The sequence below is a fragment of the Rhipicephalus microplus genome, chromosome 1 (assembly GCF_043290135.1).
Source record: "Rhipicephalus microplus isolate Deutch F79 chromosome 1, USDA_Rmic, whole genome shotgun sequence".
NCBI lineage: Eukaryota > Metazoa > Arthropoda > Arachnida > Ixodida > Ixodidae > Rhipicephalus > Rhipicephalus microplus.
This window is the reverse complement of record NC_134700.1, coordinates 198,116,258-198,179,890: the sequence shown is the minus strand read 5'-3', so window position 1 is coordinate 198,179,890 and position 63,633 is coordinate 198,116,258. Positions and strand designations below refer to the sequence as shown.

At 45.0% G+C, this 63,633-nt stretch overlaps 3 protein-coding genes across 4 annotated transcripts in view; all 3 read right to left on the bottom strand.

The window, feature by feature from the left end:
- Positions 1-3,353: 3,353 nt before the first annotated feature.
- On the bottom strand, positions 3,354-27,906 carry LOC119159688 (salivary anticoagulant protein P23). 2 transcript variants are annotated; one of them, XM_075889659.1, is made up of 8 exons: positions 27,819-27,906; positions 19,450-19,510; positions 11,349-11,450; positions 9,918-10,073; positions 7,544-7,668; positions 6,245-6,424; positions 4,421-4,494; positions 3,665-3,793 (listed from the first exon to the last, which is right to left on the bottom strand). In XM_075889659.1, exons 1-7 carry the CDS (start codon positions 27,819-27,821, stop codon positions 4,456-4,458), a joined length of 666 nt encoding a protein of 221 aa, XP_075745774.1. In that variant the 5' UTR covers positions 27,822-27,906; the 3' UTR covers positions 3,665-3,793; positions 4,421-4,455. The 2 variants fall into 2 exon arrangements, with proteins under 2 accessions (XP_075745768.1, XP_075745774.1); XM_075889653.1 differs by lacking the exon at positions 4,421-4,494 and having other exon boundaries at positions 3,354-3,793.
- A 1,763-nt stretch (positions 27,907-29,669) lies between these two features.
- LOC142766607 (salivary anticoagulant protein P23-like) lies at positions 29,670-33,320 on the bottom strand. The gene is made up of 2 exons (XM_075868009.1): positions 33,249-33,320; positions 29,670-29,978 (listed from the first exon to the last, which is right to left on the bottom strand). Exons 1-2 carry the CDS (start codon positions 33,318-33,320, stop codon positions 29,670-29,672), a joined length of 381 nt encoding a protein of 126 aa, XP_075724124.1.
- A 16,263-nt stretch (positions 33,321-49,583) lies between these two features.
- LOC119159686 (salivary anticoagulant protein P23) overlaps positions 49,584-63,633 on the bottom strand; it is a 15,316-nt gene continuing 1,266 nt past the window's right edge. The window contains exons 2-6 of the mRNA XM_037412515.2: positions 62,286-62,353; positions 58,505-58,588; positions 56,824-56,951; positions 54,202-54,381; positions 49,584-50,065 (exon numbers count right to left, since the gene is read on the bottom strand). Of these exons, the coding sequence (XP_037268412.2) occupies positions 49,757-50,065; positions 54,202-54,381; positions 56,824-56,951; positions 58,505-58,588; positions 62,286-62,328 (744 nt within the window). The 5' untranslated portion in view covers positions 62,329-62,353 and the 3' untranslated portion in view covers positions 49,584-49,756. The remainder of the gene's footprint in view (positions 50,066-54,201; positions 54,382-56,823; positions 56,952-58,504; positions 58,589-62,285; positions 62,354-63,633) is intronic.

The following is a 63,633-nucleotide window of genomic DNA, read 5'->3' as shown; positions in this document are numbered from 1 at the left end:
CGAACCTGCGCACAATCCAAAATATTCAAGCCCAAGCACTTAGGATATGCCTTGGTTTACCCCGCTGCACATCGACAGCTGAAACAATTGCCATTGCTCAGGACTACTCGATCATGACGCACATCACCATTGAAACGATGCGTACGTACCTCAGGCAACATGCTAGGAATCCTTCCTGCCACTTGGCAACCCTTGCTACTGAGAGGCCCTGCACGAAATTTAGTGCAACTGTCTGTGCTCATCGTGCATCGTTTACGTCAGGTTTTACGCCTGCTGAGAAACTGGTGTATCCTCCGTGGTGCCTGACACTTCCACAAATACGTGTTTTTATTCCAGGAATACAGAAAAATAAAATTTGCCTTCATCAGCCCTAAAACAATTGAGCTTGAGCTATCATCTGCACGAAATGTACAACAACCACGTGCACATATACACCGATGGCTCAACCACAGCGTCTGGTTCTGGTGGTGCGGTGGTGATTGCAGCTAGAGGAATCACTCTGCGAATCAAACTGTCACATGTCACTACGTCTACGGCGGCAGAACTTGCGGCTTTGCGTGGCGCCCTAGAGTACATCAAATCCCAAAGACCGAGTAAATGGGCTGTGTTTTCCGACTCAAAGCCAGCCCTACAGAGCATGCAGTCGACGAGGTTGCCATGAACAATTAACTTACGAAGTTGTCAAGCTTGTTCACCACGTCACAGAAACAGGCCACGAGGTCAAGTTTCAGTGGCTTCCTGGCCAGTGTGGGATCAGTGGCAATGATTCCGCAGACAACGCGGCTCGCACATCGCACCAAGAAGAACACACCCTTCCGATTCCTTTGTCAAGGACTGACGCTGCAAAGCAACTTCATCACCTGGCACGTAGTCTGAGTCTGCAGGAGTGGAACAACCCAAGCATAAGACATACGAGACTATACCAAATAAACCCTCGACTGGAACTTCGACCTCTATCCGGACTTCGTCGACGTGAAGCTTCACTTCTTTGTCGCCTTTGGTTGGGGGTTGCCTTCACAAAAGCATATAGAACCCTCATCGGATGGACCGACAATGCGGAATGCGAAGTCTGCTGCACCAAAGAAGACATCGACCGTCTGATATGCCATTGCCCTCGATTTGCCTCTGAAAGACAGAAGCTTTCGGACGCATTGCGACAATCGGATGATCGGCCACTCTCTGTGCAGATGCTACTGGAACACCGTCATCGCCTTTCGTCGGCTCAAAAAGCAGTCAAAGCTGTCTTGTGTTTCTTGAGGACTACAGGCCTACGTGACCACCTTTATATTTTGTGTAGTGCCACCGCTTCGTACGCGCCAGCCGATTGACTGAAAATCCTCCTTTTCTTTGTTTTTTCGCTCTCTCTTTCTCTTCTCTTTCCTCTCTCTCTCTCATCTTTATGCCCCCTTCCTATTCCCCCAGCGTAGGGTAGCAAATAGGGCATGTGCCTGGTTAACCTCCCTGCCTTCCCTCTTGTTGTTTATCCCCCATATAGGGGTGTGTGTGGGAGAATTTGCAGTATCTGCAGTGGGATATACCACTTTCTGTGACTAAATACCACTATATGATATAGGATCTACGGTGATCACGAAACATGAAAGTGTCGACCAAGAGCCAATTCGCTTGTTCAAACACACTTCCGATGTGTGGGATGAGAACCTTAGGATTACGAGGAATCACGAGCTTCGTCCTGCTTTTTATGACAGTTGTTACTGGGCTAGTCATTTCATATTGTTACGACCTTGTTTTAATGTTTTATAGACCGTAAAATATACGGGGAAATAGCGAAATAACTGAATGTGAAGAAGTAGCAGCAACGATTGCGCTAGACGTCTGCCTGTTCGAATGGCGCCAAAATGACATTCGAATCGCAAGTTTAGCGCTTTTCTTGGCTGACCCAATTGTTCTTTCTTTTGTGCCCATTAACCATCCTGTGTTCTCTGTTAATCGGCGACTCGGTTTAGCATCTTTGCCGTGAAGCAAACTAATGAATTGCTTCGCAGCAGAAGTGGGGGAATCCAGACCTGCGAGACTTGTGTCAAAGAGTAACAATTCCGCTCTCGGCGACGAATGAACATTTTATACGTCCTTGAAAGGCGCAATATGCGATGTTTCCTCTTCACTGTCTCACTTTTTTCTGGCTCTTGATACGTAACTCGTGCTTATCTTAGTTCTTGTTTGGGCTACAGGAGAGTCGAGTATGTGTGCCGATTCAAATACTTGTTTCCGCAATGCTACAACTATACTTGGCTGAAATCAATATATCATAGTTTCGCCTGTTATACCATTGCGCAAGCTATCGTGTTACAGGCAAAAAAAAAAGAATGAGTCATACGTATGTTGCGGGCAGCGTACTTTGGTTTTTGAAAAAAAAAAAAGAGAAGTGCAGAAAAATGGCATGAAGTTTTTGAAAAGTTGGTAGAGTTATGCTTTCCGCATAGGCATGGAAAGCAGTGATGCTTGCAACCACTTTGGCACCGAAGAAACTACAGAACACGTTCTTTGTCGTTTCCTCGCAACAGTCGGCCAAAGACTGCAACTCGCGGCTGTGCTAGGCCTCTTTTCACTGAACGCATGCCCTGTTGCAACTGTCGTTACTAGAATACCAACTCGAGCTGTCGTCACACCGGAAATCCATGAAAACCTTATTGAACTTTTTGCCAGGAAGTGGATCTTTTGATTGGCTATAGCACACCCCTTGCCGACCTTCCTTTAATTTTGTTTCTTTGCATATTTTCGCGCGCCTCATCTTCTCCCCACTGCTATTTGTATCTTTCTTTCCCCCTTGTCATATATATATTATATTTTATATATTTCATTAATAATCACATATTTCAAACCGTCGTTTGACCTTTCATTTCTTTGTAATCTCTCTTTGACACGCGTTTTCGACTGATTAGAATATTGAGTGCTATATATACAGTAAAATGCAAATTAAATACTTATAACTTTTTATGCTCCCCCATTCGAAATTTGAAATATTCCTACGCACCTATAGCGTAAGCATAGCTCACATATGCAGTGATTTGGCTTCTCAAGCACATATTTATTATGACAGGTTGCATATATGCTCTTTCGCTGTGCCCTACTGGTTATCTTCCCCAAAATACCCGACTGGGGTTTTGGTGGCCCACTGCTGACTCGAAGTTAGTGGAATCCAAGCTGGCCACAGCGGCCGCTTTTCGCTAGAGGCTGGAAGAGAGTGCACCCTGATTTAGGTGCACTTTAAAGAACACCAAATGGTCAAAATTTCTGGAGCACTCCACCTCGGCATTTCTCATAACTATATCCTTGTTACTTATTACTACGAATAATTATTAATTAGTAATTATTTATTACTACGAATACAGCAGTTAGAATAACACACAGATGAGTTTTATTACAAAGTTCATAAATAGACCACGTCAATGAAATGAAGTATGATGATCTAAGCGTCTTCTCTCCAACCGTTTAAACCAAAGCGCGTATACCCGTTCAAGAACAATCAAAACATGGAAAAGCTCATGCGGGAAAATGCTTGTTCGAGCTTTTCCTCGTAGTAAGAGGAGAACTTCTGCTGCAGCTGTGTCACGAGGTACCGACGGATGTCGGACTCTAAGCTGTTCCTTTGATTTGAGCTCAAGAAGAAGTTGTCCCCGAGCGTCACGTCAAAGCAGGAGTTGTCCACGACGAAAGTGCGCAGGAAGGCAGGTTCGTTCCTGGCAGAAGTAACTTCTAGCCGGCCGGTCGTGCCACACATACGTGCGTCAACATGAATGTAATTTCTGGAGCCGTACCAGCACCCACATTCCGTCTGAAATTAAAAAAGGAGACATCTATGGTTTGACGCTGCATTGTATAGCTTTTAAATGTGAAGCATTTCTTAGCGAACTTCGGCAACTTTGAGCGTATCTATCTATCTATCTATCTATCTATCTATCTATCTATCTATCTATCTATCTATCTATCTATCTATCTATCTATCTATCTATCTATCTATCTATCTATCTATCTATCTATCTATCTATCTATCTATCTATCTATCTATCTATCTATCTATCTATCTATCTATCTATCTATCTATCTATCTATCTATCTATCTATCTATCTATCTATCTATCTATCTATCTATCTATCTATCTATCTATCTATCTATCTATCTATCTATCTATCTATCTATCTATCTATCTGTCTGTCTGTCTGTCTGTCTGTCTGTCTGTCTGTCTGTCTGTCTGTCTGTCTGTCTGTCTGTCTGTCTGTCTGTCTGTCTGTCTGTCTGTCTGTCTGTCCGGCCGACTACGACTTTATTTAGCTCTCCTGGTCGTTTCGTTAATGGTATCAATACCAAATTTGTTATCGCTGAACATGACTTATGACGAGCATAATTAACAAGTCATAACAAGAATATCATGACATGTATATCATGAATGTCATGACTTACATTTCATTGTCTTGGTGCTCTTGTGGTGGTTTCGTTCACATGACATGTTGCAAAATTGGCATGGTGTGACATGCCTGCAGGGTAAACACAAGTGACAGACCCTAACGTGGAAATCATGACATGTATGCCACGTAAGTTATAAGTCATGGCTTATAAGTCATGTAAGTCATGGTACGCTCGCGGTCGTTCCGCTAGCTTCCCATACACCAAATTCAGTATTACGGGACGTGAATACATGACGAAGGTATATGACTGGTGGAAACATGATAGTCATGACATGCGTGTCATGTAACAATATGACTACGTGCCATGCTCATGATGCACTCGCGGCGATTTCGCTAGCTACACATATACCATATTTGGTATTACATGACGTGAATAGACGACGAAGGTAGATGACACATCCGAACATGATAATCATGTTATGCGTGTCATGTAAAACATGACTACATGCTACGCTCATAATGTGCTCGCAGTCGTTTTACTAGTTCTCCATATACCAAATTTGGTATTCTGTGACCTGAATGAACGACGAATGTAACTGACATGTCGAAACATGATAACCATGACATGCGTGTCATGTGAAACTGGACAATGCTACGCTCATAGCACGTTCACGGCCGTTTCGCTAGCTCAACATATATCAAATTTGGTATCAGGTGACGTGAATATATGATGAAGGCAAATGACACGTCTAAACATGATAATATGTTTAGACGTGTCATTTTTTCTTCTATGAACAGGAAAATAAAATAGCCTCAAGCCTCAATCATGACATAGAAGTCATGCACGGCATAATTTACCTCCACCTCGTAACGTTGTGCTGATTTTAAAGTGACATATCGACCTTCCTCACTAGTGCTTCACATATCATCGATTCTCAGTGTACATTTAATCTGCCAATTTTTCAACTGGTATTTTGCCGAAAATTTCCGTTCACTCAGTAACGTATGTATCTGAGACGTTTATTTCTTCTTGAAGTAATGCTAGCAGTTAACATTCAATGAAACTAGTCGAAGTACTTGAGCTGAAGTAAAATTGATTCGGTTAAATACTAATATACAAATACTAAGAACACGAAAGGCAGACGAGTGAGCTTGCAGAGGAGCACGTGTCCGAGCCTTGTGTTCCTTCTCATGTCAGATGTTTGCCGAGAAAATTGGCTAAAACCTAGTATTGAGCAGTGAGAGGCACACCTCACCAGCGCGGACCCAGGAGTGCAGCTCGATCTCCTGGATCAAGTCTGGTGGGTGGCTAAGGCCAGTGGAGTACTGGACATAGGGCAACAACTACACAAGCTCCAAAATCCCCCTTTTCCTTTTCTCTTGAGTAAAGTTTCCCTCGCTCTGTTATTTCAGTATTTGCTAAAATTTTGATTACAGCTAAGTACCAACTAGCCCGAAAGTTGCCGCTATTGAGTAGCAATATTTTGCTTGACTCTGATTACTACTTTTTTTAATTATGCAAGGTTTCGTAGAATTTATCTGTCCAATCTTGTCCTTTTTGGCGGAATTCCTTGATTTGCTTTATTTATGATAAAACATGAATTTTTTATCTGAGACATGAATGGTTTTAAAGATAGAAATCGCCATGTAAAAGTTTGTATCCCAACCGATATATAACCGTTTCAATACTAACAAGTACATCAACGCGGATTGTGATGTGGAAGTCAAGCTCGTGAAAGTCACAGGGAATCACTGACAGAGCGTCACCGTGTTAAAGTCATAAATGCGGTGCCGGCGTACATTCAGATTGCCGTGGATTGCTTAGGCACCCAGCAAAAGGATGCCGTAAATGCCGGTAATTGATGTCCGGCTGTCATACCTCTGTCATGAGTTCGGCGACGACGCCATCAATGCTGAGACTGCAGCTGATGGTCACATTTCCCGCCACCATTGAGTGGACACAGTTGCCGCGGCGCCTCACTGCGTTCCTAAAGTTCCTGAATCGGCCCGAGATTACTTCCACCTCCAAGTCGTCGTCCCTCCATGATGTACTGTGTACCTGAAAAAATCAAGGGGGATGGGGATGGGAAGGTCGTTGCCTTCTCATTATCACAGCATGCTTAAGCATGAAGCTCTAACTTAACAGTGCAGACAGCATCTGGTAAACTCTATCGCGCCGTTATTTAAGGGCAGACCCGTCAGTTGGTATTCGAAGGCCCGAATCTTCACCTGGGCTTCGGAAGCCATTTTGAAAGGCCCGGGGAACCGCAACGGCCAGTGGGGCTCTGGACGAGCAACTGTTCTTACAGTAACCAGGAAGCTTTATTTTTTATTACAGCTCTTTCTTTCTCTCTAACAATAGCAAAAGGCCGGTACAGAATTTGATATTACATTAAAGCACAACAGATATTTATAAACGGAAATTCAACATTTAATTTTGAATATTGCTGATACAAATTACAAGAACGGCCCGTTACAGGATACTGAAAGAATGCATTTGATACTGATTATACAGGCAGTGAGCCACTAAACGCTTACTCTAAAATGTTGTAGGGAGTAGTTTTGATGAGGGGTATGTTGGCACATGTGCGAGAAGTCTGGTAGACCTGACCGGTGCTTGCTCCAGCTATGAGTTCACGTAGGATATTTAAAGATGTATCATTAAGGCCAGTTTCAAGCAACCGTTTCTAAACATTGCAGGTTTTTCTTTGTAAGGGCTCTGTGCACCTTCCGGATATGAATTGTGTTTATTTCACTCGTGGAAACACGTTTTGTTTGAACCTTGTCCTTCGAGGCCAAATGATTTGCAGGAACAATAGTATTATATTTCACAAGTATTTTTCTACTGAGTGCATATTGAGATAATAAAAACACGTGGAGTTTATCGTCCCGGAACCATATGATTACGGGAGACGCCGTATATGGGAGAGTTCCGGAAATATCGACCGCCTGGTATTTTTTAGCATGCACCTACCTCTTACTACTACTACTACTACTACTACTACTACTACTACTACTACTACTACTACTACTACTACTACTACTACTACTACTACTACTGCTGCTGCTGCTACTACTGCTAGTACTAATACTAATGTTAAGATTGTTCTATATACAATGTTGTAATAATATTTGTTGTTCTAGTGGTAAAAGTAGTAGTAGTAATGACAGGGCTCACCGTGAAGTAGCAGGACGGCAGCGATAGGTGTTCGGATGTTTCCCTGACGAGAGTGGGCATTCTTTGCAGAAGCACACTGTCGACAAATTCGTTCGCCTGACTTACGGTGTTGGTTCCCGTGCCTCCTACGGAAGATTAGAACCACAAGCATCAGCTATGTCCAGAGAATTATTCAGACGTTATTAACAGAGCGCTTACCGCAGCTCGTTTGCAATGGCTTGCGCACTACCTGCTTGTTGCGTACAGTATCAGAATGAATGAGCTGGATGAAGGTCCCAATCAAGATAGGAAGGGAAAAAAGCAAAATGAACAAGGCAATGAGATCAACCAGATACATGCCCGGTTGACTGCCCTTTGCTGGGGTAATGGAGAAGGTGACCAGAAAGAAGATAGTAAAATTAAAGGCTTTCTATTTCGCTTTCCTGACCATAAACAGTGCATTAGCGACCTATGCTTCTGTTTCAAATGAAAAGGCCGGGGTGTAGGCAGGTTCTCTGCTACTCTTGACTAAACTTTCTCTGTTCAAATTCCAGATTATATACCTATATGTACTGCAGATTCATTTTCTATTTTTGTAGCACTACACAAACTTCCTTTAAGCGAATGAGAAGCGGTTATATTGGCTGATGGTCTTTCAATATACACATGTGTTTCGCTCTTCTGAATGTAAGGTAGAAAGGAAAGAAGGAAGGGGGCAATTACTGCACTGGCGAATATGTGTTGGTTACTCTATAGAATAAAAAATGCATTCACACAGGCCTGCCATGCTCACAAAACATGAAAATACTTTATTGCCATGTGAGTCGACAAGCGATAAGGATGGTGCTTCAGCAGTATTTGCGCGAAAAGGGACCGATCCCACAGTCGTTACAGCGCTAAAGAGAGCGTTCGTATTTCCCAAGCAAATTGAGGATCAGTGGCCTTGCGAATAGTCAAGGTCTCGCTAAAGAATCAAATAGTAATATATCACTAAAGGGTAGCTTGTGATTGTCTGCCTGTAAATGTATTGGGATATCTGAAGATGCTTTATGAAGTTTCAATCATAAATGGCAAGTAGAACGCACACTGTTTCTCTAAAAAATCACAAAACAAATGAAAACGCGTGATATATATACAGCAAAGCTACATTACCTGCTTAAACCCAGAAATAAAGTTAGAAGATTTATTTATTTATTTTTGCCCTCAAGGGTGTACAGAGTGGAAAAGTTAAAGATACAATTTAGGTTCCTGCGGTTACACAAAGTTAGCTGATGACTCACGAAAACGCACACTCTTGTACAGAGGCAACAGATTCAGGAACAGTAGTTCCAGTCCTTCGAAATCCAAGGTGTGGTTCCATCAAATCTATGCACGTGAGGGGTTTGAGGTCGCACGGAGTTTATGATTTATCGAAACATTATACAGTTCGCGAGGTTCACGAGAATAGAAAATAATGTTTTCTTAAACGCAACTACTAGAGGCTTGCTTTGAGAGCGGTTCTCTAGTTTACTATTTCTCAAAGGGTAGGGCAATGTGGCACTGAAAATAAAATCAATCAAATAAAGAACGAATGACGACACAAGCGTTTTCGCGTATGTTTCAGTGCTCTGGACACCTGTATGCAATCCCGTCTCCCGCGAAACATTTGAACGCGGACTTTAATGTGCGTAGAGTGTGTTCAAGAAGTGCTCCGAGCACACGAGAGTCACTGCAGTATAAAGCGGGTGGAATATAATATGACTGAACCTGTGGTCGTTTAAAGTGTGCGTTGTGAATGCATGTTCTTGTTTCATTGGAACGTCGGACAGAACGGCCCGCAATTATTGACGCTTTGAGGTAATAATTCAACCCATCATGGGTCACTACCCATCCTGGCATACTCACCGGTGCGTTTTAGAAGCCCAAATCTGTCGTATTAGTACGAGACTACTATCAGAGAAGAAGATCCTGGTCTACGAAATCGTGAAGGCGCGATGCCACGAAATGGTATTGTTGCTTGAAGGCGACAGCATTTGACGAGCGTTTGGGAATTAGAACATGATCATGTTGCGTCTGTTTAGAGTAGTGGTTCATTTATCATTTATTTTGCTTTTGTTCTTCGCCATCTCACCTACCATTTTCTATTTCTCCCTTCCCCCCACGCATTTGTCTGTCACCCGAGCCAAAGCTTGATCATTCCCGCTTCGATTCGCATAAATTTATCTCTCGCTTGTCTGAGAGCTTGGTACGCTCTATATAGAATTTTCGCATTTTATATCATCAGAATGTGGCGACACAAAATCAAACCAGGAATACCACTCTCATCGTCGTTAGCCCATTTATTCTCAAGAGTTTATCCGGGGAGTGGGCGTCATGCTGTTTGGTATAATGTATACATTCAATGCTTTAGGCTTACTAGTGTTCGTCCACAATGCACAAGCTCGGCCGCACCGTCGTCGAGTGCTGGTACACCTGAGGTCTCCGCCGCACGTCACGTAGGTACGGCCACTGCTGCATGCCTCGTACTGCCACCACATGAAACGACGTGTGGACATAGTCCGGTGATTGGTACCTGCAGAAGAAAAAACAACAACAATATAATGATTAGTTTACTGTGTCTGAGCAGTTATAAACGCTTCATTTACACATATGCATTGTGTAATTGGAGTATGCCACTGAAACTGATTTCATGGAATATAGTGTAGGGTTAGGGATATGGACACAGACCATGCACCTTGAACACAAATAAAAAATGAACAAGGTGCTTTGACTGGCTCATCAGCCACGGGTAAAATTTGTGTGCAAAGCGTCTGTATAGCAGCTGAATCGTCTCCATTAACTTGTACTGAACGTTTGATTCTGTGGCATCACTTTTATTTGTGCATGCTTTATTCTACAGATTTATAACCACGTACGATTATCGTCCACAGTTTTACGTCTGCAAATCTCGGTGAATTATCTTTTGCTGTCTTAGCTGGTGTTTAGTACTGACTGGTATATTACACGAAATGTCGCCGCTTACATTTCAAGTGCAACACATCCGTGTGTTGACGGGATACCCCCCCCCCCTTTTTTTTTTGTTGATACAGCCTTACTTCTTTGAAAGGGTTATCACGTGCGCTGGTTGCTTGATTAGGACGTGCATCTTTGTCGTGGAAATGTATACAAAGTTCAGTTGACTCTCGTCAATAAACTGTTAACAGTTGTGTGCTATCGTGTTCATTCATTCGTCCCGCCCTATGCGCAACGCTACAAGTCCTGGCTCCTGCTTGTGGAGATACTGCGTCATTCGAGAAGCAACTGCGAACGTTGATGACAAGTGTTGGTGCGCCAGCTATCTCGCCAGTCACCGGCAGTTGGCTCGTATACCCTTGTACGTATACTGTCTTGTCATCACTTACCTCGCCTTGAAACGAACAGCAGAATGAAGAAAGCTTCGCTCCATGGAGCGGCTGCCTTCACTTTAACCAGCATTTTGTAAAGTTATTCGAACTCGTATGCAAAAAGGTAGCTACCAGTTTTGCTTAACATCACATTCCAGTTTTTTCTATCACAATCGTTTCTTCACCCTGGCGGCTAAGTTATTCGCGTGCTTGCATAACTGTTGGACCCGGTACCACCATAATTCCGCGCTGCACTCTACGTCAACCGGCTAAGTGTTATCTTGCAGTGCTAAAGGCCTGCTTCTTGTGGCTTTCGCTCTCATTGCAGACATAGTATCCTTAGCTTCATAATGAAACCAGCGACTTTTCATACACTGTGCGTCGTATAACCATGACCATGGTATCGAGTTATATAATAAAAACAATACCGTCAACTTTGTATGGTAGGAGAAAGGGTAACGTACCTCGCACCAGAGTTCCACTGCAGTCACCGTAGGAGTAGTCATCCTCGTACTCATGGACCTCATAGTCGAAAACTCTTTCGTATGACAAGGCTGCGACGTTGCCTATATGCAAACATGTTTAGTGAGAAAGAATCACGAATTTAATGAATGACTCAACCTGGAAAGGGCCTCTCTAATAAATACTTTCAAAAATATAAAAATTAAGCACTCTAAATTTTTTTGAAACCAGCTGACTTAACGAAACAAGAAACTTCATGCTCAATGCTTGCGCACGTTTGCGAAAGGGCACACAGAAAAACATTAGACCTATGAAATAACTTTAGTTTCTTTATAGTTACCATCTTTTTGTAGTGAACTGCAAATTGTTTGTCGAATGCTTACGTATCGGACAGTCAGCGCATAGAAAGTTTTACGCATGCTTGAGTGAGCCCCCTTTTTTCCACCTTCGAAGAAAGTCTTTTCAGCTTTGCCTTAGTGCATGTTCGGCACTTCGCCATTTAAATGCATGCAAATCGTAGAAGTACTTATTACTAGCTAGACATCTTGGAATTATAAATGGTTCTTTTTGCTTTTGGAAGTTTGTTGAGACTGAAAGTCAAAATTTCGATCAACAGCGTGTGCTTTTGTCAAAGGTATGTTGAAAAAGAAGCTAATCCCAAAGTCTAAAAAACACTAACTGTCGACGAAAAAAAAAGGTACAGCAGTTTCTTATAAATTGTACCCTTAAACCAACAGTCTAAGGTCGAATATATTTGAGATATGCGCTAAATCGTTTGCATCATTAATAACAGTAAAAAGAAAGCGGAAAGTGACCTGTTTTTACTTCCTAAAATTTGCCATAATTAAGCGTTTTCTTTGAAGTGCTACGAGTCCCTTAACACTGGAGCTGTAGCTTCCGCAATGAAAAATTTCTTTGTTCCACCATTCGGGTCAGTTCAGCTCGTGTATCATTAAAAAAAAGCATTGTGAACTTTTCCGTAATCTCTCTCTCTCCCTCCCCCTCTCTCTCTCTCTCTCTCTCTCTATATATATATATATATATATATATATATATATATATATATATATATATATAGTGGGAGTTATATATATAGTGGGAGTCAATGGGCCAGTTAGTCTTCGTGAAGGTATGAGATATGGCACAACGGGAGCGTTGTCAACAAGGATAAATATATTTATTTCCCAACAGTTTCGGGAGGGGTCCTCCCTTCATCAGGGGATGAGTTCGATGCTCTACCACTCCCACGTTTAATTCACAAATAAACCCTATAAAGTGGCTGGGGGGATAGCTGTCGTGATAGCTCAGTGGTAGAGCATCGACCGCGTCATTCGAAGGTCGCAGGTACGGATCCTGCCCACGGCAAGTTATCTTTTCACCCACTTTTCTTCATATTTACATTACAATTTGGTCTAATATCTTCCCCTATACTTTCCTTGGCATTATTGTCTGTTAGATCTCATTAATATTGTGTATAAACATAGAAAAACGAGCCCTTAGGTATACACTTCTTTCCATATATATATATATATATATATATATATATATATATATATATATATATATATATATATATATATATATATATATATATATATATTGTATTGTATTGGGGAATTCGCAAGGCAATGACTAGTGGGACCATCTCCGAGTGCGAAGCGCGAGCGTGTGCACGAGCTGTAGACGCTGGACTGCTCGAGTATTTGTGTCCGTACCGGCTGTCTGCCTACTACCTGGCGTCGCTATTAAACTCCCTTGCAAAGTAGTGGAGGTGCTGGGTACGCAAATCTGGAACGTCGAAGCTTTGAGCTGCCCATTGCATCAGCAATTCCTGATCAGACGACCGAGCTAGGCGCCACCCAGGAAAGCATGGCCGAATCTCAACTGGTCATCGTGCCTACCACCCTGCGCCAACGGGATCCCCCCTTTTTCAGCGGCACCGAGAACCAAGATCTGGAAGACTGGATGCAGCTGTTTGAAAAGGTGAGCGCCGCCAACAAGTGGAACGACCCCTCGAAATTGGAGTATGTCCCATTTTATCTCAAAGACGTCGCCAGCTTGTGGTTCACAAACCACCGCACTGAATTTACCACTTGGGCCGCTTTTAAGACCACCCTTGCATCTGTGTGTGATCGTCCCGCAGTGCACAAGCTGCGTGCTGAACAGAGCCTACGTGGACATGCACAAAGGCCGGGTGAAAACTTTACTAGCTATATCGAAGATGTTATCGATTTATGCCGGCGCTTTAACCCCGAGATGACCGAACAGGACAAGATCAGGCATATCTTGAAAGGCATAGACGATGATGCCTTTCAAATGTTGCTGGCAAAGGGCTCAAGTATCGTATCCGAACTTACAACCTTGTGCCAGAGCTTGGAAGAGATTCGCAAACAACGTGCATCAGTTCGGAGGTCGACGACAGCAGACGACTCTCTCGCTGCCCTGACCGTCGGTGGTGACAGCACCCTGCTGGAGCAGATAAAAGAATATGTACGCGAAGAGGTCGCACGACAGCTTTCGTGTCTCTCGTATCTGCCGACCACCAAAGCACCAACGAACCGCCTAACGCCGACAATCGTACAGGCTATTCAGGAGCAGGTCTCCGAGGCGTTGCCATTACCTACCTCTGCCTCTCCACCAATACCTGTTGCCGCGCCACTGACTTATGCGGCCGTCGCGGCAATGCCTCCGCCTCGTCTTTCATTGTAAACGCCACAACCTGTGCGACCGTCCACCGCGCCATTTCCAGCTACACAGCAGTACAACGGAAATCCTTGGCGCACTGCTGACAACCGGCCAATATGTTACTTTTTGCGGAATTCCAGGTCACGTTGCACGTCTACGTCGTCGGTGCTTCGCAGTTAACGCACCAAGATAACCTGACTACTCGTATCAGCCTCCTTACCACGTGCCTCACGTGCCACCTGAAGCTCACGATGCAATGCGCAAGCTGCGTCCGGCACCTGAACCTCCGCTTCTCGACGTTCCACTTCCCGCTCACCTTCCCCTTTACCAAGTCGTCGTTCTGTGTCGCCTGTGCGTCGACGACCCACCTTCATTGAGACGGAAAACTAACTGCCGCAGCTCCGGAGGCACGAGCTGCGTCATCGTCTAATCGTTTAAGTCCTCGCCTGTCTCCCGCCAATCTTATCGATGTAATCGTCGAAGGTGTACGAACACTTCTACTCATCGATACTGGTGCCACGATATCTGTGATTAGTCAAAGACTATGTCGCTCTCTTTGTAAAATGACGATGCTTTCTCGTGTGGTTTCTCTTAGCACTGCGAGCGCCCAACAAATTGAGCCTGTCGTGGCATGTACAGCAAAAGTGGTTATTCGAGACGTGTTGTACATCATTGAATTTACCTGTTGGCTTCATGTTCCCACAATGTCAACCTAGGATGGGATTTCTTATCACGTAATCACGCCGTCGTGGACTGCGCTTGGGCCGAAGTGGATCGGTTACCGTTTCGTCATGCGCCTTCTGTTGATGCGGCCGTATCTAGTGTGGCTAATCTTGTAATCGCGACGGACATAGACCTTCCTCCTTTCAGCGTCCAGTTTGTCCCTGTCTGCTGTGCTTCACTTTCTGACGCTAGCGTCCTATTCACGCCATCTGACATCTTCGGTAGCCACTACCACACATCGCTGCCATTCGCCGTTCTTGCGCGTTGTCAAGACACTATCGGAATATTTATTTCCAATCCCAACTCGTGCCCCCTGAGTTTGCGCCGCAACGAGACGCTCGGCCACATTCAGCTTATCGATGAAGGTACCATAGTACCTTCATCGATAAGCTTGGTGTCAGCTTGGTGTCGAAAAAATCGGCAGGCACGATATACCGTGCCTGCCGATTTCTTCGACACCAAGCCGAATATGGAGCTGAACGCGTTGGTTCCTCACCTTGCCTCGGACAGCGTGTCTCTCGATGCATTTCAACGTTCTATTGACAGCCATCTCGCCCCGGCTCAACGAGAGCAGCTTGTTACCCTGTTTCTCGAATTCAGGCGTTCGTTTGACTTTCCCAAAGCGGTGCTAGGAAGAAAGAACACCGTTGTGCACACAATCGACACAGGGAAGAGAACTCCTTTGGGCCAGCGCCCCTATCGTGTGTCCCCGGTGGAGCGTCGCGTAATCGCAGAACAAGTAGACGACATGCTACAGCGTGGAATCATCAAGCCTTCTTGTAGTCCTTGGTCTTCCCCATTTGTAATCGTCAAAAAAAAGGATCGTTCGATCCGGTTCTGCGTAGACTACAGGCGCCTAAACAACATTACGAGGAAAGGTCTTTGCCCTCTTCCCCGCATAGACGACGCTCTCAATTGTCTCCAATGTGCAGAATTCTTTTCCTCGCTTGACCTTTGCTCGGGTTACTGGCAGGTCCCAATGGCTGAGTCTGATCGTCCAAAAACGGCGTTCGTCACACTGGATGGCGTCTATGAATTTACCGTAACGCCATTCATACTCTGCAATGCGCCCGCCACATTCGAGCAAATGATGGACAACATTTTACGTGGTCTCACATGGAACATATGCTTGTGCTATCTTGATGACGTTGTGGTCTTTTTACCCGATTTCACTTCGAATCTCACTCGTCTGCGTAAGATTCTAGAGTGCCTTACAAACACCAAGCTTCAGCTTAACCTGAAGAAATGTCACTTCAGAGCTAAACAACTCACCATACTTGGTCATGTCGTCTTCAAAGCCGGCATCCTTCCCGACCCTGACAAGCTTCGTGCTGTTGCCGAATTTCCTAAGCCGACTACAGTTAAAGAACTACCGTGCTCTGTGGGCCTGTGCTCCTATTTTCGTCGGTTTGTCCGGAACTTTGCTTCCATCATCGCTCCGCTCACCAAGCTCCTTGCTGGTCCTGCAGATCTTTCGAATTGGACAGCAGCCTGTGACGAATCCTTCGCCACACTGCGCCAACTCCTTACCTCACCACCCGTACTGCGTCGTTACGATCCTACTGCGCCGACCGAAGTACACACGGGTGCAAGTGCCGTCGGCCTTGATGCAGCACTCGCGCAACGCAAACCAGGTTTTACGGAGTATGTGGTCGCCTACGCCAGCCGCGCCCTCACTAAAGCAGAAGCCAACTATTCTGTTACGGAAAAAGAGTGCCTCGCGATTGTGTAAACAAGTTTCGCCGCTATTTGTACGCCAAACTTTTGATGTGGTAACTGACCATCACGCACTCTGTTGGTTGGCTTCACTAAAAAATCCTTCTGGTCGCCTTGGACGTTGGACACTACACCTCCAGAAATTAGACATACGCGTCGTATAGCGATCGGGGCGAAAGCACTCTGACGCAGATGCGCTTTCACGATCACCCGTGAAATCTGATGATACGGAAATATCAGCCCTCGACCTTTCTCTATCTGCCGTCAGCGTCACAGGCATGCCATCCAAACAGCGGAAGGGCCCTTGGATTGTCTCGCTCTTGAATATGCTTTCTGACGCATCAACTTCCGGTCACCCGCGTGCTCTTCGCCGCGAAGCAACGAATTTCGCCATACGGGAAGGCCTGTTATACCATCGCAACTATCAAGCGACGGGTCGTAAATGGCTGCTAGTCATACCCAGCCATATGCGGTCTGATATCTGCGAATATTTTCATGCTCAACCGCAACATGCTCACGCCGGTGCGCTAAAGACGTATAAGCGGATCCCCCAACGTTACTACTGGCGGGGTATGTACACGTTTGTACGCAAACACATTCGCTCATGTTCCCTGTGTCAGCAGCGCAAGACATTTCCTCATTCACCCGGTCAAATGCAGTCTTTACCATGTCCTGCACGCCCGTTTGGCCATATTGGGTTTGACCTATACGGCCCGCTACCGTGATCTGTTGGTGGTAATTGATGGGTAATTGTGGCTGCCAATTATCTGACGAGGTATACATGCCGAAACGGCAGCGCTACCTTCGGCTGGTGCTCGTGACGTTGCAACCTTCACCTTGCATTGGTTTGTTCTTCGTCATGGTGCACCACGGGAGCTTCTGAGTGATAGAGGTCGCGTATTTTTGTCTGAAGATCTGCAGCAGCTCCTACATTCATGCCGTACGGCACAACGCACATCAACAGCCTGCCACCCTCAGACGAACGGCCTACCGGAACGTTTCAATAGAACCCTGGGAGACATGCTCGCTATGTATAGTGGTTCCGACCACTCCAATTGGGACGTTGTTCTTCCTTTCGTTACGTACGCCTACAATACGGCGATTCAACAACAGGCTTTTCTCCATTTTTTCTATATGGTCATGATCAATGCAGCACACTCGACACAATTATGCTATACAATCCTGATGCCTCCGAGTTCAGCCCAGTTTCTGAAATGGCCGAACATGCCGAAGAGTGTCGTCAGCTTGCACGGTCCTTCACAGCCGATAATCAAGCCGTCCAAAAAGATCGCCACGACCATGATCTTGTTCAGGACACTTTCCCCGTCGGTTCTCTCGTGTGGCTCCGACTGCCTTCCCACTCTCTTGGACGGACTCCCAAGTTTGCACCGAAGTATACTGGCCCTTACCGCGTCATACAGCACCCTTCTTCTGTCACCTATGTGATTGAACCGCTCAAGCCGTCCTCGGACAAGCGCCTCCTTGGTCGTGAGACGGTCCACGTCAGTCGCCTCAAGCCCTGCTATGACCCACCTGTTCTCTCGTCACCTTGAGTAGCCAGGATGGCTCGTCTTCGTCGCCGGGGTATTGTAGTGGGGAATTCGCAAGGCAATGACTCGTGGGATCATCTCTGAGTGCGAAGCGCGAGCGTGTGCACGGGCTGTGGACGCTGGACTGCTCGAGTATTTGTGTCTGTACCGGCTGTCTGTCTGCCTAATACCTGGCGTTGCTATTCAACTCCCCTGCAATATATATATATATATATATATATATATATATATATATATATATATATATATATATATATATATATATATATATATATATATATATATATATATATATATATATATATATATATATATATATATATATCGAGAGAGAGAGAGAGAGAGAGAGAAACTGGGCTTGGCCCCGATATAAACTTGGCACTTAATGTACCGTATACACACGCAATGATCAAGCGTTCTTTTTTGTTTTTCATTGGTAAATAAATAGTTTTGAGATTGTACGTGGGCGATTTTCCAAGCCCAGCAAGCAACGGGCATCACAAAATTATTGTTTTTTATTTATCATACTGTATATGCGTCAATCTCACAGTCGTGGTGACACAGTTACGGTAAGGAAGTGGATCACATTCTCGATCTGCCTCCATAGTTTCGAAGTAATCAGGAATCGCATGGTAGTCATAAACGTGCTCACAGATCTATTCTCTGTTTGTAAACTAGGGGTAGGTGCCGTGAACATACTGAGTTGCTTGTAGCGACGTCGGCGTGGCGCGCAGGCTCCGCCCAAGCCAGGGCTCACCACTGACCTTAATGATCAAGTGATAAATGACACAGCTTCTGCAAATCTGGCTTCGAGCACATTGCCGTAGGGGAGCCTTACGCGTGCTCGAAAAGGGCTTGGGCGGAAACAACGCACCGGTACGTCTGTCTCTACAAGCGCCTCAGTACGTAGACGGCACCTACACCTGTTCACAAACATGAAATAGGTCTACAGCGTACAGAGCGCTTTCTTGAAGTTCGGCCTGTTTGGCGGCCTTATTTTTAGTTATATGATGTCAGGAGATGTTATTGAACCTTAATTCAATATAACAAGGGTAATTCATCTTGTGCGAACGGATCCACAATTGCGCAGCTGTTTATACTCTGTGCACTACAATGCTTATAAACACTAACAGCACCGAGTCCCCGAAAGCAATCCGGTCAGTATGCAGACACAGATAAAGAATTGAGTAAGGAAGATGAATATTTGCACGTGCTTATGGTCCGTCTAAATTTTAATAGTAGTCACTGCTTTCGCGTGCCCTTAGCTATGATTGATTTTGTAGAGCTCGTGTTTTAACAATATTACTACAGCGTTAAAAATTCTTCAGAGAGCCATCTTTCTCATCGTGTTAGAATTGCATAATTAATACGACCATTTTAAGAAAAAAAGCATGCTTTGCTAACGTTATATGATGCAAACTGCACTTACCGATGTGCGTGATAATAAATAACACCAGAATGAAGGCCCCCATGATTTGCTTCGTCGTTGCCTGTTCATGAAAAAAGAAAGAAAGAAACTCAAATGCGCTTGCGGATGACACACGTGTGGGAAGGTGTGAATGCCTTCGACGTTTGTAGTGCAAGGCACACACAAGCAAAAGAGAACCGAAGGATGATGTGGAGCGAACTAGATAGGTGATTGCCACAACAGTGGGCAGAGGCAAGCGCATAAATGTAAAATCATAGATAGTCTAGAATCAAGAGCCCCAATAAATTCACCGGTTCAGGTTCTCAGAATGTTCCCGGGTTCTTAGAATGTTCCATGGTGCCTGGTTAAAGTTGTGAGAAATATGACCTAGAACACTGAAAATACCTCTTTGAAGCCACATCGGCTAGCTACAGTTAGCCAGCGGAAAAAGTGCTATTGGCACATAATTATCAAGGAAATAAGTATCTCTGGCAATTCACTGCGTCACAGTCATGTCAGTACATTGCAGGTAATCGTTGAAGAAACGTGAACTTTGGGTCCCAGCTCACATTGACCATGACAGTACAAGGATCATATCTCAGCTAGCGGGTCTCAGCGATGAAGATTCTCTTTTCATATTGGCTTAATTTTCTTTGCAGAAGTTGGACGAAATGCAAGGGCCTAGAAAATGAAGGAAGTATGTGTGTGTGTGTGGGGGGGGGGGATAAGTTTAGCTTGTACCAAATGTCAGAAAACGGCTAAAGTTGCCTTTAGCCAGGCCTTCTCAAATACTACATTTTGATCATTTCTAGAGGGTCATTGGCCCCAGAATTTCAGCAGCATACAGTACTGATTCGGCCTCAAAAATGGCACCAAGTCTTGACATCGACCTGGAGTTTTCTTCCTTTTAGGGGTTATGTATCAACACAGGGTGACACGGAGAGTGTCCCATAAATAAATTTTAATACCAGCCGTGCCTGCATAGGTCAAGATAGTACCTATTAACAAATACGTTGGAGGAACAGAGCCGCTTGCGGGCCGTGTGTTTGAGAACCCTGCTCCCGAGCATAGGCGAGCTAGGCACGGGAGGGAGGCAGGGAGGGGGGCGAGAAGGGGAGCGCAAAGCAAGCCCCTTGCAGTGACATGATAGGGAGGGGAGGCGCTGCGATGAACTATCACCACCCCCACCCTTTCCTGGGGAACCCTGCACACACTTGTGCTTTCGAGAGTACATTCGCTTGCGTGTGATTCACCGCTCGTTCCCCCTTTCCCAGAAGGGGATTAACGATGACCCCTTGTGCATATGTAGCTTTAATGTGCTTTCTAAATTTCGCTAAATAAATATTACAGCTTTCTGTGTATCGGCAGCTCTCTAAGTGTGATGACCTATGTTTGGGATGGCGCTCATTAGGGACCTTAAGGATGTCTACGTGAAAATGCGGAGCTTTAGTAAGAGAAAGAAGAAAAAAAGAAAAGGGAAAGTCAGGATCTCTTTCCCTGTAGCGAAAAAATTCGGGATAAGCAACGCATGGCGTTTGCTTTCTTTCTTTGTTTCACATGGTGCGTTTCTTTCTACCTGCCGTTTCTTTCAACTTGCCGTATGTTTCAGGCAGGGGTGATTTGAAGGGCGGCTATGAGAATTCTAGATAAGCAACTATGAAATCCGCATGCAATACTTTGGTGCGCCGCGCATGTGGGACTTGGGGCCAGCAAAATGGCTGACCGGCATTTCTCGCGAAATAAGAATACGAGAAGCGGACGTAACCCTCGAGGAACCCCCTATAAATCCACGCGACATCCTCGAAAACCAAAGAGGAGAACGACAAAAATACAGCCATCTTCATACGAATCTTACCGGAGACCAGGCGCTAGATTGTCGTGCAGTACAGAGCAACACGTAAACCCTCACTTGCAAAAATACCATCACGTAAAATTCACTGCATAATACGCCACTCTCCGTGGTGTGGCGAACGGCCAACTCTCGCCCACATTACGTGGGAATGCGAATCACGGCCCCAAAACGTCGATACTCCCCTTTTGGTGACAACATCTCGAGCGAGGCTGTGGTAGACCTGGCTTGCTAGCAAGGATTGGGAAAGCCAGCTGGCTTCTTTCGACCAAGTCCAGCGAGCCGCGAATGCCAGTAGAGCCCTTGACAGAGCACCCCACCCACTTGCCCAGAAACCTTTTAGCGAATAAAAAGAAAGTTTCTTCTCTCTTTTCATTGGCGTGCCTAGCAGCGCAACACATAAGTTGCTACCGACAGCTATAATTGCCATGTGCTCATATCCAAGAAATAATGAAATGTGGCAACACAAAAGTACAGCTCACGCCACTTAGAAGATCGGAATTTCGTATCAGAAATAGGTCATCGCCGCAGGACCGCAATTGAGTGAGCATCTATTATTGGGAAACGGCTCACGCTGAAATGCATGTGACCAGCGCACCATTGATGACATCATTTCTACATGGCTACAAAAAATGGGTTTCTCGCATATCATTACACTTCAAAAAGACCAGCAAAGGTTGAAAGATGGCTTTCCGCCCTCCCATGGTAGAGTACCGAGTACTCTAAATCATTAACCACTTTTTCTAAACACACAGGCCGTTTATTAGGTCGCGAGGCGCAGCGCAGAAGCGGCCGACTGATTAGAGATACTCCTGATCCTCTTCTTCCTTTTAAACTCGGGGCGACAAGTGCGTTCAACCTATACGCTTCGTTGTTTTCATACCTGTGTGAAAAACTCCTCTCCGCGCTGACGAAGGCCGCCAGGCGAGTCAGTCTAGTTGTCGTCGCGTGTACAGTTTCAGGCGGGACAATGAACCACATGAGTTTTGGCAACTCGTTGACCACTCGCCGGAAGACGATCTATTACATAGGTGACCTCTGTAAGTCTGTCGACAACGGCAAAAGGTCCATCGTAAGCGGCCAAAAAACTTTTGGCATAACCCACCCTTGCGCATCGGAGTCCACAACCACACCAAATCACCACGGCGATAAGTCACTGGTCGATGGCGACTGTCATAGCGTGCCTTCGCTTTGTCTTGCGATGCCGATGTGCGCAGGCGAGCTATGCGATGCACCTCTGTGGCGAGAAAGAGGGTCTCAGTGACGGTGACGTTGTCGTGATCTCAGAAAGGTAAGATTGTGTCGATTGTGTGCTGGGGCGAACGTGCATATAGCAAAAAGAAAGGGATATAACCTGTAATATCATGCTTCGCGGTGTTTAACGCGTACGTAATGAACGGGAGTACGTCATCCCAGTTCTTGTGGTCGGATGAGAGATACATAAAAACCATGTTGATAATCGCGTGGTTGGTACGCTCCGTCAGCCCATCCGTTTGGGGGTGGTATGGTGTCGAGTGATGCAGGCGGAATTCACTCAAACAAAGTAGCTTCTCTACTACATCCGCTGTGAATTGTCGTCCACGATCACTGATAATCACGCTAAGTGGGCCATGTCAGAGGATGACGTACTGTAGCAAGAACGACGAGACTTCACTGGCAGTTGCGGAGGGGATGGCCGCTGTCTCGCAGTAGCGTGTGTGGTAGTCGACACAAACAATTATCCGTCGGTTGTGCTTAGCCGATTTCGGAAAGGGGCCCAGAAAGTCAATCCCCTCTTGTTTCGAAAGGTGCGCCTGAAGTTGGCATCGGCTGCAGAAGACCAGCTGGAGCAGTAGATGAACGTTTGTGACGGTGACATTGCATGTAGCTGGCCACATAGCTCTCAACGGACTTTTGCATACCCTCGCCAAACCTAAATGTCCAGATGTAGGATCGTCATGCATGACACTCACAATAACTGTTCGCAGACTCTCCGGGACCACCAGAAGGAAACGCGCGCCACTGCTGGAGAGGTTCTTTTTGAACAACAGTCCATCACGCATACAGAAGCGGCGTGCAGTAGTGGAAGCGGATGCAGTGGCGAAAAGTGGTGCTAGTTTAGCGTCCTTCCTGTTCTGCTTTGAAACTGGGCTAGTCCGGGAATGTAGGTGACACAGACGCTACAAGGTCATCAAAGTTATTAGCTTCACAGTCCGTTGTGCTAAGTGGCATACGTGAAAGGCAGTCCGCATCTGCATTTCGACGACCACTGTTGTAAGCGACGGTAACGCTGTATTCTTGCGGCCGGAGTGCCCAGCGTGCAAGGGGGCCGCAAGGGTCACGAAGGTTGTCAAGCCATCACATCGAGTGGTGGGCGGTGACGACTGTGAACGGGCGTCCATACAGGCAAGACCTAAACCACTGAATTGCAAATATTACCGCCAGACATTCTTGTTCCGTGACAGCGTAACTTCGCTCCGGCCTGCTTAGGGAGCGACTTGCGTATGCGATAACGTGTTCGCGGTCACTGTAACGTGGTACTAGGACGGCTCCGATACCTATGCGGCTAGCATCCGTATGAAGTTCTGTTGCAGCAGAAGGGCAAAAGTGCTGAAGGACGAGTCGTGACGTCAGCAGATACTTCAATTGACGAAATAAAAAATGGCACTCCGGAGTCCACTCCAAGGAATTATCCTTTCGTAAGAGGCATGAGAGAGGATACGCAAAGTCGGCAAACTTTGTCATAAAGCGGCGGAACTACGAACAAAGCCCCAGAAAACTACGAAGTTCCTTGACAGAACGCGGCGCATTGAACACCTCAACTGCTGTTCTCTTCAGGGGGTCAGGGCGGATGCCATCCTTGCCAACGAGATGCCCGAGCACAAGCGTCTGGTGGTTGCCGAAGTGGCATTTATTTGAGTTTAAAACTAGGCCAGTGTTTCGTATGCAGTTCAAAACAATATCCAGACGCGAGTTGTGTTCGCTGAGCGTGCGGCCAAAGATGACGATGTCGTCGAGGTAGCACATGCAGATGTTCTACTTCAAGCCCCGCATATTTGTGTCCATAAACCTCTCGAACGTTGCCGGAGCATCGCATAGTCCAAATGGCATCCCGTTGCATTCAAAGAACCCATCAGGGGTTGCAATGGCAGTCTTTTCCTTCTCCTCTCAGTGCATCGAAATTTACCTATAGCCGGATCGTAAATCTAGGAAGGAAAAATAACAAGCCGAATGTAATCAGTCTATTGCGTCCTCTACACGTGGCAGCGGTTATACCTCCTTATTTGTCACGGCATTCACTCGGCGATAGTCGACGCAGAATCTCCAAGATCCATCTTTATTCTTAACAAGGATTACCGGTGCTTCCCACGGACTGGCTGACTCTTGTACCACTCCCTTTTGCATCATTTCCTGCACCTGGTCGTTGATAATTTGTCTTTCTTACGGGGAAACACGATATGGTTTTTGCCGAATCGGATTTGCCACGCCAGTGTTGATGGTATGGCGTGTTGGAGACATGGGGATAGGGAATACTTTGTCATTCTGCGCAAAGTCAATAACCGAAACGTGCTTCGACAGCACATTCATTAAACTTTGGCGCTCGCTTGAGCTAAGAAACTTATTTATCATTGCCATAAGCACCCCGTCCAAACTGCGACAACCAGTTCTGGCACGTTCTTCCGGTACGTCTGTGAGCTCGACTACTGATAAGGGTGCGTGTTCTCTGCTGACCGAAGCTAATTTCAAACGATCCGGTAGGGTCGCGGGCTCTGAAGAACGAGTTACAGTCCATAGACCAGTTCATCCGCCATCGATCGCACCACACAATGGGGAACCAAAATATTCTTTTTCACGCAGTTTATGTGCATTGGTTCTACGCTCACATCGAAGCTATCAGAATCCGCACCATGACAAACAACAGGAACACGTAGTCGACTAAGGTTGCACGGCGGGCTTGTTGCGTTGTCTACCCTACGTGTTCCTGTTGTCGAACAACAGGAATACGTAGGGTAGACAATGCAGGTATGAACGTATCACCACAGACACACAGCGTAGTTTGGTCATTCGCAGGGTTTTCCAGGAGTTCTGACGGCATCTGGCCACTCGGAAAGACTTTCCCCGTGCGACTGTCTACAGTGGCACCACAATCACGCAAAATGTCCATGCCGAGAATCACGTGATGTGTCGACCGAGGAATAATCGCAGACTCTGTCGTCATGAGAAGGCCTCCCAAAAATACTTCAGCACTACACTCACCAATAGCACGCAGCGGCTCTCCACTCACTCCACAGAATGTCGAAGTTTCATCCCAGGTGAAAATAACTTTCCGCCATAACACCTGTTTAAAGGGAGCACTCATCACGGAAATTGTTGCACCTGTGTCCACCAAGGCCATCACAGGCACCTGATCCACAAAAACAAGCACTTTGTTTTTAAACATACACACAGGAGGTATTTCTGTAAGTAGCACTTTTCTAGCGACTTCACCCCCATCAGCTGCACTGGCTCTTTTTCCGGTGGTGAAGAGGGTGCTTTGCGACGCAAAGGCGAAGGAGAACGATGAGCATGAGTTTGCGGTGAAGGCATTAAACTTGTGTCAGATGCCGGGAAGGGATTGCGAAAGTTGCTGGACCAATAGTTGTCATAAGGTGGTATGTGAGCCAGCCGCCGGACACCATGAGACTGTTCGAAGGGTCTTGAAAAGTCGGATGGCTGGTGATACCAAGGAGTCACCCGACGGTTGTGAAAACACTACATGTGGCCTTGAACACCGCAGAATTAGCACACCGGCTGAGGTTGAAACGTCGGTCGCTTGTCGATGAATCAAGCGTCACCACTTGTTCTTGTATAACGAATATACTGTATAACGAATATATTGTATAACGAATATACTGGTCGGGTACATCATAACGAGACATCGGGTGTCGAGGAGGCATGCGCAGAGGGCGTCGGTCATACCGCGAAGTGGGAAATCGGCTTGTCATTCTTAACTGTGGGGCTGGGCTGTACTCCACAGTTGCCGTGCTCATCGTCGGTTGCCATAGGGTCAAAGAAGGTACATCTATAGCCTCACGTGGCCGACGCAACTCGGGATGGTCAGCTGTCAAACATGTCATTTCTCGGTGGGATAGTTCCTCGCGAACAATCTGTTGAATGGTAGAAAAGAGGTCGAAGCCATAATTCGTGTCCACACTGGCAACAGTTGCAATATTAGCCAGCCAACCAAACTTGGGCGCGGTTCGACGCTTCTTGAGTGTTTCAAACGTTCGGCAATGCTGAATGACGTCGGACACATAATTGAGGCTTTCTTTTCTAATTAGTGAATTATACACGTCTTCAGCAATCCCTTTCAGCAAATGACCGACTTTGTCCTCTTCGGCATGGTAGCGCAGACCACCTTGCACAGCCTTAACACTTTTTCTATGTAAGTGGTGCATGCCTCACCTAGTAGCTGCGCCCGTGGCGACAGTGTTTGCTCAGCCTGCTTTTTTTGAGCAACTGAGTCGTCGAAACCCGCCCTGAGCTCTTCCTCTTCTACAAAAAGTTCCCAACTTGTGAGTGTGTCCTCGTGGTACTCGTACCACACCAGTGCGGTGTCGATCAGGGAGAACACCACTTTGGTAACCTGAGCTGCTGTATCCCAACCGCCGGACTTGCCCACTCGCTTGTACTTGGTGAGCCAGGCGTCGACATCTTCTTTGGCTTTTCCTCCGAAGGACGGTGGAACTCGGTAGTATGAAAGCTCACCAGACGGTGCTGTCCTGGGAGCGCCTGCTTCTTCGGGCATGTCGAAGGCACCCATGTCAGATGGTGGGAGGCTGGCAAGTCGACGGCTTCGTCGAAGCTGTAGCAGTGATCGTTCCGTAGTTCAAGCGCTTACCCAGCACCTCCACCATTCTGTACGCATGAAATAGACCGGTAGAGGTTGAAATGAGCTGTTTATTAGGTTGTGAGGAGAATCCTAGAAGCGGTCGGCTGGTTAGAGATCCTCCTGATCCTCTTGTTCTTACAATATATTGCCGTTGCCACCGTTACCGACTGCATCCCTCGCTGATTTCTCACGCGGGATGGCTTTATGCTCTCCCATAGTAGATTACCTGGTACTCTAAATTCTTCCCCGCTTTTTCTAAACACTCATAACAGGACGGCTATGAGTTCTCCCATAGTAGAGTACAGATTACTCTAAATTCTTAACCACTCTTTCTGAACACGACAGCCGTCTGTTCAAGAATGCCCCAAACAGCGCTCGCCGCTGGCAGCTCCGATTTTAGTACGGAGCACCTGCTCCAGATGATGGTGCTTGTGCCTACGACGTCGCGAATTCGTTCACGGTTTGATTTTCGCCAATTAGGCCTCATAAAGTGTGAGGTCCCCGGAAGGGCCTTATGCTGTCCCGTAGTAGAGCACCTAGTACTCTAAACCGGTAACCACTTTTTCTAAACACACGTATCAAGCTTTCTGGAGAAAGCCATGAAAAATACCCGTTTTCCGTTACGAAAGCCACCGACATGAGGCGGCCGTTCAGCCATGCGATCACGCAAAGGCGAGAAAACCTGCTCACCATACAGCCAAGTGACTAGTCTGATCTTGTAGTTAGTCGTCCACGCACTGATGGAGTAGGAGACTAATCCGAAACTTTATATAGCGGCAGCCGCTTTTATCTCCTTTTTTCGAGTATCAGCAGCATATGTTATCGCAACTGTGTACTTCCTTGTTGATGTATCCCCTTTCCGCGCAAGAGTGTGTCAAGAATGCTGAAGGTGGCAGCCTCCGAAGCCACCAAGGTGTAATCGCTCACACGACAACCGCGCCCTCTCCGTCAGCACAGATAGGTTCTGTTCCGCTTTCTCGGGAACTCTGCAAGTTTAGCAGATCTTGTAAGAGATAGCGCGCTGGCTTGCCGTGTGTGTACGAGACCACCGCATTGCGTAAATTTCCTGATAACCTGTTATGAAGGCGAAAGTCTCATGTTTCCCGCGAGTCAAAAGATTTTCGAGATTTGACATGACTCCACAATACTGTGCGGGACCTTTTAAAAAGCCAAGGGGAGGCGCAACGCTAATAAGAAAGCGCAGCTGATGCGTTCCTTGGTAGTCCTGGCTGTTGCTGTTCTGCTGTTTCACATTTTTTTGCTTTATTCCTCGTTCTTTTTTTCATTTCTCTCGGTTTTTTTTCTTTTGTGTGCATCAATTTCTCTCTTTCTGTTTGTATATCACTATCGGTTTCTTTTCTCTTCTCGGTCCTTTTATCTATCTTTCGCTTCCCTTTCTTTCACTCTGTGTTTCCCACTTTCTCTTTCTTTCTATCTCTTTTTCTCACTCTGTATTTTATTCGTCTTTAATTCCCTAGCTCTATCTATATTTTTTCTCTTTGTACCTTCACTCTCTCTCCTTTTCTCTCGCTCTTTCTTTCTATTCAATGCTTCCAATGTCGCATGACTACATAAATGACACAATCCGGTGACGTTACCACGAAGTAACAAATCAGCGAAACAAGTGACGCCATCATGACGTCACTGTCGGCGTCACATAGTTTCGTTGCGTGGTCAATGGTCGGCCTATCCTGGAGAATGGGCAACATCACGTGCAGTGCAGAAAGTTTGGAGGGAGGGGGGCAGAAGGGGGCTGTGGAATATTAGCATTGGCTCTGAAAAAGATTAATAAGGCCGCTTTCACCTTTGAGTTGTCTTAGGCGAATCTATAAAGGCACCTAATCCTAATGCCCAAGGGCGCGCGCAGACTACCCCTTCCGGGGCGAGGGGGTGAACGTTGGTCGCAGCGCCCCCCTCCCTATTACGTCAGTTTACGGGGCTGACTATGCGCCCCCTCCCCGTGTCGTGTTGCCCCCCTCCCTGTTGTATACGTAATTTTTGTGGCTGACTTTGCCCCCTTTACCCTCTCTTCTAGGCGCGTGAAGAATATAACCGTGCCCCCCTTGCGTCTTCGTATGCTCATGCCGAGAATTTCGATTGTGTTGCAAAAATGGTTATTCTATCATATGACGCTATCAACATTCGAGCATAGTGACACAAAAGGCAGTAAGTTGTACGAAGGAGTGCACTATATCGGTGGAGTAATTTACCATTTGTGCATTCATTATTTTGAATATTTTTGCAAGTATACAGTGCAAATACACATCTCTCGTGGGGTGAATGAGATTTGTGAAGCATGTTTTTATGCCGACAGGTTTCATGACTGTCCATTCACTTAGCTATATTTTGGTCTCCGTCGCAAGGTTTTCGTAAAAAGTTGAACTTTTCGAATTTCGAAGCAAACGAATGACCTTTAAGCAAATGTTTTAATAGATAGCATAAATGGGTGAACCAGTCTATCAGGAGGCACATAACGTCCCTCCAGTTTTTTGTACCACACTTCCTTTCTCTCTCGTATAAAGCATTGCGTAATATGATCAGTCAAAGCAAGAAAAAACTCTTTCGGGGAAAGGCGTGCCCGAGCACCGCCTGGTAGTAAGAGTAAAGTTTCTGCTGCAGATTTTGGCTTAGATAGCGACGGATGTTGGACTTGAAGTTGTTCATTCGAACGGAGTTTAATTCGAGATTGTGTCCGACCGCGACTTTGAAGTAGCCGTTTTCCACAACGAAACTACGCAGGAAGGCAGGGTGGTTCATTGCGGAAGTGACTTCAAGCCGACCGGTCATGCCGGACATGCGTGCTTTTACTCGAACAGATTTCGTGGTGGCCAAAAAGTTGTATTCTTTCATCTGAAAGAAAAGAAAGAAACAAAGCGAAATACCATACACATAAATATAGGAACTTTATTATATACTTTTAGAATATTTTGAAAATTCACATGGTGCTACTTAAGATATCGACTGTACGTGCAACGCCCCATGTATATAATCTGAACGAACTGTGAGAAGTTTATAAATGATGTTTTTTATATTGCCCTGCTCTCTTGTTCTCTTGTGAGAAATCCGTGAGATGTACGAATACGTTCGACACACCCGAGAGCTATAGGTGACCAGTGCCTTATTTGCGCAACATATCTTTTACAATATTTTTTTCAAAGAACGATACATTATTTGGCTTTTGAAGTGAGCCTGGGCAAGAAAATTTGCTTTATACAAAAAGGGCATTTAGCAATTGTTTCTGTAATAATTAACTGGAACAAACGAGGAAGGGCATGTTTTAGTGAACTATATACACGGGTGTTTCAGCTAACAAGGATCAAAGAAAGTCACAGCCTTGCCGCATAGGCGAAGCAATAAACGTGATAGCAACAATTTGAAAGGTCATGCGCAGAATGGAAAGCAGATCGAGACGTGCCCCGCGTTTCTCGCGCACAAATCACGCACGAAACGTACTCACAGGTACGGATGCACGTGAATGAGCGTCTAATTTGTTACTTCACTGAGTCTGGAAAGCGCATGCTTTTTCGCGGACGGAGACTGCAATGATTGCAGTGACCTTTGTGTGCCTGGTAACTACAGCAGAATCGTTCCACGTAAAGCCCGAGGCCAGCCAAGGCATACAATGCTCCCCTCCTCGCCAACGCGAGATAGGGGCACGCGAGGTAGCGTCGCTCCCCTTCTCTAAGCCGGGCAAAGTACGCGTAGGAGATTAGTGCGGGTGCCGCTGCGCGATGTGGGGACGTGCGATCATTGCGCTATCTTTCTGGTAATGCCGAGAACACAGCAGCGGGAAGTTGTAGATATAAATCGCTTGCCGTTTGAACCGCGAAGAACTTTTCCGGGGTGGCTCAGTGGTTAACGCCTCACTCTCACGGCGCAGAGGTCCCACGTTCGATTCCGCGCACCGGAGTGCTTTCTTTCTGAATTTTTTTTTTTTGCGTTTTCATATACATATGAATACGTATACATATACGCGGTGCATGACTTCGATCACCGACGCCGACGGCAAAATCCAACCGAGAGTGTTCATATAATTGCTATCGCAGTAAAACAAAAACCAAGAGCTGTAAAAAAAGATGTACCAGTTGCACATTGGCGGCACTCGTGCGTACCTTCAGCCCGTGGTGGCTTAACTCGCCGAGAGGAGATTGCGCTCAGGAAGATACGTGTGGGCACCGCCTTGACTGCTGCAATCCGGGCTACATGGACATCCGGTTCACAGCCTCCCCCAACGACAAGCCCATTCTGCGTTGCTCCAGCCACAGAGGCAACGCTCGATCACCTATGGGGAACCTGTCCAGGCCTTCACCAGGCTCGCACTCGCCACCTACGCGGCATTCACTACTACCCCGGTCAACCACCTGAATTGACGCTCTGGACGCATGGTCCACTGCAACAACCACTCCTGGCCTTCATGTAGGAAATAGAAATTTTCCATTTTATTTAACTGATGCCTTAGGGCATACTATCGCCAATAAAAAAAAATGGCAGATCCCACGCTCCTGGGAATCCACGGAGGAAAGGTGACCATGTTGCATTTTTTTATTGAGCGACACGTCATGAAATGACGATAATTATATGTACAAATGTTGCACGCACAGACATATGTTGAAGAGTTGCAGATGTTTATATAACCAGTTGTTTCCCCTTGCACAACAGTGTCAACTGGAACATGCGCATAGCAACACCAGATGCTGATATGAAGCGCTGATGCTCGCGAAGATGCTGGCCCTGGACACTGCTACATAAATCAACTTCAGCGCATGGCAACTAACCACAACTGACGTTAACCCGACGTGACTGCTGTATCAAAATAGTACATATGTAATATTTATAAAATTGGGTAGGCAGCACTGCAATCACTATTAATGTTTCACGAAGATAAGCGTCTATTTGAAAAATAGTTCACAGACCTGGCGTAGCTCTGTGGTAAAATGCTTCGTTGGCACCCAGAATGCTTGGGTTCGATTCCAGGTGGGACTCGTCGGGTCGGTTCTGCTGACGTCGGATATTTATCAACCATCGCGTGTTAAAATTGACCATGCGTGTTCTCATCGTTCCTGGGTAGATACCATGTTTTAATCACCTGTGGCACATGCCCGCATACCAGCGGCACATACCCGCCCGTGGGTATGTGCCACTGTCTGGCGGGAAGTGTTTGACAACGTACGTGACAGGATTGTGACATAATATATGTCTGGACAAGCGCGTCGTATTCGTCAAACCATCTTACCCTCTCATGCTGATTTCGGTTCAGGCCAAGTAAACGGGGTGACCACGAGAGCAACCAAACGTAAGCGGCTAGATAGATAGATAGATACGCTCAAAGTCGCTGAAGTTCGCTAAGAAATGCTTCGCATTTAAGAAGAACGATTAACTAAAAATACATATGCCACAAAGGCTATACTCAAACGCTACACAGGCTACTAAACACCACACAGGCCAAACACTGCACGAGCGTCTCTCGGAACGTCAGCCTCCTCTTTCGCTGTTCACACAAGGGCACGTTGCATTTTTCTAACATGCTCTTCCTACACTCTGCCGATTTCGACTTCCCTTCAAATGCGCCAAGCCTAAATAAATTTGATATTCTGAATTTCTTCCAAAACTAAACGCTATAGGAGCTTCTGATGTGAAGCTTGCTCGTACGCTCGGCACCTAAAAACAGCATTGGTCCCCTGAGAAATCTTCCTTGACCATAAAAAACTGTCGGCCACTGTCCGAAAGATTCTATTATTATTTTCAATATATATGCACTAAGCTTCGTCAGTAAAAATTCTGTGATAGCCTGGGCCATCATCGTCAGTAGAAATTTTGTTTTGTGATTGCCTGGGCCATCTGTTGAAGCCCAGATGACCCAGGCCAGCAGAAAAATTTTCCTGCAGAAACCTTGTGCGTTTTATATACCCCTGCTGGAGTAAACTTTCGTCGGTGGTCTAATGCTGGATGTGTTTTAAACACAAACGTGTCTATAATTTTTGTTGCATAAAGCGTCACAAGCTGTCAATGGCATCGTCCGGCAACGTGATGTTCCATGAACCACTTTTACTCAAAAGCTAAAAAGCTAAAACATCTCGCGGTGTCATACGGGTCGAGGTGATTGAAGTACCGCTGTCATACCTCGGTCTGACGTTCTGTGACGATTCCACCAATGTCCAGACTGCAGCTGACGCTCACGTTTCCCGCCGCCATTGATAGCATGCAGTCGTCATTACGTCTCACCGCCGTGCTAAAATGCCTGAATCTGCCCGAAAGTACGTTCACCTTCAAATCTCGGTTCGTCCAGCTTGTATTGTAGACCTGGGAATCAGAACGAAGGGAAGGTGACAGAGGTGAAAGAAAAGACATAATCATGGCATTATTACTGTGTGTTTACACTTTTGATTACTGGTTGTCTTGTTTCTTCAATAGTACTAACGCTTCCTCGATTCCGAGAAAGTCTATGAGAGAATTCATATCCCACACACACCGATTTACAATCGATGCTCACATACGACTGTTTACGCTTGCCCATTGGGTACAACGTTAAAGATTAAAGAAAAAAAAAGACACTTGATACCGCACAACAGATAGCTGTGCCACGCTTATTAGAATGACTGGTCACACGGTACCAATAAGAGGCGCATGATAATTTGATAAGCATTCTAAACAGAGCAAGCTGAGAACACCTACAATTATTAAATGATTTTTTCTACCACTGGCATATATAATAGTTTTAAAATTGAGTGTAAAGATATTTGTGGGGGAAATAAATACTGTTGGAAAGTATTAGGATTTTTCTATCATAGTTAGCAAGCTGTCCCAACTTCGTACGCGACCTAAGCGGTGTTTATTCCGAGCCTCAATTCACGTACCTTCCCTTGGCTTCTCTTCATATTTCATATATTCGTTAAATACAGTTTTCCAGATATAATGTGCTTTTGTAGCCATTGAGTAGCCATTTTGCGGGTAATTTAGGTCGCCTACTTCTCAACTTAAGCTTTCAGTCTTGTCACCGCTACTATTGTTTTACGCCATCTTTGTTTCCCCAGGTTTGCAGAATTTTCTATTTACCAGAAGAGGGGGAACAAGCGTCACCCAACTGATCCGTTATCTCGCAAAGTGTGTGAAAGAACTCCTGCGCACAGAACGAACATATATTTCTAGCATATAAACGCTAATGTGCTGGAGAAAAGAAACGTTGTTGCGCTTGATATTCAAGCAGTGTTTTACTAGGAGTGCGTCATGAAGGCCTTGCGTAATGAACGCACTAAACATGGAGTCCACTCCCAGAAAACGTGATACAACGTGCCATTTCCAAGTTCTTCAAAACGTGGTCTCAGAGTACATTGGGCGTAAAAGGACTAGAGACCACTGGGTATGAGAAAATTTGGAGTGCCAGAAGAATTCGTGATTGTATGCGTTCGAGCGGCGTAGTCGATGCTATTAGCGGGTTTCGGAATAGGCCGGAAACACAAGTTAAAAGCTTCATATTGAGTGGTAGGAATATACAGCATTCCCCCCCCCCCCTCTTTTTTTTTTGGTTAGCCCCAAACGTTTACGGCGATTGCACGTCCTGGTACACGTGAGTTATCGGTGTGCTATCTACATTTATTTCGACGCGTTTTCAACCGGATGATTGCCCTTCTTTCAGAGAGTTCCTTCTAAACACGCTAAACAGGAAAAAAAGTGTATGTAGCTTAAATTTTTTGCTGATAAGAAGCGATCTTCAACGAAATCAAACCCATCAGTCGCAAGAGGGCCGAAAGATTCAAAGTTTCGCATTTTTGCATAGTAGGACCGATGTTACTGCATCTGCATGAGCATCGTACAAAACCCCAGTACCAAGGACTGTGTTATACATATAGCTTAAAGTGGCCGCTGGCGGGCCATTTTCACATAATTTGTTGTAAACTGTATATTTTTTTTCGCAATACATGCTGACATGCTCACATTTCTAGACTCCGTAAATACATATAAACGTGTACGAGTTCATCGTCAAGTGCATAGAAACAAAAACGGAAACTAAGAAAAACGGCAGCGAACTCAAAAATTATTATAGCCATGCAATGGAGACAGTATGGTTGTGACTGCAACAGGAAGCCAGCTTTATCTTATGTGAACCAAAATTAACCTTTACGTATCCAACGTTAGTTAATGTTAACCGCCATCAGTCATTGCTAACAGAAACCGAGTGAATATGACAGCTCAGTTCGATAATCAAATATATTTATCGGACATCATTATCGTCATCTGAAACAGTTACAGTAAGTGGGTGGAAAAGGCGAAGGAGGGTGTTGTTTTCAAAAGAAAATTTTGCATATGTTAAGGTTTGAACCCTGTATCATAGTATACCAAATGACCGGTAGTTGGTAACGGTGGGGCTTACCTTCAAATAGTGGTACGGCAGAGACAAATGTCCATGAAAAAATGTCTGCCTGATGAGAGTGGGTATTCTTTGCAAAAGCTACAAAGTCGTTCACTTGATTAACGCCTCCACTGCCTCCTGCAGAAGATCTTAAGCGCCAACATCAGCGATGACCGGTTAGAGAAAGCAGAGAGGTGCTATTAGATATTACTGAGTTTAAACGGCGTATGTAGGCATTTGCACAGCCATCACGTTAAGTGCCGGATCCGAAATAAACATCCTGCACATTCGAGAGTCTTTGCAAAGCTCCTGTTCCCCTGATCTTAACAATTTCATGTAAGCCTGTTTCATTTCATTTCAGTAAAGTCTGTGTTTCAACACAGACTTTACTGTGCGCGCAGCAGGAACAAGTGCGAGAAGTCCTCAGTCAATGGGAAGTGCGCCACAGTATGGAGATGGCGGAATACATTTGCCTACTCTGGGTTCTCTAAGTTTAAGCCATGTATTTCCCACTGTAGTATGTATGCTATAGTCAATGTAATGCCTGAAATAGAGTTTGCAGTAAAACCATTGCTGAAATTCGACGCACTACAATGAAGTTTCCGTGGTATATTCAGGAAAATACTGACCAATCAAATGATTTCTATAAGAATTATGTTGTATATGAAGCAACGTTTTGTTTGTTCTGGTTTTTTTTTACCATGCAGCTTCTCAAACTTACTCTCTAGTGCCACAAGAAAGATTGCGAACTTTGCTTTATTTTGCCAATTTCTTCAGGCACAATTGTTAGTGAGCATTGCAAGGTGAACCCCGATTGGAATGTGGTGACAGCGATCCAACACGCAACCTTAACCAAAGCAGCACAGCGCTGTTTTTTCACACGTGGCTTCCTGCAGGAGCAAGAGGAGAAATATTTAAAAAAAGGCAGGGAGGTTAACCAGGGCTGAGCACGGTAGGCTACTCTTCACTGGAGAAGGGGGTTAGGAAACAAAGGTTCGAAAGAAAGAGAGAAAAGCCATTGTTGCAGCCGACTTGCGCGTTTTACACTGGCGCTTTTTACACCCCAGTAGGTAAATCAGTCCGGCCCCTTTAGGGCCCTGCAACATTTTTCTAAATAATCATCGAATGACTTCTTTGAAGCATCCTATTGGCTCACGAATCAACAGCCGCAAAACTGTTCAGAATCAATCATGTACAAGCGGGGTCACAGGGATTCGTCGCATGGTCTAAGTACTTCCTGTCTCCTTTCAAACCAACTAGGGTGCCTAAAAGTACGCGAGGGGAGGGGAGAAGGCAATGTTAAGCGGCAAGAAGCTACGTCTGATCTGCAGCACTTTTCATGAGAGTACTCGATAGTTTTTTCGACTGCACAGGCATTGCATTTGCCGTTTTAGGCCATTTAAATTCTAAATGAAAAGTCGTTGGTGAATACTGCGCTCCGATGCCGATGGGACAATACTGTATCTTCCTTGCGGTGAAGACCATGCACCAGTCGCAGTCACAGTCGGCAGTATGTTGTACTCCAGCGCTTGCCGCTTCAGCACTGTGGTACTGTGTGTGTTAGGCTTATGGTATATACTACAACGCATGCTTCCCAATTACTCGTGCGCGTCCACAATTTGCGAGTTGCGATAGACAGACCACCCCACTGTCGACGGATGTCGTTGCACTTCAGGTCTCCGTCGCACGTGACGTAGGTGAGGCCGTCGCTGCATGCGTCGTATGGCCACCACACGAGGCGACGTTGGGAGAATGGCCGTCCGGTAATGGCTGTGCGGTAGGAAAAAAGAGTGCATCAGCGTACCCCTGAAAATGATCATATGTTACGCATTAGAAGTACAAAAGGAAGACACCTGAGCACGGCACACATTAACAAGGGAAACTATTAGAAAAAACAGACATATGCATGTTGTTCCGAGAACACGTGCAGTGAAAGAAATGATTATATGAGCAGACATGTTACATTGATGATGCGCTTCCAGAAAGGCTACCTCAGTGGCAAGTAACACAATCGAGGGTTTCGCAATACATGAATCACCAGCTTCATTGATGAAATACGCATCTTCGACTTCCCATGCTACCTTGTCCCTGAGTCTAGCTTTAACTGTATCACCAAACAAGAGTGTGCAGCCGCATTCTCTACAATGCAGTGATAGGTTGGAGCATGGCTGGCCCTTTAGAGAAGCTTTGCGATCCATAATCCTATTATTGATACAATGTCCCGACTGTCCAAAATAATGCTTACCCATGACAGCGGTGTGCCGTACACCACAGCGACGGCGCAGTCGACCTCTTTGGCGCTGGGTATTTGCCAGCTCAGTGTCGCTTTTTGTTCACCACATTCTATAAATACCACGAAATCATGTTAACTTGAGACAAGAAGGCAGCTCAAGAAATTGACTGCTCTCTAAGCCGGCTAACTGACATGTTATTATTGTAAGAAAAACATCTTTTTTTGTTTAATACTCGTTCGTTTCATGCCAAAAGAAAAGCATCCAACTATATTCACAAAAAGATCATTGTATCATGTCTGATACGGCAATGCCTAATCATTTTTGCTTAATTGCAAGCATTATAAAGAAAGAATCACACGCTTGTGGGTTACCGAGTGTTCGCGTGGTTTCACCTTAACCGGAGCGCACTTCGCGATTGATCTTTGTTGTTTATGACAACGCCGCTGTCAACGTGAATTTATGAACACAATTTTTCGAAATGAGGTTCGGGAGTACGAATAAAGCACTTCTATACACAGGGTGTCCCACATAACTTCAGCCAAGAGTTTGAAAATAAAAGACACTTCAGTGGCGAATTGAACCAAACGCGTATTACTCGCACTAGCCTAAAGGTACTCAGGCTATTTTTTCATTTCTCCCCAATAATCAATAATTCTCAATTGCCTATTTTTTAATTATGGGCTGGAAACCCAAACTATGAACACTGATATGTAGAGCACTTTTAGAAACCACCGACTAAACTGCTTCCCGTACGATACGTCTACCACTGATATTTTTTCCGTGTTGTAAAGAAAGACTATAGCAGCACTATAGCAGTGCGCTCGCGGTCTGTCACGTGGCTTCTTTTCACATTTCACGGGCTTTCTTTACAACGCTGTGTACTCGTTCTCTCGCTCGTTTGGTGTCTGTTTTTTTTTGCGCTGCTCTACACTATGATTAAAGAAACTCGAATAAATAGACTGAGGGCATTGTGGGATTCGAACCGGGGTTCACTGCTTGCCGGTCCAGTAGACCCGCGTACCGCTGAGCCAAGCTGGTGCTTGGGCCTTGTTCGCGAACTGGCCTTAGGCAGGCTTGATTTCAAGAAGCGAATCTCGTTATTATGAGTATTAAAGTGTTTTAGTACAGCAAAGGAATGACAGGCGTCACAGAATGCGCGTTGCGTATTGAGTGGGTCGTCCAATGCTCCAACCCATTACAAAAGCATGTTCTTCATCCCCTAATAACTTTGGAACATGCACACTTGAGGCGTAATTTTTCATCGCCATTAGCCGCTGCATCAAAAAACAAAATTCGCACAAAATTTGTTGCGAGTGTTGAGCGGATACCATGCTTCTCCGATAAATGATGAAGGATGGCATTGTGAATGCCGGCCTACGACACAATAAATAATGGTGTAGTGGGTACCGTGAAATTGTGCTTGCAGCAGCTACCCAAAGGGTCTATCGTCTCCCTGTTATTATACTGTCTATGGTCTCGCGCGCAGCGGAGACCACTCTGAAAAGCAAGTCGTGGAATCCCGGCTATCGAGAGTTGTGCCAAGAGCGCACATGCTTTTACCGGCGATAGACATGCATCGTACGTGCTTGAGAGTCGCAACTGCTGAAGTGGCCTTTTAACTGTACCACTTTTTTTCGCACCCGACATATAACTCTTGCTGTACTCGTGCTTATCTCAACTCTCAATTTTGTAGGCAAAGTCGAATGTGTGATGTGACTGGACAACATTGTCTTACCTGATCGAGCAACATCGCAATACATACTAGTTCACAATTTTTTCGAAGGTTTATCGTTCGGCCTGTTACCGAGGTACGAGGTTTCGTGTGTGAGACTAGAAAAGAAAGAATGAAGCAAGTGCAAGCGGAGCGGGAGTTCTCGGTCGTTCCCGAGGAGTGTTAGACGCATACTGGAGCTGGGCAAGTAAGGTTTTCTAAAATAAAATAAAGAGCTAAGCCCTGCCTGCCGCACCGAAACATCGCAAGCTACCGAACGGAAACAAGAAAGAATATTACATAACATGTAAAAACCTTTTGATATAACAAAATGAAAAATAAAATAAAAGGGGGAGCACTACCACCAGCGGAGCCACAACCAAGGGGCTGGCCCAGCAAAATCGGGGCGTTTATTGTGCTATAATATTTATCTGATTCTATACTATATGCTAGTAGTAGTATTAGTAGTAGTGCTAGTAGTAGAAGAGCGTATAGTCTGTCCGGCAGGGTGGTGCTTTTGTTCCAGGGCCGCACTGGCACGAGATATTTGTTCAGCTCTGTGGATCAGTCGAAGCTGATCCCCCAGGACTGGGATAGATAGCAGTGTCTCCCATTCGTTACTTGTGCCACTTCTGTAGTGTTCTTTGTCATTGCTTTGCACATTCCCACGTGACATGAAACAGTGTTGGGGGTGGCTCCATAACACAGACATACACGCCGTGGGGTAGACAGAGACAAAGCATTGTTTTCAAATATTGCTATTGTATTCTGTCACGTGGAGCGATTTCTTGCAATGCCATTGATGTTTAAGTGTCACCTATCACCCGTCCCACCTCCTTATCTTGTATTTGAGCAAGCTTATTACCAGTGAAGCAGTTTAAGCTCGTAGAGACTGCGTATTTCCTGCCAAGGAACCTCTGCAGGTTGTGCCCACACAAGAACCGTCTCCAACTATGGAAGATTTGCCTAAAACTGATCGTCAAGTGATCTCGGTGCTGCGTTCCCTTATAGAAGCCATCCGAGCAATATTAGTCGACATGAAGAGAACATCTGCTCGAAGCGCACTTGGACTATTGGACGCCCTAAGCCCAGTGCTTGAATCTCTCAACTAGGAAGATGGCTACTCGCACCTCAACATTTCGTAAAGAAGTCAAGGCTGCATCCGTCATCCAATGGAACGCCAGAGGACTAAAATCACGCCTTTCAGATTTTCGTCAGTTTGCGTTTACCAACGTGTTTCCAATCATCGTCATCTGTGAACCCAATTTGTCGAAACCAATAAGACTATCGGGGTACGAAGCTGTCATGTCTTCAACGAACGGTGCGTGCAGCAAAATCATCGTCTTTGTTCGTCGTGAACTGACGTATGTTGTGCAACCAATTGCACCTCACGATGACAATCAGTATGTCTGCATCACTGTGAAAAAGAACAAACTCATGTTTACTCTCATAGGCGTTTATATATCGCCGTCGAATAATCTCGATTCCAGGAGATTAGCGGATATTTTGAGAGTGTGCCCTGAGCCAAGGGTCCTCATAGGTGATTCAAATGCGCACAATCATGTATGGGGAAGTACGTGGACAAATGCAAGAGGACGCAGGTTAGCAAACATCACCTACAACTATGGCCTTACTCTCCTGAACGACAGCAGCCCCACTTTTCTTCGAAGGGTGACATACAGCAGAGGTCTCGACTTTGACTTTGTCTCCAACTCCCTCGCGAGATACTTCAAGTGGTTTCCAGATGTTGAGACACGAGGAAGTGATCACATTCCAATCTACCTTCACATCAAAGGCTTGTCTAGTTATGGTCCACGGACGACCATTCGAGCAGTCCAATGGACCAACTTCAAATCTGACATGGAAGATGCTTGCAGCGATGGCCAACGATCTAGGTTAGAGTAAACAATTAAGAGCACTATGCAAAACGCAACTCGCACGGTGACGATATCTTCCACACGAAACGACTTTGATATAGAGTTGGAGCGACTTCGAGCACTGCGACGCCGGGCGGAGCGTCGGTATCGGCGTACAAAATCAATTCACGATCTTAGGGCAGCCAGGAGGTTGCAAAAGAAGATTCGGCGTCGCATGGATAGATTAGCGTCGAAACGATGGACAACGTTTTGCCAGTCACTAGACCCTCGCAAGCCACTCTCGCACAATTGGAAAACTGTGCAAGGTCTGCGTCACCCTACGGAACAGCGCTTTCCATTCAAAGCGCTCGCGCTATTTCAAAGTAGGCAAGACATCGATGTCGCAGAAGATTTCTGTGCGCAGATCGCCAACCAAGCCACTCGTCCAGATTATCCAGTGAGAGGTGACGTCCCCCGTTCCCGTGAATACCACATGGACCTCCTTTTTACAATGGAGGAGCTCGAGGCGGCACTAGCTCTCTGCAGGCGTTCAACTTCTCCGGGCCCAGATGGTATTCCGTACCGAGCCTTGTGCAACCTTGGGGAAGGTGCAAGGAGAGAACTGTTGAGCCTCTACAACATCTCGTGGCAGGATGGCAATGTTCCCGATGACTGGAAAGTAAGCCGCTTGTTACCCATCTTGAAGCAGGGCAAATCCCCACTCGAACTCACCTCATACCGCCCAATAGCACTGGCCAGCTGCGTAGGGAAGATAATGGAACGAATGATACTGGGCCGCCTGGAGTGGTATCTTGAATACTACAAGATTTATCCGAATTCAATGGCTGGTTTCCGAGGCGAGTGCTCTTCTATTGACAATGTCGTTGATCTAGTTTCGTACGTTCAGCACGAAACATTCCGTAAGTGACTATCTGCAGCTTTGTTTCTAGATGTGAAAGGCGCTTATGATAATGTACTACATGAAGCCATTTTGGGTGCTCTTGCGGTGGTTGGCCTTGGTGATCGAGTCTTTCGGTGTATTTCGAGTTACCTGGCTGCAAGATCATTCTTTGTGTTAACAGAAGATGACCCAACTACGCGACGCTATACTTCCAGGGGTGTTCCTCAAGGCGGAGTTCTTAGCCCGACGCTATTCAATCTTGCACTAATTGGCCTTGCTGAATACTTGCCAAGCACCATTAAAATCTTAATATACGCAGACGATATCTGTGTCTGGACATCGGCAGTCACACGTCCTCAGATACGTTCCCGGCTTCAAAAAGCAGCAACTATGATTGCCAACTACTTGTTCAAACAAGGTCTCAGCATATCACCAGAAAAATGCGCGCTGGTGGCTTTCACTCGCAAAGCAATGACCCCTTATTTCATCTCAATCTGCGGGCGACCGATTTCTTACGCCAAAACCCACCGGTTTCTGGGCATCATTATTGATAGGGACCTCTGTTGGAGTCCACATGTGACCTATATGAAGAAGCACCTGACCGCTATTTTCCAACTGTTCAAGTTCCTGGCAGGAAAGACGTGGGGAATGTCAGTAGACGCAATGATGGAGCTCTACAGGGCCCTGTTTCTCGGTTTCCTCAGATATAGTTTGCCCGTGCTTAGCAATACCTGCAAGACCAATGTTCGTGTTTTACAGGCAGTACAAGCCCAAGCGCTGAGAGTGTGCCTCAGTCTGCCCATATGTAAGTCAACAGAAGCAACAATTGCATTTGCTGGTGACTATCCGATACAAACTCACATTGTTGTAGAAGTCCTGAGAACGCACATCAGACACTTCACACGTGCTCCCTGCCATCACCTTGCGCTGTTGCCTTCAGAGAGGCGCCAAGCATCGTTCGCCAAAATGATTGTGAAATACAACGATAAACTTCCCTCTGGCTTCACTCATGCATCTAAACCATCCATACCACCTTGGTGTCTTATTCGACCCACAGTGCATCTTAGTGTACCAGGGATCCGGAGGAAATCTGAGCTTTCGTCACCCGTGCTGAAACAACTGTCTCTTCTACTTTTGTACGAGAAATATTCAGACAGCATACATGTATACAGCGATGGTTCCACGAACCACCAGTGTTCGTCAGGGGCAGTAGTTATCCCAGCAAGAGGTGCTACGATCAGCTTTAGGACTGACCACTCCACGGCATCTACAGCAGCGGAACTAGCTGCTTTGCGCGCTGCACTTTGTGTGGTCAATCGGGAACCACCGCAACAATGGTCGATTTTCAGTGACTCAAGGGCTGCCCTACAATTTGTGCTCTCAGCACTGCGTTGCGGCCCGTACGAACAGCTTGTTTTCGAAATTCGATACCTTCTCCACAATTTACTCGAGAAAGGGCATCATGTGACACTTCAATGGCTGCCAAGTCACTGCGGCATCATAGGGAACGAACATGCCGATACTGCCGCGCGGGCAGCCCTTGAAGGAACACGAGAAGAAGCCATACCACTTTCGAGGACCGATGCTGCCAGTAATCTTCGACGACTTGCGCGTGAAATCAAGTTTTCACTATGGTGCCCACCAAGCATCGATACGAATCGTCAACACCACCTGCCCTCTTTGATGGCTCTCCGCATGCCCACTGGACTCGACCGAAGAGAAGCCACCCTTCTTCATCGCTTATGGCTAGGAGTGGCATTTACAAAATCTTACTCCTTTGTCATAGGAATGGCCGACAACGCTCTCTGCGATGCCTGTCAATGCGAAGAGACGCTACACCACATCCTGTGTGACTGTCCATTGTATGAAATCCAGAGACAGTCACTGGCGTCCGCTTTTGCGCGCATCGACAACAGCCAAATGTCTGTGGACACTATTCTGTCAAGTGCCCGAGAGAAGACTATGCAACAGAAGGCGACGAAAGCTCTGTTGAAATTCCTACGCGACACCGACTTGAACAAGCGACTGTAACAGCAATGTCACACACCGCGAAAGACAAGACTGGACTATGACTGAGTGTGCGGGCGTGTGTTGCCGAATGTGCTGTTTTTCTCTTCCCTCTCTGCTCTCTTTCATCTCCCCCATCCCTCTCCCATGCGCAGGGTAGCAAACCGGCTGCCTATAGGCTGGTTAACCTCCTTGTCTTTCTTTTCCTTCTATTTTCCTTCCTTCCTTCCTGAACAGAAATTATGGTCATCATGAATTGGCTGGCACACACTTAGTATTCATCTTCTCCTTTGTTCCCGAACCCATGCGCTGATTTGCACCGAAGATACTTTTTGGAGCACTTTCATCGAAATACTACAAACCTCTTTTATTCAATATCCTGGCTATAAGAGATTGTATAGATATATTCAGTGAGTAGTTGTGTTGTCAGCAAAACCACTCGTGATGTATGGCACGTTCGGCTCGGGGTACCTTTCGAAAAGATGTTTTTACACAACACAATCAGCAAGCATTTCCCTCCGTTCTAAGACTTTTTATTTCGGTAATAATGATTTCTAAACGTTGGAAAATTTATTTATAGAACCTAATCTCGGTACCGACTAACTCCTTATCTGCCACAGTATAGCCTATTACACTTCTGAACTTGAGGATGCGGGATCGATTGTTCGGCAACTGAGACACATCTTGAGGAAGAGGAAACGCAGGAACACGCATGCAACCGATTTTAGGCGCGCCTCATAGATCCCCAAGTCGTCAAAACTAATCCGCTGTTCTCCTCCTTGGCGTGCATCCTAATAATTTGTTCATATTAGAACCACAACTTAATTACATTTAATAACGCGAGGCTGCGTCTGAGATTTTCAAGGGCGGGAATATTACACATGAGCTTTTGTAATATGACTATTCGCTTCCTGCGAAAGAGCTATTCGCAGAATAGGTGGCTGTATCGGCGGCTTGCACTTCCGGCAATAATGGCACTAACTCGAGTGCGACGGAAGTTGATACGACAAAGAAAGTTCCGCTTTCGCGCTGTAATCTTTCAGTGGCAAGACACACCGGTCGCCCATGACGAAGTTCTTGGGCAAGTATTTTGCGCTGATAACTTAACACGCACTGTGTCTCCTTTGAACGGGATAGCCCCGTGTTTCGTGTCAATCTCACACACTATGATAACACTACTCCATTAATGTAGATGGCCTCATCAGCCATCACTTCCTCAGCTGTCACCATTCTTTGTTAGGCAAATGAATTTTCACGAACCTTCTGCTTCTTTTAACAGAGATTTTTGTGATGTTTCACGCCTCCCGAATATTCCAATTTCAGTCTGCAACAAACTAGTAATCTAATTTACGAACATTTTGCTCCAAGGGCTGTGTGTCGTTGCCTAGTGACATTCGTTAATATATCTGAAGTCACAATTAGCCGCGATCCGAACATTTGGGATGTAAGAAGATTGCCGATTCAGAGTCGATGTCTCTCACTTTTCGGGTGAAACTTTTCGGGGCCATATTGAAAATTACGTTTTGTTAATACAATGTGCCCCTGTGATGCGACTAAAAAGCTGCAAGAACACGCCCATGTTCCCTGCATTCTTTTTTGGTGCAGTCGCTAAAAAACTGCAAGTGCGATAGCTCATAGTGACGTGGCTTTACCAGGTCTTCTTTGGCTCATCGCGTGTGCAAGACTTACAGAAACGTAGGTGGCTTGAGTTCACGGGCACACATAGACAGGTCAAGATTTGCTGCTTTCTATGAGAAGGAGGCGCGTTTTACTTTTCAGCGGCGTACCTTCAGTTGGGAAAAGAATGAAGGAATTTGTGAAATTTTGCTTGAGCGTCGAAACGAAGTTGGCGTGATGACCTTCGTGGAACACAGTATACCTGTACTAAACGACACAGAAACAGATGGCTTATTTCTATATCAGATCAGCCTAAGTGGAGTGCAAGGTCCGTACTAAGTAAATTTTGGTGATGGATCATATACGAATCTACGCTGTCCTCGACCGGAGCGACGTGTGCATGCGTGCGTGAATCTCATTCTGCATGTGTACAGTATCAAAATGTACAATAATGTCGCAATTAGCTTTTAAGAGCCGAGCTCTTGAACCCTTTGCTGTATAATATACGAAGAGAAGTGTTCGTTTACGTCAATAAAAATTGTGGACCTATCGAGGAAAAGTTTCGCACACGTCATCAACCAAATGTAAAGTACGCACAATAAAACTTGGATACATTGGTCTGGAAAAGGATGGTAAGTAGTTTAAGTTATTCATAATGTCGTAAAGCCTTTGAACAGTGGGTCGTCTTCTCCAGCGCCTTCTAGTCGGTCTCCCTTTTCATAAGAAGAAGAACAGCTCGTGCAGAGAGTGGGTCCCCGCATTGACTGTCGCTGTCGTGAATCATCGCGAAGTGTCCACCAATAAACCTCTTAACAATAACTTTATTTTATTTAGAAAGACTGCCCTTTACCGTAATATTATTCATAACTACAAGTGCGAAATACGCCTGTAAGCTTATTCACTGTGGTGGAGCAGTAGCATAGGTGCTCGGCTGCTGACCTTGAGGGTTTGATGCCAGTCGCGGCAATCGCATTTCGGTCGAAGTGAGAAAATACAGGCACGTGTACTGTTGTGCGAAGTCAGCGTGTGTTAAAAAACGCCAGATGGTCGAAATTTCCGGAGCTCTCCACTGTGGCATCTCTCATAATCTTGGTTTCGGAGGGTAAAACCCCTAAAATTAATATTGTGCCAGTAAGCTTCAATATTTGCACGTCTCAGGCAGTCCTATGAGACGACTGATTGTTTCTATAGTGCTACAACAAAGCCGGTAAAGTGAACCTATTGCTCCGTCTTCATCCACTCTATCTTGTCAGTCTCGCGTCCGATCTTGTGAACTGTGCGTGTGGAACTGACTGCAGAGTGCACAATCTCGTTTTAATTGCGACCGTTGCTAGTCTTAGCAATCTCTCTCACTTTCAAGGGAAAAACTGTGAGGTAACACCAAAAAGCAGGACACGGATACACTAAGCATTAACACTAGACACGCTGTCCAGTGCCCTCGTATCGCCGTTTCACCTTCGCTTTGTCAACTTGACCAGGGAATTTCTCGGTACACCACGGCACTATGTATAGTTTTGCTCGGCTGCACAAGGTATTCCCCATGAAACGTGTGTACACCACTAACATTGGAATATATTTAGGTGGTGTTTTAGTCGAGCGGCTGCTTTCAGTAGTGTGCTCATGCGTATCGCGTACCTGTTTGTGATTGTGTGTTTCTTTGCGGGATGACGGGGAAGGGGGCGGTTCTGTCTGCACGTGCGAGTATGTCGGTAAGTGACGTTGTAGGAGAAAGTGCGTCCGCCTATCTGAAATTCTCCATGCAATCCTGACAAATGTCGTTCCCAATCCTTCCTCCCAAACACAACATTTATGCGCAATATTTTTCTTCAGCTCTTCGCTCATGGCACATACAGATTGTCTGGCCACATTGTTTGCCGAAACATTAATTTCTTGATTTTCGTCATGTGTTGCTGCTGCATTAATTTTTGCCTTCCCGCTTCTTTAGCTTCGTTTTATTTATTTACCGCTTCACAAAGCAGAGGGTGTGCGAAGAAAAAGCTCAGCAAAGCTTGACTAGGCTTCCCATACTGTTGCAATCTGACGTCACGCAGTGGCAATACACACATTTTGTGCAAAGAAGAACAACATATATTGTATACGCTTACTATATGCACGTGGTACTGCAATGTTCTAGAATCACGAAGTGTTCTTACCTGCGTCAAGATATCCTGTACCGAAACTACCGAAAAAGAAGAGATCTAACGCTGAATGGTGGCTGCCCCGATTTAAGTACTCTGTGTGAACTCTCAGAGTTTTAATTACGCACACCGCTACAGATAACACAACCGTACCAGACAGAGTTTGCAGTCGCACGTATACTTGTGCGATGTGGCGTGATCTTGATGCGTTGCTTGTACGACTAGTCCGATTGGCTATGCAGCGTTTTGTACGGGAGGTGAAGGCACAAGCGGCCTGGCTTGTCGTGGCTCTTGGGGTATCTTGTACTAAATGAGCGCGCATACGGTGGAACACGAGAATATAAGTACGCAGTACGGGCACGGCCTAAAAACTGTCTAACAACTCTCACACTGTACATGTCCTATTTTTCTGTTCCGTCCTGCGCGCGCTGATATTGTACAAGATGCATCAAATCCATCTCACCGACCTTTTGACCTTACTGCGATTTGGCTCTTGGGGGTGAGAAAAGCGCCCATACAAACACATAGTGTGACATCCGGGAACTCCAGCGCATCATCGCAAAGGGCTGAGCTGTGACCGGAGCACTCCCAGAAGAACGTGAGGGGGAAAAAGCAACTATTGGGAAAAGGGTAACGTTGCATCACACCTTCCTCCACTCATTACCTGCAAGGTGATTCGTTTAAGCTATGATGCTTAAGTTTGACTCTATAGTTATTACCTCACCATTTGTACATCATCGAAACACTGTTCCATGAATCGGTTCGCAGGGGCCTCTTTAGCATCTGACCGTGATTTCACTTGGTGACCATAACTGCTTGGAAGGCTAGTCGCACTAGCAGCTTGTAAGACATTGACAGGTGATGCTTCGTCGTGTTCACCATTTTGTTCAAGTAATTTTTTTGAACACTACCCTCCAAATAACGTGATTCGAGCGCAATTAGGCCAACGTTTTACCGTCGCACAATAGGCCGCGCGCTTTAATAATGTATCTTTATTTCCTTTCTTTATTTACACAGCGTTTCTATCGCCCTTTGTCTTTTGCAATGAATGCTTTGGCAGTACTGCTTGTATGCCCACTCCTGTATCAGCCTTTAGATTACTGTGTTAATAAATAAATAAAATAAATAGCCCGCGAAAGAGATATATATGATGCCTAAAGGTGCGCCATCAATGAATAAGCCCTTTGAGACTTTTTCACTCGTTTATTTTGTAGGAAACCTTACGGACTACAACGTATCAGTTAGAAAGAGCTTTTGTTATGTTTGCAATTTCTGGCCATCAATGATCACCAACTTGATGATTCCTTAATTTCTTTTATTGAAAGCAAATAATAAAGGATATTTAGGGCTGTGTATTACAAATTTTCATATACACTGCACAGAAAAAAATGGCGAGAAGAAACTGAAAAAAAAAAGCAAATGTCGTGCATGAGACAGACAAGCACAAGTCACAAGCATGCAAATAAGGCCACTACTGGTGCTTTGGTTTAGCAACATCATGGTTCTATGTCTGAAATGGGGCCTATGAGCAGTTAGAGGTATAGTGTTCGGGAAAAAAAATGTTCCAGGTCATAAGCTTCCTGTGGGTTCATTTTACTTCACACCCCAGTTAAAGGAATATACTTGTGCACATAATAAATAATATAACTTTCATGATATTTTTATTTCGTCACTTGTACATTCCCTCCTCTTTTCCTACAAGACTCTCAATGCCCTACCATACTTTTTTTGAAGCTATCACTACGTCGGTTCTGACAAGTTTTTTTTTACCAGTATTACAAGTCATGTTTCGTTACGGCGATTACCGAGAACCATTATTAGGACAGAGCGAAGCTCATGCGCGCGCTGGCTTGGTTGAGAAGTACGTGGTAGTTGCCGTAGATGTTCATGTACAATTCCTCCCTGAGAAAGTTGGCGATGTGCATCTTGAAGTTGTTCATTCGGACTTCGTTCAGGTCCAGGTTGGACCCGGGCCTGACGTCGAAGTTGACGCCCTCCACGAACAGAGTGCGCACGAAGCCCGGTCTGTTCGGAGCCGCCGTGATCTCGAGTCGACCGGTCGTGTTGTAGACGACGGCCTCCACATCCACGGATTTCACTATGTTCAGGAGGTTGTCTCCCTTGGTCTGCGAAGGAGTAAGGTGAGCATTGTTGCAAAACATTTCATACGTAATAATCAAAAATTCGCCCACATGGCTTTGCACTCCGTGGCAGAAAATGTTCTGCAGTTGACGATAATAATTGCACAAACCTCTAGTCATGTGAAGCAGTGCATCAAAACTCTGTCGAACGAAACTACAATTCAGAATATATCTGTAATTGAAATTAAAAAAAAATGGCTCCGTATCTGCATGTTTCACTGCAAAAGTCGTCGAAAGACGATAGTCTTGCGTCTGAAGAGGGTGAATGAAACGTTTATTTGATGTTCTGCGCGAGAAAATTGGTGAATTGTATTCTGGAAGTGCTGTTTTAGAGAGTCTCAATCCGTGCAGCGAAGGCGAATGAGCGCCTCGGGGCACGTTAGACACAAGCGCCATCAGGCAGTTATCTTCAAAAACGAAGGAAGGCGTGCGTGTCCACGGAGAAAGATGCGCGCCTGTCTTGGAGGCGATAGGGTGTAGAACGCAAAGCGACGAGCAGGTGCCACCACCGCGTCGTCCTGCCTTCTAAATGCAAAGCATTTCTTAGCGAACTTCGGCGACTTTGAGCGTATCTATCTATCTATCTATCTATCTATCTATCTATCTATCTATCTATCTATCTATCTATCTATCTATCTATCTATCTATCTATCTATCTATCTATCTATCTATCTATCTATCTATCTATCTATCTATCTATCTATCTATCTATCTATCTATCTATCTATCTATCTATCTATCTATCTATCTATCTATCTATCTATCTATCTATCTATCTATCTATCTATCTATCTATCTATCTATCTATCTATCTATCTATCTAGCCGCTTACGTTTGGCGTGAACCCCCTTAACATGGCGTGAACCAAAATTAGTATGGGACGGTAAGATAGTTTGACGAATATGATGCGCTGGTCGAGGCATGAATAATGTCAAAATCCCGTCGCGTACATCATCAAACACTTCTCGCCAGACAGTGGCACATACCCACGGGCAGGTATGTGCCGCTGGTTTGCGGGTATGTGCCACAAGTGATTGACACTTAGTATTCACTCAGTAACGTCGAGAACACACATGAGAAATTTTAACGTGCGAGCGTTAAGAAATACCCGACGTCGGTAGCGTCGACCTGACGACTGCAAACAATAAATATCAGCGTCCCAGCTGGAATCAAATCGAATAATTCTGCGTGGCAATGAAGCATTTTACCACAGAGCTACGCCAGGTCTCGGAACTATTTTTCAAATACACGCTAATCTTCGTGAAACATGAATATTGGTTGCAGTGCTGCCTACCCAATTTTTTAAACATTACATAAGTACTCCCTTGATACAGCCGTCACGTCGGGGTAACGTCAATTGTGGTTAGTTGTCATGCGCCGAAGTTGATTTATGTAGCAGTGTCCAGGGCCAACATCCTCGCGAGCATCAGCGCTTCATATCACCTTCTGGTATTGCTAATACGCATGTTCCAGTTAGCATCGTTCCGTAATTGCAAACAACTGGTTGTATAAACATCTGCAACTCTTCTACATATTTCTATGCGTGCAACATTCACACATATAATACGCGTCATTTCATGACGTGTTGCTCAATAAAAAAATTGAAACACGGTCACCTCCCCTCCGCATGCTTCGCATAACGTCGATTCCCAGGTACGTGGGATCGGCCGAATTTTTTTTTTTTAGCCTCACGTTGCATTGTCATAGCAGCGTGATAAACGCGGCGGTCCTTAAAATTACTTATGTGTGCCTTTTCTAGAATAAAGAGACACATACAAAATATTGACGTGTTGTTATGGTGCTTGAGATATGCGCAATAATTGAGATTTAATTGACAATCACCCAAATATGAACGCTGAAACTTGAGCAATATTGGTGGGCGCCGCGGATGGGGTTGGCCGTTTTGGGAATCGTTTGTTCCCATTTGGAGTATCGTTACGCTAGACAAACAAAGAAATGTACAGACAGACAGACCAAAATTTTTGCCTCGGAGGTCTCCAAGGATGACTATCGTCTTTAAAAAAGAGTAAATCTATACTACGTTAGTTGATATTGATTATACGTTCTTTTGGCAAGCTCATGTTCTCTAAGGTTCTTATTAAAGGGCCGGTAAAGAATCCCAAGGTTCAAAATTTGCTTTAGAAAGAACTATGACCGATTTTGCTTTTTAACAAGCTGCCGAGAGAAATTAGCAAATACGTGCTATATTAAGGACGTCACAAGGGTTACAACATCTGCTTCAGCTGGCTTGAAATTTTTCGCGTAGTCTCGTCACCCTTCTCTCTCACAGGGAAGGGAATTCCTAGCCCATCTTCGTGACTGCTTTAGACCAATAGACGAGCTGCGTGCTACGTCAAGTCACTGATTCACGACTTCATCACTGCGTGTAAAAGGAGCATTTGTCAGTAGGAAAAGAGTGGGGGAATCGTTTTTTGAAATGGGGGATGTGTGCGGCGCTCAGCTCTGTAATATTCAGCAGAAAACTTGATCACGGTGGTCTACTCTACGAACTGCCGACCTGCTTTGGTGAGTGTAAAAAAAAATGGAAGCTGTTGACCAGCCCTTTGAAGCTGCTAGCCTTACTTGGCATAGCATTCACAATTGCGGCTCTTGCGTTTCTTAATACGTCCATGCGGTGACATTGCGACATTTTTGTTCCCAGAACGGTTGCTCTATTAGACCCGGACTTAATTAAGGAACACTGACACGCGGACTGAAACGCTTCAGTGGTTCCGTCTGAGTGAGTGCCTTCTTTAGTCCGTGTCCACCAGCGCTGCCCTACCGAGTTTAAATTTACGACTCACTCAATAAACAGCTCTCTTATGAAATGTTTGTTTCCTTAAATGAACTCCTTCAAAGCAAGAAGCAAGAGCAACTGTCTAGACGTTTTATCGCATTCAGGATCACCTAAGGCAAGAAGAACGTTATCAACAAAAAGGCTGTCGATCATTTTTCTTATCAGATTTACCACGTAGTGAGCGAGTTATTTTGACACTTCCAGCAGACTACTTTTACTTCTCGCGACATTCAGTGTTCTTGTGAATTTATTATTTTAGCTGAAGAATAAAAAACGCAGGCCGCGCTAATTCTGACAATCTCCAAATCAATGCTTAGGTTTTGATGCGTATTTGCCATACACAGCCTTTTCTACCTAACTTATCATGTTGCATCCTTCAGACAATGACAGTTACAATACTTCACAGTGACATTCATTGTAAGAGTTTGACACTAAAGCCTCTGAACTCTTTCCAAATGGCACCGTCAAGCCATGACCAAAAACAGCAAAAGGAGTATGCGTCAAGTGGATGTTGCACCAGTCTAATGCGTGCAAATTCGGCATTGTCATCTGCACAGTGGTTCGAGCCGCTACCGAAGGAACATACGAGAGTCTAATTAGACTTAGAATGCAACCAGAGACCCTAAGAAACAATTTCACGTTTATGAGTTCTTCCTCACACAGATAATTAATTTAGGTATTTTTTTCACTTCTGCATTAGTATTGGCTGTGAATTTTTTAAATCTCATTTTTCATATGCCCCACTAATGCTAATCCCCTACGTATATACGTATCTGTCCTGCAAACAGTGGGAATCTAGAAGGGAACTGGAGAGACTCTTTTCCTTTCAGGTAAAAGAACAGAAAAGAACTCAAGTGTTTTATAGAAACTATACTGTCAGTCTCTCCCTCACCCTTTTTTTTCTTTTCCCTCTCTTCCCTCTTTCTCGTCTTTCTTGTCCCCTTCCCTAATTCCCCAGTGTAGGGTAACCAATCGGATCTCTTTCTGGTTAACCTCCCTGCCTTCTTCCTTTTGTTGCTTCCTTCCTTCCTTCCATATGCCCCAGTTTTTTTTCTTCTGGATGCTGCCATCTCTTGTAATACAGTCATTCACACTTGAAGTAAATACGATCATTGTTAGCATAGCAGTGAATGCTATTTGAGAGAATTTTGACTGAATTACAATTTATAGGCTTTATTTACATCGACAGCGAACAAAATCAAGCAGCGATTGCACTACACGCGTAAATACGATATTTCTGATGTAAACTAGCGCATTTCCAGCCGCCCCCTTTCTCTTTACACTTCAATTACGAACACATTGAGAGGCGAGGTTCATATCATACCACGACGACAAGTTCGGCGAGGATCCCGTCAAAGCTGAGTGTGCAAGTGACACTCGTGTTTCCAGCCACAACAGCCGGGATGCAGTCGCCGACGCGATGAATGGCCGTGTCGAAGTTCTTTATCCCGCCTCGTGTCACGTTCACCTTCAAATCACGGTTGGTGATGGACGTCTTGTACACCTGAAAACATGGCAATGGGTATTTGATTCCACAACACTTGCTTGTATATTAAAACTTTGTAGATCGAAGGAGGAAAACAATAGGATTTGCTAGTTGTAGCCCTATTTAGTTCAGGGCACCAGGTGTTTTTGCCATAACTAGACGTGCAGCCTTTTCGAATCGCCCCGCCGTGGTGGTCTAGTGGCTAAGGTACTCGGCTGCTGACCCGCAGGTCGCGGGATCGAATCCCGGCTGCTGCGGCTGCATTTCTGATGGAACCAGAAATGTTGTAGGCCCGTGTCCTCAGAACTGGGTGCACGTTAAAGAACCCCAGGCGGTCGCAATTTCCGGAGCCTTCCACTACGGCGTCTCTCATACTCATATGGTGGTTTTGGGACGTAAAACCCCACATATCAATCAAGCCTTTTCGAAAAACTGGTATTTTATACAGGTGAAAAGCCGGGAGAAATTTGAAAAGCATTCAACATTTTCAGATTATGATCCACTTGAAACATCACTTGCAACCATTTCGTTGCAATAGTGATTGTAATAACACTCTAGGTGGATTTTTACCTCGGCGTCAGCTTTGCAGTCACCATCATGTTCCGTATAAAATTTAAATCGACAGCGTCCCCCAGCGTATTGTGTGTTCACACTGTGCGTAAACGCACGCGATAGGGGATGACGAAAGTGACTGAAGCAGGGATAATACAAGCCCACCCATTTTTTTTTGTGCATGCGGATAGCCCATGCGACAACTTCATCGCGCGTGTGAAGACTGACGTCGACTTCTAGTCAAGCAGAGAGGAGACGCAACGTGTGTTGGGGAGGAGCAAGTATAACGCGAGGGGTGCAACGGGTAAATGTGGTACTCTAGCAACAACTGTTAACTTTGACCATAAAGGCACGGTCACGATCGCTGGCACGCATCACCTCGGCACGCATCAGCACACAGCTTATATACCCTTCTAAGTGCTGCGCTCTCATCACGAACAGACTGGGCAGAAACCGCCGCTCTCCCTGGAGTGACAGCATACTCTCACGCCAGCGTTTGGAGAGTTACGCAAGATTGGATCCGTAAGAGTTAGCTGCTAACCTTACTTCGTGTAACTTTAAAATTCGTTGCTATCGCATTCCTAGTTTTACCCTTGCTGTAAAACCGGTGAGACTCATTTCGTTACACATCGCTTAGGAGATGCGTGTGCTTTTATAGGATCGGCTGCACCTTTTCGTACTAAATAAAGCTGGAAGTCAGTCCTATTTAAGATTGCTACAGTTCAGTCTGCCACAATAAAGCAATCATCACTGATTTTGTTTAGAGTTTTCTGTATCATTTTCCTAACTCATGGTCAATTTTTTTTATTTCTTTGACATGGCGCTAAATTTCTCGGGTATCCGCTGATCTGTATCTCAGACGATCAGCTTTCACTCCGTGTTTTATGCGATCATATTTCTCAGGTAAAAAAAATGAGCTCTGTTTTTTTCCCGAATATTATAAAAAAAACAAGCCAAGACCAGCTATGACGTACATGGCTCAGATACTGTCGCGTAAAAGTTGACGGGTCTGGTTTGCCTATCGTGCTATTGCGAAGGCTGCATGCAATACACTCGATCCTCAACAGCTGGTATGGAGCACTCGAGTTCTAGCCAAGTCCAGATTTGCTAAATATGAGTTCAACTTGAATGATTTCGGCTCGAGAAGACGAGAGCAGTGCGGTCGATTGGGCTTCTCGTTTATGTAAGACATAATTGTATAATGTGAAGTAATAAATATGCCAAACGAAGGCATCGGGTGCAATAGTTGTAGATTATAATTGAAGTGTAGCAATACAATGCGACAATGGTGCTTGACAGCCGGTGTATAAGCAAATCGAAAGCGGCTAGATAAAGTCAACCAACCTTCTCTTTATCTCCTGTTATGCCCTGTGTACTATACCGCTGAGTAAGTGCTTTAGCAAGGCTAGGACGATGCAGATATTCGAAAACGGACCACGCTGTGATGATATATGCACAAAAATCGTATAAATAACTTAGAAACATAAATGACCCGGTTTCGACATTACCTACACATGATACAAGTGGATATATATTTATCTGGCACTAGCGAAAATGGGCTTATACGCAGGTATAATGGCTGGCCCCTTTCTTTCACTGCTTTTACAATGTTTCACTTGTCTTTGTTTTGAATACAGGTCTACACTTTATTCTTGCTATAGAACACTCTTTATCTTTCTTGCGTCTCCATAAATTCTACTAGGTAGTAATATACCTGATAATAATTTATATTACCTTGATAGGAGCCTATTTCTATAAGTAATGCTCTTGAAAGTAGACTTTTGACATTTCGGGATCTGAGGTATCTAAGCAGCGCCATGCGTCCGCCGATTTGATATTTGTGACATTAGGCAAGATGTTGCGAACATTTATCAGTTGATACTGCGCGTAAGTACACCTGAAACGTGCCTTGAAATAGTGGGGAGGCAAGGGAGCAGCCGGAAACAAGCCAGGCGTTTCTCTGATCAGTGGAGGCATCCTTTGCAGCAGGACAACGTCGATGAAATCATTCGCTTGATTGACGCTGCTTGAGCCTCCTGCGATAGGTATATGGCATGTAACAATCCCGTTAATTGGGTTTAGGCATTGTTAATTGTTTAAAAGGTTAGTGGCACGAACAGCATGTGCAATGACGTTCTTATCGTCATCATCGCTGGCTGTAACTGATGCTGCCTTGGTTTTTTTTTTCCGCATTTATTGAAGAATAAATGGAAAGTGCATATGCTGAAATTATAACATGTAAACAATAACGCATAAAAGTTGAAAAGACTTCTCTACTATGAACTCAGCACAAATGATTATTGCGGGGTGAGATGTACCTTATATATCCGTTGATGGGTCTCTTCCACTTGCATATCTTAAGTCTTACAAGAGGTTAAGTGCAATCTTTAGACGCGTAATTCAGGAGGCAATTAGGCGTTGCTGGAAACAGTAAATTAACGGTCCGAGAAGACATCCTGCCATTACGTACTAATTCGTGATGTCGCTGTGGTATAAGTTTAAATTTCTTATACTGTACCACACTCTCGGGCAGAATCAAGAAAATTTAGGGCTAATAATGCACGTGCTGTAATTTATAGCGTCTACAGCTCGTGCAATCTTAGCGTAATTTTGACTCGAACACTTACATCAGAGCTGATACAATCTTTAGTGGCTACATTTGCACCGACATTACGTGGTTATACCTATAAATTTTTCATAGCAGTTATTATAATAAAGGTGCACCGAAATACTCTGCACTGAAACTACCGGAGCGGTCACTGTCGGTGCTTGTTAGTGTCTTGATGCATACTTCACTTCTCTACTCCCAGGTGGGGACACGAGCTTCATCGACCATGTTGAGAAGAAGAAGCTTCAAGAGATTTAAGGTGCCATTGTGAAGCATCGTGCATGCGCAGACAATAAAAAAAAAGCGTTGGCAGCATAGGTGGTACAGCACCAAGTATATATTGTAGTGGACCAAGAGGACATAGGCTCTCTCTTCCCTCCTCTTAAGTTTTGCTATATATAACGAAACATTTCAGCTGTTTTTTGTCACATTATCCATGCTCTTTTATACGGTGCCACTCTCTTGACGGAGACGACGTAAGTGAAGTCTTGGTGCACGGGCGGCGGCATAGAATGCATCCGTATTAAAGATTGTTGCTGTTTTTTTTTTAATTTGGGAGTGATGCACATACTTCAGTTACGAAGCCATCTGATTAAATGGAGGTGCTGTTTAAACTGCGACGTTCAACGGTTTGGTCCAAAACGCACCTTTTTTTAGTCAGTATAAATGCTCCATGTGAGGCCGGCATACCGTTCGCGAATAGTTCTACACACTTCACTGGGGCCGAGACTGGTTCCCTGTGGTCGTGGATGTAGGAAGCACGAGAATACTATAATTTACTGGCACCTAAACGTCTATAGCTCGTGAAAAGAAAGTGGCATGGGAATTCTATTAGGTGAGTACATAACCAAAAAAAAAATGCGCAAGTTCATTGACCCTGTTAGCAAGTTCTGCGCAGTCGTGTGAATACAAAAGTGATAACCGCAGTGTTTTCAAAAATACAAGCTTAAACATCTAGATATATTTTTATAATCAAGTTACCTTTAGGCTGTGATGTGTCTCTTTCCAGAAGACGTACCAGATCGTGGACCGCTTCTTGATACTTGTTGTCAGCCGTTGCACGACCTGTACGTGTTCACGGAGTTCCTTTCAGTTCCTTATCAACAAGTCTAACTTATGGCGAATTCCATTGAGAGAACAGGAGTAGAGGCGCAGGGCAGTGAGGAGTGGGAGGCAGAGCACAGATTGCAGGCCCACGCGTACAGCAACTGGAAAGCGGCACGCTCCCAGAGAGCAGGTGACGGGGTGACGAGTGGGGATACCATGGGATCGAAACATTCCAAAACCCGACATACTTCTGCGGGGCAGCCGCCAAATACGCGTGAAATTGATCAGACACCTGTTCTTCATTATCCCAATACATAATATGTTTGTGCAACGAGGCATTCGGCAGACGTCCAGCTGCCACCCGGACAAAACAGTGGAACAGTGGTTTCAAACATGGAGGAAGGAAAAACTGTGGTTTCAAACTACACATGGTTGCTACCATTACCGCCGCACACGACGGCTGAAGAAAAATGCGGAGACAGTGATGTTCAAAGGCTACGCAACTCGTCGTACTGCGCTGTACTGCGCCTACTCCGCTTTTCAGGCGAGAGCACTGCAAACTGCTCCTGGCTGCTCTCGGCGCAGTGAAAGCACTCTCACTCTACAAATGGATGACAGTGCTCCTCCACCTGTTCGACCACTGAAACACGCCGGCTCTGAAGGGAGCACTTTCAGCGGGCCTTTGAGTGCTCCTGCTCTCCCAGTGGAATCCGCCATTAGAGTTAGTTTGAAATGCACAGATTTATTAAATCACAGGTGTTAGTGTTCGCAGGTAGAGGAAAAGAAATAACAACTTGTGCACTAATATATTATAGTGTAAACTGTGCTGGTTTATAATTCAAGGCTTTCAAGTACATAACATAAAAATACATGCATGCTAGTTTTAAGAATATTCATTCGGTTATTCATTTCGAATTGAAATGTGCAGCGCTTTATTCACGTTGATTCATAGAGGTCTGCTAGTGAGCTGCTTCAGGTACTCAATCTATTGTGTTCCCATCAGTTTTTTTTTAATGCGGCATATCTCACATAAGTTAGCATTCCATGTTACGCGAAGTGTGCGGATGGAAAGCAACTATGTTCTAATATTTTAAGGGTGACGCTTCTTGAGGCGTAAGCAAGTCTGGAGTTCTCGTGGCCACCTCTGGGTGTCCGAGCGTTAACTAGATGGTGCTGTCGCGCCACGCATGTAAGCCCATAGTGGGATGAAAGATTAAAGATCGTGCTCGCGCGGCATAGGTGATCAATGGAATACTAGACGGTGCTGCGGCGCTCGCTGCGTCGTCTAGTGCTGTAGGAGACCATGCTCGCTCTTGCGATAAAACGAGTTCGCTCTTGGCGCGCTTGCTTTTTCGCCGCCAGTCAGCGTGCTTCGAGTATAAGCGACGAAGTCAAGGCGGCGGATCGGAGGGCTCGGTAAACGACTTCAGCCCCTGATCGCCGTTCTTTAAAGATGATCAAATTGGCGAAATTCTCGGAAGATTCATGGGTACTGATGAAACCTCCGGCGCTTCGCCCACTCATCATCATTCATGCCGCGGATATGCGGTAATTTTTTTTATCGAGTGAAATGTTAAAGTGGTGCTAAAAATATGTACAAATTCACGCACAGACAAAAGTTGAATGGCCGCTTATGTTTTATATAATGAGTTATTTGCAGTTGTGTAATGCTGCCAACTGCGACATGGTTATTAGCAACACCAGAAGTGGTACGCTGATATGAAGCGCTGGTGCTCGCGAGAACGCTAGCACATACTCGCGGGTGGGTATGTGCCACACGTCTGGGGCAAAGTATTTGACTACGTACGTCATGGGATTGTGACATTATTTATGTCATGACCAGCGAGTCATATTCGTCAAGCCATCTTACCCTCCTTTACTAATTTTGGTCTGGCCCAGATAATGGGTGTGATCATGACAGCACCAAAATGTAGGTGGCTGCATAGATAGATAGATAGATAGATAGATAGATAGATAGATAGATAGATAGATAGATAGATAGATAGATAGATAGATAGATAGATAGATAGATAGATAGATAGATAGATAGATAGATAGATAGATAGATAGATAGATAGATAGATAGATAGATAGATAGATAGATAGATAGATAGATAGATAGATAGATAGATAGATAGATAGATACTCAAAGTGCTTGCAGCACGGAAAACAATTCTTCGCATTTCAAAGAATAGGTAGACGGCCAGTTTCTGTAACTGAAGTAAATGAAAATTCATAAGAGTTATGCGAAACGAGAAAGACAAGACCTGTTAAAGAATGGTTTTCTAATATCCATGTTTCATATTATTGGAGTGTTTTACGGATATCTACAGAGTAGCCTCCGTGAATTGTTAGGCAAACTCTGGTTCGCTTGTGCGTTAGATCGAATACTTTGGATAGCCACAAATCAACGTTGTGGTACCTACTGACCTTTAGTTTTATTGTGGAGTGCCATGACATATAGGACCAAAAGTTGCCAAACATTGAACTCATTACCATTTTTTACGGATGAGCTTGCCCTCATTGCCCTGAATAAATTTTTACCAGCATATACTCCTTTACACTTAAAGTGCACTTTATCAACATTAAGAAGAAAACAGGTGAAGAGAAAGCGCCCGGTAAATATGAAAACGTGCCACAATATGTTTGTGTAGGTTTAACATTGAATCATTCAATCTTTTCGCAGCAACCAATCTTTGAAACCTGCTTTTATATTACTACTGCGTACACTGAGTCCACATCTGCACGTCAAACATGATTTTATCGTAACCATAGCTTTTTATTGCTGGATGCCATCAAAGTAACTAAAGAGTTTTAGTTTCTGTATGATCAGCTGTTTGTACACAGGATTTTATTAGTGCTGTCCGTGTGCTACGCATTTCAGCTGGAATCCATCATAACCTGTCACAATTAACACATCAGGTTGTATCGGGCAAAATGCAATGCATTTAATTATTATTTTTTACCATGATATATTGAAACTTGGAACTCATTAATGCATTAACGGATCAGCTTCATTCTCTAGATGAGATTATTGCAAAAGCTGAACCATATTTCGATTGCGCATAAGCACATCATAAGCAATATGATTCATGTTTGGCATACTGAACAAAATAGCTCGTGTAAATGAGTGGTAAATTTGGATTTGCGATGTGACTGAATGAATTTGTTAGAACTTTATTTAGGCCATATGACTAATGTTGCAATTGTCGTAAGCATTATTTTTTCATCTGTTGTAAGCCAGGAAAGTTTCTTATGTTGATTGGCAGAATGGCTGTTTTGCCATTTTCGTAGTTTTTTTTTACCTTTGTTACTAATTTTGTTTTGCTCAAATTTATTACTCCACTGCTCATGTGTATTTTTAATGTCCGCTTCCCGCACGTACATAATAGCCTCATAGAACTCGTAAATAGATCAAATAAATTCATTAGCCCCACAAACAGCGAGTTACCGTAGCATTTATTGCCCTCGCCAGAAAATAAATACCATTGGAAACAAAATGCAAAGGACCACATTTCTCATGACCGCAGGCTAGTTTTCTTTTTATTTACACGTACGAGCTAATACTGATGATAAGAGAGGTGTTGTTTAAACAGTTTTTCACAACTGTAATCTCTTGCGTAATGTGCAAAGAAGTCATGATTCTACGGGTGCATAAACCATGCAACTGAATAAGAATGCTCAACTGACGCAAATAGCAAAATGTAGAACTCACCGGCGTACGCAACGACACATAGTAGCACGAAAAGGTGCTTCATGATTTTGCTCCTTTTAGTGCACGCACTGAAAAAACAGCAACAAGAAAGCAAGGAATAAGAATGAACACGCACTAGCATAATGTGTACATGCAAAACGTGTGTGTAACGTGTACGTGATTTCTGGTTCTTCCAATCAGATGGGTCCAAAGGTCACAAAATCACGAACACAAAAGCCTTCCCTGACGGAGAGCTATGAGCTGATACTAGGATTCGTGTTTATGTACAGTGCCACTTGGGGTCGTTTTGAATGATTGCACACATTTAGCAGATACTTATAGTTAAAATAAGTCCTGTCTAAACACGTATTTTGTCCCCTGCCTTTTTTTTTTCAACCGTATACCACTCGAACATAAGCTACAACTAAAATGACAGTCTTACAATTTAGCAATTTGGCGCTTATCTCAAAGAGGGCTAAAACTCCAGTAACCTTGACCAATGCCTTTCTTTTTGTTTACGCAACGAGCAGAAACGCGTTTCGTAGATTTCGGCATATATATCTCTTCGAAGAAAACATGTCTGTAAATTATCACTAGAAAAATTATCTTTATGCAATATTCTGCTATCGCAGTTTCTGCGTTCTGATATGTTGTTTGTTTCGGGCAAGCTGACAAAATCTTGCTTCTTTTTAGAATGAAGGAAGTCGCTCATAAGTGGGCAGAACTTCGATTTTTTCAATAAGACTATCAAACTAATAAAGAAACTTGAAGCAACGTGGTGCTTTTCGTTATGCAACCGCCGGCTGAAGTTCTGGCACAGCGAACACAACAATACGTTCACCTAGTGTGTGATGTAATTACTTCACTGGCGATTCCAAGACTTGAAGTGTTGTGGTCAAGTGTCACCATCTGTCGATGCGTTGAATAATCTTATATACAAAGGCACTCGCTGCCGCAAGCTGTGGCAATCTGCAGCTCATCCTTGGCAGATCAGCTCTGGACTGTCTATTAAGCCCGCGAGACGACTGAGGAGCTCGGCATCTCTGTCCCCACGTGGGAGCGGCCCGCGACGCAGTGATCTGTGTTTTGGAGGACCCAATAGTTTATCCAATCCAATGCACAAGCTTTACAAAGGTTCAATACCCTCGGACACCCTTGGCGAGGATAAGGTGGCAGAATGACTTGCTTACTTCGTATTCTTCGGGATCAATCAGACGCTACCTGATGAACCCGACATTACTTCCACCATTGAGTTTCTGTTTCTTCACTGTGAAAACTTTTCGGCGTTATGGGTAATAAACGAAAGTGCCGGGGCGGAGCGTATACCTGTCAATAATACGGATTCCTTGTGAACGACCCTGATAAAAGA

Coding starts and splice junctions, on each gene's coding strand:
- LOC119159688 (XM_075889653.1), bottom strand. Junction 10,074..11,348: donor CAGTGGAACTCTGGTGCGAG/GTACGTTACCCT, acceptor TTTCTTCTGCAG/GTACCAATCACCGGACTATG. Junction 3,794..6,244: donor TCGCCGAACTCATGACAGAG/GTATGACAGCCG, acceptor TTTTAATTTCAG/ACGGAATGTGGGTGCTGGTA.
- LOC142766607 (XM_075868009.1), bottom strand. CDS start 33,320: ATGGCGGCGGGAAACGTGAGCGTCAGCTGCAGTCTGGACATTGGTGGA. Junction 29,979..33,248: donor TCACAGAACGTCAGACCGAG/GTATGACAGCGG, acceptor CTTTTCTTTCAG/ATGAAAGAATACAACTTTTT.